Source organism: Carex rostrata, chromosome 30, assembly GCF_964058835.1.
Source record: "Carex rostrata chromosome 30, lpCarRost1.2, whole genome shotgun sequence".
NCBI lineage: Eukaryota > Viridiplantae > Streptophyta > Magnoliopsida > Poales > Cyperaceae > Carex > Carex rostrata.
The window spans coordinates 1716089-1788177 of record NC_135947.1 but is presented as its reverse complement, the minus strand read 5'-3'; the positions used below and the strand labels follow the sequence as shown (position 1 = coordinate 1788177).

The window sequence follows — 72089 nt, the reverse complement described above, 5'->3', positions numbered from 1 at the left end:
GTTTGAACTTCTAAAATAGAGATATGAATCCATAGTATCGCCTCAATCTTAATTGTCAGGAATTACCAACTAAAATTTGAGTTTTTCCTATCTACTTGGAAAAAGATTAAAATTAATCACTAGCACATTTCTTGATTGATAGTCCAAAAATAGAACAATTGCTACACAATGCTGGACTTTCTCAAGACATTTAAACAACTTAAAATAATTACTAAAGAAATAAGGAAAAGGAACCTCACCAGTAAGCATCTCCATTTTGAACCAGGCCATCTCATAGGCTCCGCATCACCAATTCCCGTTATCATTCCAGTACACCTACAAAATAAAAAAATTTACCAAGCTACCACCAAAAGAAAATTTTGACTAGGATTCAATCACAATAATAGGTCGCAATTCCATCCGTCAGATTTTACTAATAATTAAGTAACAGGCAATATAAAATACAAGCATGGTGCCCACAGAGAGAGAGTATGGTATTGTTCATAACTAAAAGGTTTTAGACAAAATTGAATGCCCTAACCTTCTCTCGGCCGAATCTTCACTTTCATATCGCATCTTAAACCTCATGCCAATAGATAATGGGTTACCAAGGCTTTTAGAGAACTTCCCAAATGGTATTATATAATCCGATGAGCTTGACCTGCAGTCAAAAAAGGTTATGATGATACAAAAGAAAATTAAACGGTGTGCAACAGAGAAACTCTACACCCCTCATTTTATTAAACAATGTATTTGCTCTCTCAACTTTGCACTTTGTAACAATTAAGTGACAAGTTAACACGAACAAGGAAAAAGTACTAAGAATAAAAAATTCCACTAATGATGGCAGCATTTGCTAGGCAACCAGTGAGCAGAGCTATCAATTTACACAAGACCAAATCAATTCATCCTGATTTTTATATTTTATGGGGTTTGTTTGGTTTAGTAAGATTCACGGAAGAATAGGAACTCAACAATGCTATACACATAAATGTCCCAAGCAAAATAAAGATAGCAACAAAAGAAAAAGAAAAAAGGAAATCAGTGCACCTCGGATTATAATAAATCTGGAATTCGCGCTTTGCCGAGATGGCACCAGAAATAGCCTCGAGCAAGCCGTGATTTGAGCCATGGCTGTACAATGCTCCTGCAGGAGTTCCATTTTTAAGCTGCACAGCCCTCCTTATTCCCAGCCTTAGCTCCCCGTCATTGCCCCTGCATGACATTGCAAAAGACAATATGTTACTTAATCATGTTAACAAAAAAGGAGGCAATTTCAGAAATGCCCCTAAAACAATTATCAAACCATCAAGAACACAAATTAAGAGATATTGTGCCTAATACCAAGACATGCATGTCATCTATACTTGTCACACCATTTTTTACATGAAACATTGTAATAAGCTTACCAAACACCTTCTCTATAGAGAAACGGTTGGTAAAGTTACCATATCAGTTGAGGGTTCAAATGTCTGTTTACAGCGGTTAATCGTTGTTGTCAAGTCATTTACTTGGAGAATAGTGCGCGAGCTGAATCTAAGTAAAACATACATCAGCAGCACTGTACAGGTACAACCAGTTCAATCTGGTACCATAAGGCATGGTAGAGGTACCAAATGCTTTTGTACACCAAAATCTCATAATGTACCTAAGAAAGAGGACTGCGTCACCCGACACAAGCTTCTTCTTATTAACAAATGCACTCCATCCAGTGGTTAAGAGATGCCGGCGCGGTTGACCTACCATTTGGAAGTTCTAATTAAGCTAGAATCAAATGCAATGATATTTTCACACAACAGCAGAAAACAAGTGTAAATCAGAACTCAAAAAAAAAAAAAGGTTTAATTTGAATTAAGGACCTCTATAAATATGGCGGAAGCGCCACTCCACGCCATGCAAATCCTTCGCAACTAGCTCCTGAGAAGGCCTCTGCTGAACATAGTCCTGTTTAATTATTAAACAAGCAATTATTACAATGACAATTACACATAAAGAAACTATTTGTGCCAAACACAACTTTTGAACTCCACTTACTTATTCAGGTTTTATATCCTAAACGACAACATCAATGTGCTAAACCATTAACAAATATCAAGCATGTCAAAGAATTTAAACTGAGCTAAGTTTAGAGCCTCACTTAATCTGATAAGAAAAAGCAAGAAACAAACCAGAAAAATCCCTAAAAAGCAAATAATTTTCCAGAACCAGTAAAAAAGGACTCCCAGAACCAATCAGCGTTGCCCATACCCTGTCACATCTAAGCAGTAGAGCAGAAAATCAGAAATGAAAAAACAAAAAGTGCTTACTCTGAATGGGTGCTGGTGGCTCAATCAAAAATTATTAAAAACTAGAAATTGAAATAAATAGCAAAAAATATTTATGCATCCAGTAGAGTAAAATAAATCACCAATGGAGGGAAGCAGTCTTCGGCAGCCCTGCGAGGAACAGAGAAGCCCCCGTGGGTACTCGTGTCGGAGGCGGTCAGTGTTTTACAAAACATGTGTGGCATTACAGAGCTCTTCTCTCCTTCCACCTCTACCTCTTCTTCCCCTTCCATTCCTCCTTCATGTAGCCTCCTTTCAACTTCCTAAATATAAATAATAATAATAATATATGCTAACTATTTATTTTTTCTGAAAGATGAAAATATAATAATAGGATTTATATCCGAGCAAAAGCTATTGTAGTAAGGCAAGCTTAGTGGAATCAGTGAAACAAAAGGTTTGTTTGTTTTGATATTTAGGAAAAGTCATACAACTACATTTGTAAAAAGTTGAAAAGTTGATAAAGACAGTATCCCAAAGAAATGCAAAATATGAAAACCAAAAAGGAAACAAATTGACCAAAAAAAATGCCATCTTTTTTAAGTAATGTACAAACTTATTATGCTGCTTTCTTAAACAGATATTATTTGATTCCATAGTCTAAAGTTTGCAGTAATACAATTTTGGTTCAGGATTGGAAAACGGGGAAATCAACCAAATGGGACCTGTTAATTCAAACCAAAGAATGACAACAAACTGCCTCTTTTAAAAAATGAGAAACAGATTACCATATTGATTGAACCCAAATCAAACTACTTCAAACAAGAAAAAATAGCACACTAAACCTAGTAGATTAGATCAACAAAACCCTTTACCTCACTTTCAGCCACAAGAGAAAGCCGGGCATAAACCTCGTCAGTATTCACATCAGCCTGAAATCATAACAAAACCAAATATTAAAACCACATTCATCAAATCACCGATAATAGAAAGGTATATAAGAAATAAACCCACATGAAGCTTTACGTCGACAACCCGGCAGAACACCTGAGGAGGGGGCAAGTCATGCCGATACGCAGCTGCAGAGCTCTCCCCCAAATGCTCCAGATGACCCTGTGGCAAATAAACCACCACACTCCCTTTCTTCGGCAGCGATATCAGTGGACCGGCACAAGCATGCCACAGCTCAAGGCACACAGTCGGTGGCTGTAGAAGAACTGCCGGTGCCGCGGCCTCCTCCTCCTCTTCCTCCTCCATTGAGTTCAGATCGATACCCATCGCACTCTCTTTCTAAACCCCAGCCAAAACAGAGAAGCAAATAAGAAAAGAGAGAAGCTTTTGAAAGAAACAAAGGCCAGATTTTGAGGGAGTACGGGAGTAGGTTTATTGTAGGCTTGTGCTAAAATCAATTAATTTTTGTTTCTTCTTTTGTTGTACTGAGAAGAGAGGGAATACAGCTCCTAAGCGATACCACAAAGGGGTCGGGTCAAAGCGACGGGCTAACCAAACCCGACCGTACAAGCTTCAGCCGGGAACAGAGAAGCCATTACTTCTTTCTTTCTCTCTTTTCTCGCCTAGTTATTTTTCCTTTATATCTCTCTGCTATCCAAGTAGCGATCGCTCTCAGTCACACATCCCTTTCGGAAAAACAACGATATAATATAATATAATATATTTATTTATTTTTCTCTTTAAATTCTCTTGGAGTGGGGTGGGTCGTAAGACTGTGGTAGCGTTGATGGATGCTGTTGTCGTTATACGAGCGCCACAGTGGCACTGGGACACACACTGGTGCTCTTTCCGGTTTCCCCTTGGCGCTGGGTTTTCTTTTCTGTTCCAGCGAATGGGTACAGACGGTAGCTTAATGAAGAAAAAGGAAAGGAGGGGAAGAGAGAGCGATCAGGACTCTGAACCCACTTCCTCCTCTGCTTTTATCTACCCTACAATTTCATCGTCAGCATTTTATCTTGTTCAGTACAATTCAGCATTTTCTCTCTATTTTATGGGTTCAGCACGTGTAGGTCACATCAGGAGTAATGACTACTATTTCAAACTTAATTTGAATTCATTCCTGACCCCATAAATTGCATCATGAATTCATGATATAGGTCGTAGTACTGATTAGTGATTACTGAATAATGATTTTTTTCTTTTTGCACAAATGTATTTTATTGATTCCATTTCATATCAAGTTCAAAGTTATTTGGATTTTTATCAGTACTCTTTGTGATAGAAAAGGTGTGCAATTGACAGCAAATAGACAACAAACAAGCAGAGGATCCGGACCAGACAGAGCAGAGTCAAGAGCAATTCTCTGTGGCCAGACTGGATACAGAATTCGGTGATGCCATTCTCTCTTCACAAGCAGTAAACGCTGCTGAACAGCTGAAGTGCTGTGCTCTGCTGCTCTCTCAATAAATAGATATTTTATTCTGCCGCATAGAATCATCCCCAAAGGAAGGATAGGGGTATTTTGGGAAATGCGGTCAAGTTGCAACTCACTTTCTCCTCGCTTTTATCGGTGGGACTGAGCTGCTGCTACACTGCTGGTCGGCAGAGTTGCAGCGCTAGCTTTGTTTCTTTACATTTCTTTTTATTTTCCTTTTTCTGTGTTTGTCTTGCATTTTATGCACTTTTACCCTTCAAAAGATGATACTTGAACTTACCCTCTCTCTTATGGACTATGGAGCTTCATTATTGATGCTTCAAAAGATGCTGATGCAATTGTAGGATTGAAATATATATAAATATTCAAATTGTTTCAAATTGTATGACTGTTATATTACGAGATATATAAATTTTCAGATATATATTATGCAAATCTGATTTGTTATTGATTTTTTTTAAATAACATATGCAAGATAAATATCAAATAGATTTTATTTTTTTATAATCTATCACTAAATTAAGTCGACTTAAAATAAGTTTAACATCGGTGACTATAAAATTTATGTGAAACCGAAAACTCTTTTTTTTTTTTTGCATTCTACATGTGTAAATAACGAATATTTTAGAGGGCCATATGGTAAGAGTTTTGTATTTTAGTTTTGTTTTTGTTGTTTTTGTTTTGCTTGGGTTGCTTTTGTTGGAGCAGGGAGTTTACATGGATGATTATCTCTTCTTGGAGCCCGCTCCGTTCTGTTTGATTATGTCCTGTGCATCCTGTGATAACTTTTTCATATTATCCTAATGGTAGAAAAATAAATAAGAGAAATTAAGTCTTGGATCCTCTCCATTTATAATACAAATGAATAGGTACATGTTATTGAGACCGATAGTTCACATTGTATTGCACAAATATATTGCTTGGAGAATCACATAAAATATATTTGTTTTTTTTTTAATTGACACAATTAACGGTAACTACTTCTAAAATGGTATTAGTCAAAAGTTAGTAATATATAAAATTAATGTTATGAAGAAAATCCACATGTAAAGATTATACTCTTTTTGTTTTTTGATAAAATGGGATGCTCCTATGTTTCATTAGAAACAAAATATGTTCATACAAAAGCATTGATAAAAGATCAGTGAAATAAGAGTACTAATCAAAAACTACCTCACTGATTATCAAAAATATTATACTTAAGATAATGTAATGTACCGTGTAATCAAACAAATGTCTGAAATACTTTTATTAAGCTTAAATATAATATTTTAATTAAAAACACTACAAAATCATAGATACACGATACACCAAGTGTTTTAAAATACGGTTTTGTTCATACATACGGAAAGCCACTATATACTGCATATGCGGCATGCGGCCGCATATATAGATTTGTATGCGGAAGTACATATACGGTTTTACTATGTTTTGGTAATGAAATATATATAAAATAAAACTAATTCATATCTAAATATTTGTTTAGTCTAGTGGTTTGTACTATTTACCATATCATAAATGATATAGATTTTAATCTCCTCCATTGCAAAATAGGTTTTAGGTTTTTTTCAAGTCCACATGGACTATATATGTGCCTGTATATTCAAAACTGTATGAACTTGATTGCATGAAATTCTATATGCGGAAGATTACTGTATAAGCATATGCGGCTATGCGATCGCATTTTAAAACATTGGGTACACCTATATATCTTTCAAATATGTCATTTTATACCATCTTTTAATTATGTGTTATTTAAAAATTAACCCTAATAAATACATAATATTACTTAATTATCTAAGCAAGTCTTATCAATATTCACGCAGATATTAGTAAAAAAATAATAATATATTTACCCAATCGAAAAGACAGTAAAAATCTTCATCCTTCTGCCTTGTAAATGAACTGGAGAGGATACAACTATCTTCCTTTATTTTAATTTTTAACAATGCAACGTCGATTGACAGGACGTATCGGGAAACCATTCTGCATTCCCGGGGGCTGTGTGCCTTTGTTAGACTCATGTGTGTTGTTTAATGAATCCCCGCTAAAATATCCATGCTAAGAACAAATATTTGTTATGGACAACAATGAAAGATTTCACTGGAATCGTAAGTAATAATTCTAGAAGAATGGACCCATCTATCTCCCACACGTTTTACAAATCATAACAACGTTTGAAAAGTTTAAACGGCTCACTAAAAGTACCAACTTGTTTTGTGTCCCTAGTTCGGTATTTAGATCCATATGACTTCTAATTTTCAAAAAAAAAAAAAAAAATCAAGAAGAAGAAGAAATTGGGGGTCCCTTTCCTTTGCCAGATGGCATCCGGCTGGATACACTCCACACCGTCCGATTTATGATGGTGGATTTGAATCATGAGAAATGGTCAGTGTCAAGGGTCTGATCAGCGGTACGAGTTGTGAGGTGATTCAATCCTCTTTGAAATATGTGGGCGCTGCATTCACTGTTTTTTTATTCAATATTTGTTTTGCAGCGCTTTAATATTATATACATACAATGAGAGCAGAAACTAGGGTGTTCTTCAGTTCACTAACACTCTGATCGGAAACAACGGAGCATAAGAAATGAGTTCATTTCATTAAAATGAGATGAATAGAAATGATTTTGATTTGAAATTTGAGTGAGTCTATGGTACTATGCATATCACGGGTTGTTACCGTGCTACGGCTCTATATTCTAGTTTTCAAATTCTAACGGTCGATCCGAACCGTTCATCTTGTTCTCCGTATTAATATATTTTTGGAGACCAAATTTTACATTTTTTGAAATTTTTTTACTATTTTTTTAGATATTTAGAAAATCACTTGATCTGAAAATTCTGGACCATCCAAAAACAGTGATTTTCAATAAATCTAAAAAAATAGTAAAAAAATTTCAAAAAATGTAAAATTTGGTCTTCAAACACATATTAATATGGAGAACAAGATGAACGGTTCGGATCGACCGTTAGGATTTGAAAACTCAAATATAGAGCCGTAGCACGGTGCCAAATCGTAATATGCATAGTACCATAGACTCACTCTTTGAAATTTTCTGATCGGAAACTATTTACAAGTGAGTAGAATTCATTTTCAAGAGGAAAAAAACCATCCATCATATTTGTTGAATTTACAGAAATTGCCATCGTTAGGGTTTCACAGAACTAAGAAAATGAATGTTAAATTGAAAAAAAAAAATTTACTGAAGAACGATACAAGTTTGGAGAAAACAATTCAATACCTCGTCGGACCTCCTGATGTGAAGAAAGGAGATCGATTTCACCGTGCAGTTGACGAAGGAAGAGAAGAACGAAGAGGGTAGACAGGTCTTCTCACGAGCAAACAATCAATTCTCGCCAAATACCTACGTTTTGGCGGAGATTTGCTGATGCGATTTGAGGGTCGAAAAGTCGCGTAAATTGAACTCTTCTCTAGCTTCTCCTTCGCTTCCGATCACGAACGCGGTATGCGATTCTAATTCTATTTCGCGTTTGTCGCTCCCTTCACCTTTCCGATCAGAGGGTAAGTCTGTTGGTGAATTCAAGTCTAAAATCTGTCAAATCGGCTTTAAAAAATTAATCTAAACCATTAAAATCTGCATATTTTATAAGTGATGTCTTTTCATGTGAAAACTTCAAACATTCAAATTAATTTAGTATAAAGTCAAGTGGTAAAAAAACATTCAAAAAATGAATGCATTAAAATTAATTTATTAATCTTATAATTTTAACCGATTGATTTTATACTAAATTTATTCAAATGTCGGTGAACTTAAGAACATCCTAGTTCTACTCCACATACAACCACATGTACAATTTATGCTTAGGTGTCAGTGGTGTCTTTTTATCTTTTATGGGACGTGAGAGCTAACATTTTTAAAACAGTAGTTCTTTGTTTACAATTTAAATTTAACAGCGAGTGATTTAAAATTTTTTAAAAATAAAGTTTGTGAGGCCAAAAATAAGATTTTGGTTTGCTCACTCAAGTAACTGTTTGCGTATTTTATGACAGCCATTTTTCATCCCTATCCGAAACACAAGTACCAAGATGAATGAATAAAGGATGAAGAAATGAAATGTGTGTGTAATTGTGTATGAGACTATTTAAGAGCGTGGTACCTCGCAAATACACTGTTGCTTGGTATGGGGGTGGGTGGACCAGTGGAGCCGTATCTGCTGCTTTTGTTAGTGAAGAGCATAACCCATTAACCCTGCTTTTGTTTTATCTCAACCGTGTGTCTGTACAATCGACGACTCAGGTTTCCTGTCTCTGTTAGTCTGTTTAGATGCGTTATTTGGTCTACGATCTGCCCTTCCTGCCCAGATCCCTTCACAATGCCACGGGCAGGCTCTTTCCAAGTTGAATCGGGCAGCGGCAGAATCAGATATTTTGTCTGGGAGGAGGTAAGAAAATAGGAATCCCTGCGGAGGTTTTACCTGCGGTGATTTTGATCTGGTTCGTTCTTTTCGGATCGGACAGGCTGGATTAAGGGTTCACCAAATTTCGACGACTCAGGTTTCCTGTCTCTGTTAGTTTGTTTAGATGCGTTATTTGGTCTACGATCTGCCCTTCCTGCCCAGATCCCTTCACAATGCCACGGGCAGGCTCTCTCCAAGTTGAATCGGGCAGCGGCAGATTCAGATATTTTGTTAGGGAGGAGGTAAGAAAATAGTGAGTCGGGTTTTAATAGGTAATCGGGTTAATACTCATTAGCTGATTGGATAATAAATAAAAAATAATAATATTTTGACTTTTAATTTTGAATACTTTTATTTTTAATTTTTAATAGTTTGACTTCTAATTCTAATTACCAATCAGAATTTAATTAATTTTAATTATAATTTTAACACTAAATTTAACTTTAATTACAAATTAGAATTCCAGTTTAGGGGGGAAGTTGTTTTCATCCTTACTGGTCCGTCTCTAAAAACGAGATGGTCTGAAGGGCGTCAAACAAAATTTGATTTGATATCCGATCGGAGCCGTCCGATTCGCATCAATATTCGTACACATAAATAATTCATATAGTTCAAGTGCGCATGAATTTTAATGCACGGATCTTAATGTAGATCAGTCGGCTCCAACTGAATATCAGATTGCCCTCCACTTTCTGAATTTGTCACTATATCATATAGATTTACGGATCAGTACAAATAGGAAATAAATTGTTTCAAAATTCGTGTTTTAAAATTATGAAATAGACCGCTAATTAGTAATTACAGTTTATTTGAAAAATCAGGAATACAGTTCATAGACTGAAATAGGAAAATGTGATGGTCTGTGTCAGATACAACAGAAGTATAAATGATGTATAGGTGTGACTTGTGACGAGGAGTGACGTGGCTGGATTTTTTTGTTTCTGTTTTAGAAGAAAAATACAGAGCGGGCAGGAAGGGGGGCAGCGTCAAAGTAAAGGACTGAAAATGCAAGAAAATCTGACCCGTTCGCTGTATTTGGACGATTGAGATGACATCAAATCAGAATCCTGCTCTTCTTCAATAAAAGCAGTAGATACGAACCCACACATGGGGCCCATTTCTCTGTTTCCCTGTACTCCAGCTGGGACTTTCAGATAGCTTGTGGATTTTCAGTGACCAATTTTTATATCTACATTAGTGCAGTATGCAATTAAGCTTTGAATTATGATGTTGGTAACTCGCTACACAGAGATAATTTAGATCTTAGCCCATAAAACACGGACTGCAATCTGCAGTCTGCAGATATGAAGGGGAACTGGCAACTGTTTTCTTGCACAGCTGCTTGGAAACTCTTCCTTGTCTTGTATTGTTGGAGTTATTTGACAATTAAAACAGTTAATTAAAAAAATTAAAAAATCTTCAACGTGTACCTCTTACGTTTCAATTTTAGATTTTCGATTTTTTTTATCTTTTTCTCAAAATAAAAATAAAAATAAATGATGGTTTTTTAAGACTTGTGCTACTAGAAATAAAAGCTCTGGAAATTATATTTAGATTATTAGAAAAAAATAACTTAAAGTTGATTATATATTAGATACAAACACTCGTGAATTCAAATGCTAACTTCTGTATAATTATAAATATTTTTTAGGTGTAGACAAAGAGTATTAAACAAGGCCTGAAAGAATAATTTATTGCCACATGCAATGTTTCAGTAGGCGACTTTAATCATTTCTAACAAATATTTCATTATATTTTTTGTTTAATTTCAAGAATTCAGTCAATGAGGCAGGAATTCAATGGTCAGCCTTTTCTATAAAAAAGAAAGTTAATTGCTTGTCAATGGAAAGAATTAGAAGCTAAGCAAGTGTAACTAAAATGCTTTTCTTTAGCAAGTAATCCACTATAAGGCCGACATGATTAAATAAATGTAAAAGCAAATAAACCAATTTATTTAAACAGATGATGATACTATCATGAAGGATAGCCCTTTAATGGAGTTAGAGAGCTTACTCTTAAAAGAAAAAATAAAAGCTATAATAAAAGGGTAGATCTTTTGAGTGTCCACTACAGGAGAACTTTGGTTTTTTTTGTTTGCCACTAAAATTTTAAATGTCTCAAATACTATAGAGTGAGTCTATGGTACTATGCATATCACGGGTTGTTACTGTGCTACGGCTCTATATTCGAGTTTTCAAATCCTAATGGTCAATCCGAACCGTTCATCTTGTTCTCCATATTAATGTGTTTGGAGACCAAATTTTACATTTTTTGAAATTTTTTTACTATTTTTTTAGATATTTAGAAAATCACTTGATCTGATAATTCTGGACCATCCAAAAACAGTGATTTTCAATAAATCTAAAAAAATAGTAAAAAAATTTCAAAAAATGTAAAATTTGGTCTCCAGACACATTAATATGGAGAACAAGATGAACGGTTCGGATCGACCGTTAGGATTTGAAAACTCGAATATAGAGCCGTAGCACGGTAACAACCCGTGATATGCATAGTACCATAGTCTCACTCAATACTACATATCATTAATATTGTCAATAAAAATGATCAAATAATCCTCCCTCTAAAAGATATCCGGATTTACATGTACATTGATTTCTCAATTTTTATCTAATAAATTAACATAATGATGGATTATATTAGCAACAAAAATAGCCATAGCAAGCGATAAATTAGTTATAAAAATAAAGGTATAAATTTGCAAAATGTTTTCTACAAGTGAGATAGTGTGTTAATTCTGATTCAATATTACTCAATAAATTATCTATTAAGCGATTTAAAAAACCTAACTATTCAGCCTTTTTTTACATATAAGCAACCAAATAATTATCAAGTTGAAGTAAATTTGTAACACAACTCATCTCTTCATTTTTTACAAAATAATAGTAATAATAATAATAAAGAACCTTAAACTTGGTCTTTTCATGGAAAATACATTGAAGGGATGTCTACTAGGGCAAAATATAAAATCTAATTGCTATTCAATGAGACTGTGTTAGGAGCTCACATCCGTTGAAATAGTTGTGAATGGCACCTAGTGGTATTGAGTTGCTAGCAGACATTTCCAAAATCCTTTTTAAAAGTCACTACTGCATCATGAGTCCTATGCGGATCAGCGATCCAATGAGATCCATTGACATTGACAACTATGTCTATGACAACAAAATTACAGTCTATTGTGAGGATATGTATTATAGCAGGACTGTCTGACTTAAAAGATCAGTTAATTTTCAATTCAAACTAAAGAAGCCGCTTTTGATCTAATGGTAAAGGCATATAGTTTTTATGTGAGAGGTGGTGAGCTTAAAATTCATATTGAAAAAAAAAATTTGTTATAGTGATAAGAATATTAAATAGTTGGATAACTTAACCTTCAACCTTTACTTAAAAAAACAATTCAAACTCACAAAATAACAACAACAACAACAACAACCAAACATTTAATCTCAAACAAGTTGAGGTAAGCTAGAAATGAAATCCAATCATAAAATAAAGATAAGTAGTAATAACGTAGTAATAAAAATAAAATAAAAATAATAAAATAAAAGCGAAAGTGAAAGTAATAGTGATAGTAATAATAATAATACTAATATTAATTATATTCTATCTAACCTATCAATCGTAATGGTCAAAGTCCTAAGCTTACATCATCGACTCTGGATTCCTAATCCTATGATCTAAGACCTATAATATTATCTCTAAATAATCCCTAACTACTACTAGGTCATGGTTCTGGTACGTGAATCGCTAGCATCCACGCCCTCCTGTCCGAGGCCCACTCCTTAGATACATTCCACTCCTTCAAGTTCCTTTTTACTGCTTCGTCCCATGTCAATCGTGGCCGACCTACGTCTCTCCTTTCATTTTTGATACGCCTTATAATTCTAGTACGCACCGGTGCTTCAGGCGGCCTCCGTTGGAGATGTCCAAACCATCTCAAACGGTGTTGGATGATCTTCTCTTCGATCGGTGCTACTCCAAGTCTATCACGTATATCATTATTTCTAATGCGGTCGTCTTATATGGCTACAACTCCACCGCAACATACGCATCTCTGCTACACTTATCTTCTGAACGTGTCGTCTTTTAGTAGCCAAATATTCTGCACCATATAACATCGCAAGTCTGATAGCCGTCCTGTAGAACTTGCCTTTGAGCTTGTGTGGGACTTTTCTGTCACATAGGATGCCAGATGCCTGTCGCCATTTGACCCACCCTGCTCGTATTCTATGGCTAACATCTTCACCAATCTCACCATCACTCTGCAACATCGACCCCAAATATCGAAAGGTGTCCTTCCTAGACACTATTTCTCCAGCCAAAGTGACATCTCTATCATCTGACCTAACAACGCTAAACTCGCACCTCATAATAAATCTTCATCAAACTCACACAATAAATTTAGAAAAAAGACATAGAGATAACTGATGATAAATTAATTCTAATTGAAGATTTGTGAAAACTATAGATAAAAGTAAAACTTTTTTACAAAGCATGATTATATTACTGAGCAACAAAGAGGGAGTAGAACTAGGGCGTTCTTAAGCTCATCAAGCATTTTGACGAGCTTAACTCTTAAGCCTATCCGATTAATTTTAAATGATAAATTTAAACTGTCAAAAGCGATCCAATTCATAAGTGATGTGTTTACACGTCAAATTTATAATTTTTCAAATTAATAATAAATTATAAAGTAAAGCGGTAAAAAAAAATAAAAAATTAACGTGTGAAAATTAAGTAATAAATCTTCTTCCTTTTTACCACTTGAATATATAGTAAATTTATATAAAAAAAATTATAAATTTGACATGTAATTGTGTCATTCATGAAGTAGATTGGTTTGAACAATTTGGATTCATCATTTGAAGTCATTATGATAGGTTTTAGCGAACTTAAGAACACTCTAGTCCTACTCAACAAAGGGAACTAAATTCAAAATTTCGTAGGATAATGAATCAACTTCCATTTGTTAGTGATACATTATGGCAATAATTTATGCTGCATTATTAATTTAAATTCAAATTTTAAACAATAAATTTGGAGCAATTATTCATTAAATATTATTTAAATATGAAGCTCATTTTATAGAAGATCAATATATAAAAGAGTAGGATTAAAATTTTCGTTATTCAATTATATCTTACATTCTTATTTTTATTTTTCAAAATTCAAACAGTCTATTAGAATGTGCTCAGCAACTGGATTTTAAATAGTTTATTAGAATGTGCTCAGCAATCAAATTATATGTATTTTTAAAAAAAATATTATTTTTTAGATAGATACAAAATCTTTGTTTTTAGATTTCTATAATATTATATACCTATCCAAAGAAGAGTAGGGTTAAAATGCCCCATTGTTTTTTGCCCCAACCATGCCCCATCTCTATATCTTCGTTTACAAAGTTCAAATAGTCGATCCGAACCGTTCATCTTGTTATACATATTAAAATGTGCTTAGAGACCAAATTTTATATTTTTTGGAATTTTTTTACTATTTGTTTAGATAAGTACAAAATCACTACATCTGAACCATCCAAAAACGGTGATTTTGTATCTATCTAAAAGAATAGTAAAAAAATTCCAAAAAATATAAAATTTGGTCTCTAAGCACATTTTAATATGTAGAACAAGATGAACAGTTCGGATCGACTATTTGAACTTTGTAAACGAAGATATAGAGATGGGGCATGGTTGGGGAAAAAACAATGGGGGCATTTTAACCCTACTCTCCAAAGAAATAGTAAAAAAAACATTGAAAAATTATAAAATTTGGTTTTCAAGCACTGTTTTATATGGAGATCCTATTTAATTAGCTCAAGGCACGAGGGAGCAAGTCTGGGTCAAAATCTGATGTTACCGTCCCCATAAGTCACAACATAAGCGGATCAGTTCAGACTTCAGAGCGGACGATGGCAAAATGCAAAAGCAAGAAAGCATTCCCGCACATGGTGGGGTTTTGTTTCTTTCAACAGTCAAGTGGTCGCACAATTAAGGCTACACAGTGCCTCCTTCAACATTCATATGATCAGATCCCATTTTTTTTATTCTCCTTTTATAATTATTTTATTTATTTGTTTTTAAATCTTATCTTTGTGCATGCTTCATATCCGTGCAGGGTTCAAAATGGTTTGGATAATATCCAAACTATATTCGAAAAATTACATATATCTGTATGGAAGTGGATGCAGATATGGTTTACATTTCAATCATATACCGTATAGTTTATAATATATTTTGAAAAAGTTATGTTATTTACTATTGTAATTAGATAAATATTATGAGCTTTAGTATTTCTTAATAATTATTTTATATATGTTTTTGAAATATCTGATTCGATCTGTATTTGTACCTGATCTACATCTGCATCTAAAAAATTTAAAAGAAATATAAATATAATTTTACCACTCTCTCCTCCGTTTTCATCTCTATATCTGTGTTTGTGTCATTTATGCTAACATAAATTTGAGTTTGAAATTCAAACTGCGTGATCAAAACTCAAACTAATTTCAGTCAATTTGAAAATTTACAGAGTTCCTCTAATAGTTTTGTCTATTCGAAATAGTAAGACTGATTTTTTTTTACACCTTGAAAATTCAGATGCCATTTTATTATTCTTTTTTTTTTAATCTTATTTTTGCGCCTACTTGATATACAAGTCCTTATTATCTACGGTAACATAGGATTTAAGTTTGAAATCTGGATTATTTGATCAAAATTCAAAACTAATTCGTGTCAATTTGAAAATTTACGGAGTTTTCTTAATATTCGTGTGAATTTGAAATGATATATAGTTTGGAAATTTTTATGCAATAACTCGAAATTTGAGTAGGACCTTATTAATTATGAGATGAATAGTTCATATCTAAATCTAATCATTATTGTTGAGACTTGAGAGCTTTTATTTTGGGTCAGTGTGAATCCGATTTATTTATTTTATTTTAGAAAAAAAATAAAGATTAAGTCGTTCAACTATTTAATATTCACAAAAAATTCTTATTCAAATTTTAAATATATAACTTTTCACATGCTAGATCAAAGACTAATTGTCAAATTCCATATATTTGATTTAAATCTAATGAATACGATCATAATTATATGTTTTAGTCTTTAACAAAAAAATAGTAGACGAAAAAAAATTAATCATTGATGTGTGATGCACATTGCCTTCTTTTTATGTGTTTATGTGTGTAACTGGAAGCGAAGTCAATTATTGATAGCAATATCACATACTTATCAGATGTATCAATGTGTTTATCACATAACCATGTGATTAATTAGCAACAGTGTTGTCAATCATTCTCCTATTTTCATACAGTCAAATATGATTTGGGAGTAGGTCGATTTGATAGACATCGGATCTATTTTAGATACGATGAGCTCTAAAACTGTCTGACCCGCTTTAAGATCTGTGCGTTCAATTTTAATATTTGTAAGCGTCTGTTTCAATTTTCGTGAGCATGAGACTTAAAGCGGATATAACTTTTGAAAAATATAAAATAGATAAAAAAAAAAAAACTACACATATACACTTATGATTAAAAATCTGAATGTTTTTTTTTTTTCTTTTGTTTGTTTTGGATCAAATTAAGTGCATAGGCGGTTTGACTAGGCAACATATAGACGTATCCTTGTCTCCACGGAGATGGGATGGTGCCAAGATCAATTGCACTAGGCAGCATTTAATTAAGTTTAGCTGACCGTCTGATATTTAAATAATATAGATCAATTATATACACCCATTTACCAAGGTTTATAGCCCCAAGTACAGATTTTAATGTCTCAAAAGTAAAACATGTTGAGATGAAAAGAACAATTATGGCATATTAATGATGAATTTTAGTAATAATGACAAACATTATGTAGCTCATTAAAATTAAAATTTTAATAATTGTAGATATATTATATGATTTAGATACAAGGTCCATCAAATGTAGAGAAATTTAATAGCAATTGTAGAACAACTGATTCTTAGATTGTACCAAAATTTAACAGATTCCATTTAGATGATATGAAACACATTTTAATGTGTGTTTTAATACACTATAATAATTTTAATGTGAGTAAAGGCAAATACTACATCTACTTATTGACTACCATCAAGTGCCACTAATTTGTATGATTAAAAGAATTAAAAAGAACAAACCCAATCAGATCAAAGAACCAAAAAGAAAAAAGAAAGGAAGAAGAATTTAAGACTCAGGTGAGATTAGCCCAATTGCATATAATGATATAAAGAAGTGGGTCCTTACTCCTTAGCCCTCTTTCTCCTGTCTCCCTCATTGGGTTTGTTCTTTGTGTTCCCTATATCACCATTACAAGCCACATTTTGTGGCCACCCACACGGCGCAAGTGTTGCACAAACGGTAGATTCGCCTAGTAACCCTAGAGGGCAAATTAACTACTTTTGTTCAAAACATTGCTCAAGTTAGCATGAGAAAGGCTCTTCCAAATTCCAATTAGTTGGTATAACTCTCTGATAAGGTGGTGAATAGTGTGATAACAATGATAGTAATGTTGACAATCTAACAAGTCCAGCTAGAGTTTCTTTTAGAGTAAAGATATTGACAGAGATCAGGCCTCACACAACGCATCAGTCATGTATTATTTTATTTTGTCTCTATTAATTGTGCATTGCGTAGAGTCAAAATTGCTCTGTCGATATATATTTTTGCTTTACTTCTAGCTCCAAAAAAAAAAAAAAAAATTGGTATATTATTTTTCAACATTTTGATATGTTATGAAATACATTTGAAAGGTTACAAGTTTGAAAAATATCACTGGACAATCAAGTGAGCCCATGGAACTTTGCAATACAAATATAGGTTTGTGCTATTAATTCATAATTTTATTATGAAAGTTCAAACAGTTCAGATGAACTGTTTAATATAATATTAATAAAAAATATACTTAAAGACCAAAATTCATATTTTTTTAAGGTAGACAGAAAATCATCTGATATAAAGATTTTAGACCATCCGAAAGTAAATTTTCTACTTATCTAAAAATAATAAATAAATTCTAAAAAATATAAAATTTAATCAGTAAGTATATTTTCACATAAAAATTATGCTGAGCGTTGAAATCGACTATATGAACCATAAAAATATAAATACAAATCTATAATGCAGACCGATCAGCGCATTACAAAGTACATAGCCTCACTTGGACAATCAATAACTTTTCTGTAGTCCTCCAGTGTTGGGGAGACTGGAGAGGAGCAAGGCATTTGAAAAGGGCTCAGATGAGAAGGAGCAACAAAAACAAAATTTAAAAATAAAAAAGGAGAGAATGTAGGCCGTAGGATACACATAGAGTTGCCCCTAGTGAACTCCCAGCATTTAGTACTGACTTTAATGCTAAAGCTATGTCTGGTGAACAACCTTTAGATAGCTTATTAGCTTTGTGGCTTCATTCGCTTTAATGTAACTTGTTATTAATTTATTTACATTGTTTTCAAATGTTGTCTGCAACATAAAGTTTGCAGAAATCCCGCTGGCTTCTTTAGATTAATAAAATATAATCAATCTTTAAAGTGTTAACTTTATAAGACAGTGATTATTAGGATATTTCATATTGGAAAATGTAAGGGGAGCAAAATCATTGCAACATGGAAGTTACATATCTATAAATTCTTTATGCATAATTTTAAAAAATACCATATTCGAAAAAAAAAAAATCAAATAACTACGTTTTCTGAAAAATTCAAATTTTGACACGGCCGCATCCCCTAGGTGCGGCCACCTTTTTGCGGGCCGCATGTAGCAAGGATAATGGTAAGGTGGAGCAAAAATTTTGGACGAGACACAATTTGTACTTATTTTCAATATTAAGTATATGTTTATAGTTTTTTTTAAGAAAAATATAGAAATAGTAGCATATTTGAAGAAAAATTTCAGAGGTAGGTAAAGCTATATATTTTTTGAAGCTTTAAGTATTTTTTAATAATTGTTTTCTGAAAAAGACATAAAAAGAGAAGTATATTTATTATTTTTTTTAGTTAGAGATGGACAAGTGTCTAACCCTGATTCTATTTGGGTTTGTAAGATGAAACAGGTAGAATGTTTTCTTCTCTTGGTCCATTTTGATTTTTAAAAAGTTTGATAATGATATCATTGTTTAGTTTAGCTTCTACATTTATGTTTGGAATAGATGAGTTCAGATGACTTGTGAGCACATACACTCAGAAGTCACAGCATAGGCATAATATTTTAAAACTTTTTTTTTTTTGAGGAAAGAGATAATATTTTTAAACTTTTGCAATAAAGATGTTGTTGTATTCAAGCAAGTAAAACTTAACAAAAGAAAAAAAAATGCATGTGCTATTTACAATAATCATTATTAATTTATCTGATCAATTTGATGAGACAACATCTTCTAATTATATCTTATTTAATTTGATTGATGTGGAGAGTGATAAAATCCTCTCTATGTGACCCATAGTAGTCACATTAATTATGCAATTATTAAGTTTATTTAAGATATCTCCTTAAAACTTAAAACTTAAATAATAATATTGTGATGTTCTCAAAATGGGACCTGATTTCAATAAAGGTAGCGTCCTGGTGGTGATCAAGATCTAATTTGTAGTTTATATCTGTAATGATTAAAACTTGAAAAGAAGGTTGGTTGCTTTATCTTTGCACAAAATTGGGTCAGGGAGCAAGGCGGGGCCAGATGGCATGCCATATCTTTTCCGAATGAGAACTAACCTCTCTTTTATCCATCCACACTAACACTAATAAAGATTCTTTTATAAAATGTTACATTTTGTGTGGTGGGGTTTGCCAGGTGTGCATCAAGCACAGGACAAATGCTTTGACACTTGTCGACCTTTAAAAGAGTTGCAGAGCTGTCTCCGTTTTAGTTCTTCTTAATATTATATTATTATTTTATATTATCGATATTGTCTAGTGATAAGGGAAGTGATCTAGTGAAGTAGGGAAGCACTGTACTCAGGAATCCATATCCTCTGAGGTAACAGAATATTTATGTTTGAATCATGGCCGTCCGATCAGAATCTGAACCAATTTGGTCCAAAGTAGAACGCACGGAGCTACTTTAATAATCGTGCAAATTCTTATTTAACAGTTGAATGTGAGTCGAATGACAATAAAATTATATTTGTATATGTTTTTATTTTTTGGATACTGATACATATATTGGATATTGATCAAATATAAAAAAAAAATACAAATATGAATATATAATTCGGATTTTTAATTTAAATATTGTACCAAAAGTAATATATTAGTTCTTATATAAAATTATGTCATTACAAAATATATATTTCATCAACAAAATTAATTACCAATATAACTATCTTTTTAATAAAAAACATCAACAAATATATTCATCTCTCTAAACATATATGATTCTATAACAAATATATATTTGGATAATAAAAAATATAGATATAGATAATTATTTGTATTCGTATTTGCACAAATAAATATTTAAAAAGTAAAAAAGGTGTATACATGTAATATAATTTTATGTATATGTATCCATATCCGTATCTGCATAATTATGTTTGTATTCATAAACTATTCGTATTAAAAAATATGCGAATCCAAACATTTTGAATAGGGATCCCAATAGGAATGAATAATATCCGATTCATTGCATCTAAGTGCGTGATGTTATGTAACTATCGCCGGAAATTGGTATTATTCGGTAGCAAACATTACTGTAATTGAAAAATAAATAAATATTATTTTGCTGTAGAATACTTTTCACAGAACTAGATGTGCCACCATAACCTTTGTTGCATGACAATAACGTGTCATAATGTACCATCCAAATTTAATTTGGCTTGAATCAGATAATCATTTGCAAATTCCAAAAGCTCAGGGACCCATTGAAAAATTATGCTTCCCGAAGACATGAACCATAAGAAAATATCTAAAATCAAAGGGGGAATTTCATGTATATCCCTCAAAAGTTTCAATATTACCTATTTATCCCTCTAAAATCAATAATTACATATTTATCCTTGAAAATTGAACAAACTCACATATTTGTCCAATCCAACTCTATATCATATCAAATATCTCTAAAAATAATTAAATAATATTTCTTAGAACTTAAATTTTATTTTACAATAATAATTAAGAATATGTTGACTATTATGTCCTTCATTTATGTCTCTTTAGTCTGTTTGAGTTCTCTTCTCTTTAGGCGCTAAACCCCCTGCCTCTTTCCAAACGTGCCAAATCACATATTTCTGATAATTCCCTCGTCGCCTCTCACTGCTTTAATTTTTCCATCTTCGTTTGGAAAAAGAGGCGATAGATTTCACGTCTTAGAGAGAAGAGAACTCAGGCGAACTAAAAAGACAGAAACAAAGGGGCATAATCTTCAATATATTATTAATTAATATTATAAAATTAATTTTAAAGTTTTAAAAAATATTATTTAATTATTTTTGGATGTATTTGATATGTTATAGGGTTAGATTGGACAAATATGTGAGTTTTTACAATTTTCAAGGATAAATATGTAATTATTGATTTTGGAGGGATAAATATGTAATATTGAAACTTTGAGGGATATACATGAAATTGCCCCAAAATCAAAACCAGGTAGCAAAGGACATAACCTTTTTCTTTGTCAAATATTTGCCTTTTTCTGGGCTACAAAGGATTGACTGAATAGCCCATGAAGACCAAAATATAATACGGGCTTTAACAATATCCTCTGTTTTAAATTTCTTCAAGACCGAAACTCAGAGAGGACAGCTTATAATTTACTGAGTCCAGTTTTACAGGAAAAAATGATTATTCATTACTTATTTTATAGGGGGTGTTTTCTCCTCACAAGTAAGAAATTATGATTTAAGATTCAGTGTGTGGATTTATTATTACGAATTCCTACGTAATTTTCAATTCTTTTCCATTGATACAATAGTTAAATCAAATCTAGAGAGACGGTCTCAGATATCAGTATGAAAATTTGATAAAAACTATCAAAAAAAATGTTATTAGATAATTTTGTAAAAGAAAAATTGACCAAAATATTGGAGATCAATATATAGAAATGTTATCCTTAGTTTTGACATACTAATTACTTCAACAAAGCTTCAAACATATTTTCCTTAAATTTGTAGGTTTATTTTTTTCCTTTCTGATCTAGGGATTTCTGCCTAAAATAGGAATTGATCTAGGGACTAAAACAGAGCATATTAGTTCAAATGTGGTGAAGATAATATGTTCATTTTCCACATTGCACACACGCCATTTGTTTACTTCAAGTCAAATGTGTTTTGGTTGTTTCTCTATGGTTTAAATCAAATAGGGAAAAGGCGGGAAGCAATTCAAGTCGGTCTTGAATTTGCATGCATAATGAGTTAATGATCATAGGTGAGATTTTGCAAAAAGCCCTAGCTGGAGAAATCTGTTTGAATACTAATAAATACTTGCCACTGCTTATTGAGCAAAGAAATTAAATTAAATTGATATAAAATGTATTGAACCGTACTGAACCGTTGTTAAATATCTCTATTTCTAGTTTGAGATTTAATTTAATTAATTTCATATCTCTAACTCAATCAATATGCACATTAATTACCAATGATTATCTTTAATATTAATGTAATTTGTCATCTCCGTTCGTTGTTATAACTGGACATATCCCGCGGAACTCAAATAATACTATGTTAGCTCCAAAATGGAATGAAAAAAAAACCATGTAAAGCTCTGAAAATGATTGAAATGTACTCTGTTGGCCCCTTCATGTTGCATCTTCTTTTAGTTTTATTTTTTGAAGAATGTACTTTCATTAAGTGAACTGATGTATACAGTAATTATATCGAACGGAGACGACCAAATCTTCGTGTTCATTGTATTCCGATGCCAGCAAAAATATTTCCTCCTATTTTTCACTGTACCATTCGTACACGTAATGTTTACGATACTCTACGAAACGTCTATACTTTACAAGTAATTTAATGATTATTTACCATTTTGGAATATAGTAAAAAGTTGTAAACATATAAATATGTCTAATGGTTCTTCATCCTGTTACTCAATTTGCCCACCCCTTCTATAAATCAATTTCACAATTTGTACTCGTTCCATCGGCATTTAGAGGAATTTCGGAAATCTTGCGGTCTTCTCATTCTCTCTCTAGCACGCAACAACCGTACGTCCTCTTTTCCTACTGTAAGTTTCAGCATTAGCTTCTTGTCAAGACTATTGACTAGCATTATTTTTCTTTATAGTGATAATATTTGTGATTATGCCTGTCTTATAGATGGCAATTATTTTGGTTTTAACACTTGATCATATGGGAAAAAGGAGAACGAGTGTAGAAGTGCTTCAGAATTTTTTTTGCTTTTCGTTTTTTACATATTTCTTCAATCTACTACAGTATTATAATTTTACAACTCTCTGCATTTTTGTTGTTGTCAAGGATCAACCCAGAAGGGTGAAATTTCATAAAATGGTGGCAATAGTAACTAGGTTCCACTGAAAACTATTTTAATGAAAGAGAGGCAGCGGGTTTTTATGGGTCTTGAAATTTAACTAGTTTGAAATCCGGATAGGGAATCCATCTTTCTCTCTCTGTCAAAAAAAAAACTATTGACAAAAATGTCATCTTAATACAGAATAAGTTTTTTGTTTTTCTTTTAAAAAAAAAAAAAAATTTAGCTAGTCCCTACTGACATGCACCCACATGATCAATAAAAAATCAAATCTAGTTGCCTACGGGCTTTTTACACAAAAAAAAATTAAAATAAATATACTTTCTTTTATAAAATCCAATTGCTATTCCATATAAAATGCTGACTTATTTCGTTTTGGTTTGGTGTTGGAACTAGATATTGACTAGGCAAATAAATTTATGTTTTGTATTTTTCAAAAACTTCTAGATTTTTAGTTCATTATATTATTGGATTGGAGTTTAGATAACAGAGAGATGTTCACCAGTTGTCTGAGAAATGAAATGACAAAATCTGATTGTGAACCTGGAGTGGTCAAGTTCTCTGCAACTTTTGGCAGTTTCATTTCAAATAATTTTATACAATTTATTCTAGTCTCTAGTTTTTTTTTTAGGGTCAGCCCGCGTAGCCGGTTAACAAATATATTGATAATAAAAAGGTTATTTACAAAAGTTGTAAATATATACAAATGTACACATCCCTGCTCTCTCTAATCTACAATATTAGCTACATGTTTTTTACTTCTGGGTTCCTACTGTACCCCTCATGTAGCCAGAAGTGAATTTCTGTGGCGGCATTATTAATTAGCATCGGCAACCCTCTCGATGCCTTGATTAAGATCCTCCTGTTTCTCTCCCTCCATAATGCCCATGTGAGGTCCCATCTCTGCCTTTCCAATTTGTCTAAGGAATCCCTGTGTCCGAACCATACCTCTTCTATCGAGATACCTGCTGGTGTTGGTAGGTTAAGCTGTGCAAGCAATCCTATCCAGAATCGTGTGGAATAGCTGCATCCCCAGAACATGTGGTCTCTAGTCTCTAAGGATCCCCCTCGCATAGAACACATTTCTGGTTAACATTACATCCTCTCATCTGTAGTACTTCCCTTGTCATTAGTTTGTCCCCCAGTAATAGCTAGAAAAAAACACACACTTTAGTCGGCACTTTCAGTTTCCATAATGTCTTTTGGTACCTGCATCGGTACCCTCTGTCATGCATGGTTATATGCCGATGAACAACTGAATTTCCCATTTGCATTCAAGCACCAAACCCAAGTTCCTGTCTGAATATCCCATCTGCATGATGCTGAGTAGAAATGTTTCAGTTGAACTGTTGAACCAGGTCCTTGATGAAGAATGACATACCCTGCTCGAATTCGAAGTGTTCTAGTCTCTAGTTACATATCCTTTTTATGAAAATCAATTTACAGACAATAAAAACTATAAATTGTCAAGCAAAGCAAATAATATGAATTTCAGTTGTTTTAATATTATGCTTTCATTCAAAACTTAAAATTGTTTATGATAAACAATGATCAAACAGAAAAGCCAACTTTATGGTAATGCAACGACAAAGGCTGTTGCGTGCCGCACCACCACCACCACTGACGCTGCCGCCATTGCAACCAGTACCTCCGACCCCACCGCCATCTCCAACAGGACCCGCAACCCCACCTCCAACCCCACCGCCATCTCCTGCATCACCGAGGGGGCCGCCGCCATCTCCAAGCGCAGCACCAACCCCACCGCCATCTCCACAAGCGGTACTTACCCTGGTACCGCCACCAAAGGCGCAGAAACACAAACAAATTTTTCAATGGGTACCTACGTGTGGAATCCCATCAATCCTTGCCATGCCATCGCATCAACAAGAAAAGGTCCATCAGTTCTGGGAGAAACAAAAATGGGATATTGAACGGATGATAGATTTCAATAGCCATGAGCTGCCCTTGTCTCGAGTGAGGAAAATGATGAAGTATGATGATCCTCTCTCCAAGGTTGCGGGAGACGTACCAGCCCTTTTCACCAAAGCATGTGAAATGTTCATCTCCGAGCTCACTCTGCGTGGATGGTTCAATACAGAGAAGCGCCATCGGCGCACCTTGATTCCTTCTGATATAACAGAAGCTACTTACTATACCAACAGTTACGATTTCTTGGTCGATGTTATACCCTGGGATCGTGACCTTGCACTAAAGATAGCTTTCAATGGTGCGGGTCTGACTACTGGTAACAGCAGTTATAATGAACAAGGCAGTACCAACAATGCTAATATTGGTACTGGTACTGGGAATTTCAGAGTTGATATGAGTAGTACCGGTTTTGTGGGAATGAGGTACCACTATATGCCGGTAGATCCTACGAGCATATTCCCGCTGTTGGAGCGGGGAGAGGCATCCACATCTCAGTCGTCTGGCATGCATGCACCAGTTAATGCACCTTATGGGGCCTTACCAAATCAGCTTAACCAGGCAGAAGACGGTGATGAGCCGATAAATTAAGGCTTGGATAGCCGTCTGATTGCAAAAAAATTATTGTCTGGTGGTATTTTGTCTCAGGTTTTTTACAAGTTGAAATAGTAATTGAGAAGATTAGTTGTTGGCAGTTCTGTTAGGGGTTTATTTTCTTAGAACAAATGCTTTTGAGGTTTGCAGTGTGTTAGGCTTTGCCTTCGACTAGGTTAGCTATGGTTTTGTGTACTGCAATCGCTTCAATTCGAATCATGACAAGTTTCACTGGTAGGCTAGCTGCTACCAGGCTTTCTCAATCAATTTTTATTGGGCTGGAAAAACCAGGCCCAAAATGTGAATTTTATTAAAATTTCATCGATTGATTTTTAGATTATTCCCCTCTATCCCTGCTTAATTTTCTCTTCTGGGCCCAGTATCGATTATTTAGATCATACATATAATTAGTCCTTTAATTTAAGTACGTTGATCAATTTCATAAAGAGAGGCCTAAAATGAAATAAGTGTCTAATTTATCACAGCTGGTTTCTTGAATCTTGAGTGTTAAATTTCATCTCTGATCACTTGATAATTTTATATTTTGACAAATTTAATACTTCTAAAAAATAAAACTTAATTTGAAATCTAACATTGTAATTATATGATCTATATTATATACATATCGTGTGTATGAAAAATGTTGGAATTTGACATATATTATATTGTATATCAACTGGCTTGAAATTTTAACAGTTCACATATCATTAAACAATACTAATGTTGCATGAAGCTTGATTGTTAGACTATTTACATATCCAATAACATATCTATTATTATTATTTTTTTTATAACAATCTACTGTTCAGATTATCAAAAAATCATCGTCAAATAACTACTCTTTAAAAATTACCAGGGTTAGATTTGCGCAGTTAGATGCATCTCCTTTCTACTAGTCAATGTTTGGAAAAATATTTGAAATATAGGAAACCATTTTAATATTCGTACAAACTCATATTGAAACCCCAGACTATTTTTTATTTTTTATTTTCAAGAAATTGTGAAATAATAGGAGCTGGTGACCTAGTCAAACAACACTGAAGGTAAATAATTGCTGTTACGAGACTGTCTAGGCGTCTAGCAGACACTTATCATTGCTGCTTGTAGATAAAAAGGGCCAATAATCATACATGCTGCCAAATGCAGTGATTATAAAAAAGTGAGGACATGGAAAAACAAATTACTGGTGCAATGAAAGACACTGGCAACAGTCTGTATAATTTTTTTATTTAGAAATTTTAGAAATAAAAAAATCAATGATTCTGTCTATCGAGTTATTTTGCTGGACCGAGTTAGAGTGAGCTATGGCCATAAAAAATAAAAAAAAAAAGGTCCCAACCATTGATTCTATCCCAGTTGAAGAAAAGTATAGGTCTAATAGGGCCGGTTCTGACGATTTTGGAGTCCGGAGCGGGAAAAATTTGGGCTCGGGTCATTTTTGTATTTTCAAAGTTCAAATAATTGATCCGAACTGTTCAATATAATATCCATATTAAAATGTGTTTGGAGACCTAATTTTACATTTTTTTTGAATTTTTTTACTAATTTTTAAGGTAAGTAGAAAATCATTGTTTTTTAACTACTTATAAGCATATGATGTTGAAGTACTTAATGGAAGCGATTAGGGGTGTTCATCGGTTCGGATCGGTTTCAATTGAACTGAACTAGGCAAATCAAAGTTATAATTTGGTTTCAAAAATAGAACCAAACCAAACCGATTTAGCATTGCAACCGAACCGAACTAAAGTTTTATTTCAGTTTGTTTGGTTTCTACAGTTCAAACCTAAATATATTAATTTTCTATTTAAAGCAATTGATATATAATAAACCAAAGTATATTAAGAAATAAACTGAGACAGTCCAGACCAAATTCATAATATATACAAATTCGGCCGATTCAGTTATTTTGGTTTTGAAAAACTGAAAATTGTTTTATATATATGTCAATAGATTATACCTTTATAGAAAAATTTCAACCCTTTATATATACAAAATTTGAGCTCTAATATTATATTTATTTTTAACATATACAATTATATATAATATATAGGGTCCGGCTAAATTGCTGCCGGCAGCATTTCAGCAGAGGTGCTGCCGGGGCTATATTTAGCCGTGTGATGTTCAAACAATAAATCCAAACCATTAGATGTTTAATCTATATTAAAATCTACTTGGAAACCAAATTTTACATTTTTTGGATTTTTTTTTACTATTTATTAAGCTGATTTGAAAACTGCTGTTTTCAGTAAATTTCTGCAGTATTGAAAAACAGCGGTTTTCAAACCAACTTAATAAATAGTAAAAAAATTCCAAAAAATATAAAATTTGGTCTCCAAGTAGATTTTAATATAGATTAAACATCTAACGGTTTGGATTTATTGTTTGAACATCACACAGCTAAATATGGCCCCAGCAGCACCTCTGCTGAAATGCTACTGGCAGCAATTTAGCCGGACCCTATATATATATATATATATATATATGAGGAGGGTTCAAATGCCTCCATGTTTTTATGCCTCCATCATGCCTCCATCTCCCTCCATCATTTTCAAAGTTCAAACAGTCGATCCGAACCGCTCAACCTAAACTCCATACTAAAATATGTTTGGAGACCAAATTTTATATTTTTAGGAATTTTTTTACTATTTTTTTAGATAGGTAGAAAAATACTGTTTTTAGATGGTTCAGATTTAGTGATTTTCTACCTATCTAAAAAAATAGTAAAAAAATTCCTAAAAATATAAAATTTGGTCTCCAAACATATTTTAGTATGGAGGTTAGGTTGAGCGGTTCGGATCGACTGTTTGAACTTTGAAAATAATGGAGGGAGATGGAGGCATGATGGAGGCACAAAAACATGGAGGCATTTGAACCCTCCTCTATATATATATATATATATATATATATATATATATGAGGAGGGTTCAAATGCACCCAAATTTTTGTGCACCCAAATGCATCCTATCTTTCAAATCTTTTTTCTCCGTTTTCAAAGTCCGAATAGTCAATCCGAACCGTTAGATGCGATCTATATATTAAGATGTGCATGGAGACCAAATTTTATATTTTTTGGAATTTTTTTACTATTTATTAAGCCACTTTGAAAATCGCTGATTTTACATTTTCTGGACCATTGGATCAGCGATTTTTCAAAGTGGCTTAATAAATAGTAAATAAATTCCAAAAAATATAAAATTTGGTCTCCAAGCACATCTTAATATATAGATCGCATCTAACGGTTCGGATTGACTATTCGGACTTTGAAAACGGAGAAAAAGGATAGGGTGCATTTGGGTGCACAAAAATTTGGGTGCATTTGAACCCTCCTCTATATATATATATATATATATATGAGTAAGGCTATGCTATTTCGCGGATTAAACGAGCAGTTTTAATTCGCGCTCATATCTCTAATTTCGAAGTACAAATAGCCGATTCAAACCGTTAGATGTTTAATATATATTAAAATGTGCTTGGAGACTAACTTTCACATTTTTTGGAATTTTTTTACTATTTATTAAGATAGTTTGAAAATCGTTGTTTTTATTAAAATTCTGCACCATTAAAAAACATCGATTTTGAAACCATCTTAATAAATAGTAAAAAAATTCCAAAAAATATAAAATTTGGTCTCCAAGCACATTTTAATATAGATTAAACATCTAACGGTTTGGATCGGCTATTTGGACTTCGAAACTAGAGATATGAGCGCGAATTAAAACACCTCGTTTAATTCGCGAAGTAGCGTAGCCTTACTCTCTCTCTCTCTATATATATATAGAGGAGGGATCAAGTTACAACAATTTTTGCGGCCATTTTTATTAATATCCTTAAAAAAAAATTAATTTTAAAAATACCCTCACATTGAATTTCTTTTTAAAAATGCCCCAACCGCCAGGCCCACGGGCGGCCCAAAACAAAAGCGGACCGCCCGTCCCACTGTGTCACACCCCGCGGCCACGGGTAGTAACAGTCCCCCGCCGTAAGCATACAACGCCGTGTATGCTTACAAGGCTAATCACAATTTAAACCAAACAACACGCAATTCAAAACAAGTTTCTAATATAAAATCAGAGTACACAGTCTGGATAGTAATAATACAACGAAAGTATCGCATCCGGATACCAACCATGAGGCCTACCCTATATCTATACAACCAAAATATCTAGGGTCCTGAGATGGTCAGCTACTATGGCCCACTACTCGCGTGCCTCTCCGGAATCAATCGTACCTGTACCTGTAAAATAACCGGGAGGGTGGGGGTGAGAATAAAATTCTCAGTGCGAATTTGCCACAGTTTAGATTATTGGACTTGCAATCAAACTCTATATTCAAAGATGAAACCCAAACAATAAACAATGCAACAGTTATATAAGAAAACATAAATAACAGAATGCCACTACTCGACAACAGTTAATCAACCTGAAACACAGTTTACGGAATTTCAATATGGATTTCAACACACAACATGTACTTTGGCTTAACTCGATTCCTAACGCAGTTCATTAGGGCTTGTAGCAATTACATATGTTCTCTCGAGCTGAACCGTTATCAAACCCACATCTGTAGGGTTACAAGCGCCTACAGATGGCCAACCAAGCTGGACCCTTTATCGGACACCCATCTGCAATTGCTGTTTGGCTTAACCATTTCCTAAGGTCCGGTTACAAGTCACCAATACAGGTCAACTTGACACATATGCAAACACACGGACTCAAAGTTACCTATACAGGTCAACTTTGCTAAATCTCAAGCAAATATATCTCAAGCCACACATATAGGTCAGTCTCGCAAATTCTACAGATCGACGCATAAGTCAGCAGCGTCACCTGAATCCAGCCACCTAAACAGGTCGGTCTGGCAAATTCTACAGATCGACGCATAAGTCAGCAGCGTCACCTGAATCCAGCCACCTTAACAGGTCGGTCTGGCAAATTCTACAGATCGACGCATAAGTCAGCAGCGTCACCTGAATCCAGCCACCTTAACAGGTCGGCCTGGCAAATTCGTAAACACAGGTCAACGGATAGGTCACCGTTACCTTATCCAGCCACCTAAACAGGTCGGCCTGGCAGATTCATTCACAACAAGCACAATTCATAGAACTAACCAATTAATAACCATACCAACATGCCAATCAACCTTAACTAAAACAATTCAATCATTCTCATTTATGCAATAATCAATATACAGCATGAATTCCAAAATATGCAACAATTAATCATTCAACATGACAAACGAATAAACAGTTTAATTCCTGAAAACAAAGTATCAAACAAGTCCAAGAATCCCGCACCTTATTATGACGAGCGTACCGCTTAAGCTAAGGATCGGACGTCTCGTATGGTCTCGCAAGTTCTTGCTCGACCGAGCCTACACCTATATTATACGTATACTAGGTTTAACATTGGTTCAGGATCGAGGAGTTTAATCGAGTGGTGCTAGGGCTTATACCTTCCCTATTCAATTTCTATGTTTTTGGTATCAATTCGTTCGGTTCATTATTTCTTACCAAAATCCTCTATGTCCTCGGGACCATACAACTCTCCATTTGGTGACCATCAATCACCGGTTCACTACCTTGGTTCTCGGTTCATTTCAATTTACCGTTTGGTTAACCCTAATTTGGTCAAAACCTCAAATCGGCTGTTAAATGTTCTAAAAATTCACGATCAGGAGGCAACCCTACCGATTACAAGTCTAATTGGTCGGGTTAAGCAAATCAAATCACGATTAGGCCAACTTTCAATTTTGGCACGAAACCCTAGAAATCAGATTTCATAAATCGGAAGAAATCGGGAAAAAGAATGACAAACAAACTAGTAAGAAGTGTAGAGGAACTAGTCCTCGAGCAATTCGAGCACAAATCTCGGGTTTAAAACGAGAATCCGAGAAATCGAGAAAATTCGAGGTTTCGAAAGTAAAAAAAGAGAGAAAGAAATACCAAATAGAAGGGTTCTGAGAGATCCTCGGCTGCTTTCTCGGTTCCAAACTCGATTTCTCGCAACAATCGGGAGTCTGGAAGAAACGGAAACTCACGGGATCTTTTCCTTCTCTCTTAACCGAAAATAACTTAGAAATGGGGAAAATGGTGAAGTGAGAGAGAGAGAAGGTTTAATTTGGGTTTTAGGGTTAAAATTACCCTGAATGCGGATTAGCCAATCCGCACTGCGGGTTACCTAATCCGCACTCGAGACTTAGTCGGTTGTCAGCCGAATCCAGGAAAAGTCCGAGCCTACTGCGGATGAACCTGATCCGCACTGCGGTTCAACCTCATCCGCACTCACTACTTAGCCGATTTCAGGAAAATTCAGTGCAATCCAGAAATTCATGAGTGCGGCTAAACTAATCCGCACTGCGGATCCCTCACCCGCACTCACTACTTAGTCATCTTTTTGTCAAAATTCCAGAAAAATCCTGAGCCACTGCGGATGAGGTTGATCCGCACTGCGGTCAATCTAATCCGCACTGAGCCCATAAAGTTCCGAAATCTCAAAATTTCGACGCGGTTTCAATTCACAATTAACTTACTTATTTAGGGAAACCTAAATTAAGGTTTAAACTTCCATTTTACTAACACAATTTATCGGTTCTTCCTTTTAAATCATTTCAATTTAATTGTAAAAATTTCGTAACGTAACATTTCTCCCCCCCTTAGAATAAAGTTCAGTCCTCTGAACTCAATTGCGTACCTGATTCGTTGAATAGTTCCGGGTACTTCTCACGAATGGTTTCCTCATGTTCCCATGTTGCTTCTTTAGTCGAATGGCGTCCCCATTTAACCAGGACAAGTTTAATCGTCTTGCTCCGAAGTTGCTGTTCTTTTCGGTCCAATATCTGCATTGGCTCTTCTTGATAGGATAGGTCACCTTGGACATGCAGGTCCGAGTGATCAATGCAATGAGACGGATCTCGTACGTATCGGCGCAATTGTGACACATGAAACACCGGATGAACCCGGTCCAATGCTGGTGGCAGTGCAAGCTCATATGCCACCGGTCCCATTCGCCTCAAAATCTGAAACGGTCCAATATATCTAGGACTTAACTTGCCTGATACGCCAAATCGGTGTACACCCCTGACGGGTGAAACTCGAAGCCACACGTGATCCCCTTCTTGAAACTCCAACGGTCTTCTATGCACATCCGCATATTTCTTTTGTCGCTCTTGGGCCGACTTAAGCCGACTCAAAACGACTTTCGTCGTTTCAGCAATCTCTTCTAACATCTGAGGCCCGGTAGGTGAATACGTACCCGCGGGTCCCCACCACAGCGGTGTGCGACACTGCTGTCCCGTAAGTGCCTCTTGTGGTGACATTCCGATACTCGAATGGTAGCTATTGTTGTACGCAAACTCTACCAAGTACAAGTGGTTGATCCAAGATTCTCGGAAACTTAAAGCACAGGATCGAAGCATGTCCTCCAATGTTTGGATTGTTCGTTCGGATTGACCGTCGGTTTGCGGATGATGGGCTGTACTGAATCTCAGTTTCGTGCCCATGGCTTCTTGAAAGCTCCCCCAAAAGTGAGATGTAAATCGAGTGTCTCGGTCGGAGACAATGTGCCTCGAACATCCGTGGTACTTAAACTGGTATTGCAAGAACAAATCGGCTAGCTCTCTTCCGGATGTCTCGATCCGGAGTGGAATGAAGTGTGCAATCTTCGTCAGCCGATCCACTATCACCCATATGGCATCATATCGTCCAACGGTTCTCAGAAATCCAGTCACGAAGTCCATAGTGATTGACTCGAATTTCCGCATGGGTATCTCCAAAGGTCTGAGCAGTCCCGCCCTCTTCCGTCTATCCGCTTTGACTTGCTGACAGATCTGACATTTCTCAACATAGCCTTGCACGTTCCTTTTCATCTTTGGCCACCAGAAATATCGCTTTAAATCTTGATACATCTTGACTTCACCAGGGTGGATGGTATACCCCGAGTCATGTGCTTCTGACAGAATCAGATTCTTCAGTTCTGAGTCATTCGGAACGCATATGCGGTCATGGAACCGCAGAATACCATCCTCGTGGAGTTGAAATGGTGAGTCTGCATTTGACTCGAAATGTTGTCGGAATTTCTGGCATTTTGGGTCCTCTTGTTGTGCTGCTCGAATCTGCTCATGTAACTCTGGTCGAACCTCGACCGCAGCCAAGATAATCGAGGCAACTGTAGCTGTACCTGCCCTATTGCTCGCTCCAATCAATCGAGATGAGGTTTCCAATGCAAACTCACGGGATGCGCCCACGTGCAGATTCATTCTTCTCATTTCTTCGAGAAGGTGTGTCTCGCTGGTGATAATCGATGCCAGATTGATCTGACTCTTCCTGCTTAGCGCATCTGCTACCACGTTTGCCTTTCCAGCATGATACTGGATATCCAGATCGTAGTCCTTCATCAGCTCCAACCATCTCCTCTGCCTCAAATTCAACTCCCTTTGAGTGAAGATATACTTCAAGCTTTGGTGATCCGTGAAGATACGGCACTTCACTCCATATAAGTAATGCCGCCAAATCTTTAAAGCGAAGATCACTGCAGCTAGCTCCAGATCATGGGTCGGATAATTCTGTTCGTGCGATCGCAACTGCCGAGAAGCGTATGCTATAACATGGTCCTTCTGCATCAGTACACATCCCAAACCAGATCCGGATGCATCGGTGTAGACGGTATACTCCTCGTCGGTGATGGGCATGGCAAGAACCGGTGCAGTTACTAACCGATTCTTCAACTCCTCAAAGCTTTGATCTTGAGTGGCACCCCACTCGAACTTCACACCTTTATGCAAAAGCTTCGTGAGGGGAGCAGCTAACTGTGAGAATCCAAGCACGAACCTTCTATAATATCCGGCTAGCCCCAGAAAACTGCGAATCTCCGTAACTGTTTCTGGCCTCTTCTAATCGGTCACCGCCCGAATCTTTTCTGAATCCACGGCCAACCCTTCACCTGATATCACGTGCCCAAGGAAGGCCACTTTCTCAAGCCAAAACTCACACTTCGAAAACTTTGCGAATAGTTGATGATCTCTCAATCTCTGCAACACTATCCGCAGATGTACCTCATGCTCCTCACGTGACCTTGAATATATCAGGATGTCATCGATGAACACCACCACAGTTGAATCCAATAGGTCGTGAAACACTCGCTGCATCATGTCCATAAATGCAGCCGGAGCGTTCGTTAGCCCGAACGGCATCACCATATATTCGTAATGCCCATAGCGCGTTCGGAAGGCTGTCTTTTCCACGTCAGTCGGACGTATTCTAAGCTGGTGGTACCCCGTCCTCAAGTCTATCTTGGAGTAGATCGAAGATCCTTGTAGCTGATCAAACAAGTCATCGATTCGGGGCAACGGGTATCTATTCTTGACGGTTACCTTGTTCAATTCACGGTAATCTATGCATAACCGCAAGGTACCATCTTTCTTCTTCACAAACAACACCGGAGCACCCCATGGAGATGTGCTCGGTCTAATAAACCCGCTTTCCAGCATCTCTTCTAATTGGGCCTTGAGTTCTTTCAATTCTGCAGGAGCCATACGATACGGACTCTTTGAAATTGGTGTCGTACCCGGTACCACTTCTATGCCAAACTCCACTTCTCGTTCCGGTGGTAATCCGACTATTTCTTCCGGAAACACATCCACGAACTCCGACACCACTGGAATCGTATTCATCTCAGGAACTTTCGTATCAGTGTATACTATTGCTGCCAGATATGCAGTGCACCCTGAATCGATCAGGTGCCTAACTTCCACAGCCGAGATGCACGGTATCAACCCTCCAACCTTCCTACAGTTCAGCATGCACGACATACCACCTTTCGCGGTCACAAAACAAATCCTACGGTGCGGACAGTCGATCGTTGCGGCATGTCTTGTTAGCCAATCCATCCCCAATAGAACGTCGTAACCCGTGATCTCCATAACCAACAGGTCTATCTCGAGATCCCTTCCATCAACTCTGACTTTTCGGTTTCGGCATATGGTTATTTTTCGGTCAGTCGAACCGAAAGGGGTTTGGACACTCAGGACTTGGTTATTGGTTTCGGTTGGCCAGTTATACCTTTCTACCCAAGCCTTCGATACAATGGAATGGCTACACCCAGTATCTATCAAACAATAGGCACTCTCATCCGAGATAGAAAGTATACCTGTCATCACATCAGCTCGAGAATCAGACGGTTGCGAGCCTTCTCCTTCCTCCAGAGTCCTCGTTGCGTCATATGCAACCTCTGCTATACCGAGTGCATGGGCAGCCACTCGACCTCCAATCCTGCCTCCGCTGGTTTGGGAAGCACCTCGACCACGGAATGGTGGTCTACCAGTTCCACGTCCCATGGGCCCTCTGCCACCGCTGTTCCTCTGGAACCCTAGTGCTGCATTCGGGCACTCTCTTGCCCAATGCTCCATACTGCCGCAGGTGTAACAGGCTTGGTTGCGGCGTCTGCACTCGATCTCCGAGTGTTCCTGGTCGCATGAACGGCACCACACTGAAACAAAACCCGGCCGGAGTACCGGTGCTGCCATCTGCCTCGGAGGGGGTCTAGGTGCCACAAACTGTCTCAAGGGTGGTCTAGCTGTCGATGGTCTTCCCCTCGACCTCAATTGCCTGTTCTGGTCCTCCCTCTGCTTCACACTCCTCTCCGTCATTTGCAGCCTTCTCCTCTTGCCGTGCAACTCCACTTGCTCAGCATGATCCATCATGGCCTGCAGCTCAGTAGCCATCGGGGTATCCACAATCATAGAGATCCCCCCGTCAAGTCCATCCAGGTACTGCCTATGGTATCTCACCACATCAGTTTGCACATCAATTGCATACCTGGATAGGGCGAGGAACTCGTTGTTATAATCTGCCACCGTTCGCCCATCCTGCTTCAAATCCAGGAATTTCCTCCGCAGCGCCTCTCGCTGTATGTTACTCAGAAATCGTCGAGTGAATTGTTGTTCAAACCATTCCCACGGAATCTTTGCCTCCTCCCCGACATAACTACGTCGGGCTCCATCCCACCAGAACCTCGCACCCTCCTCTAACTGCTGCTCGGCCAGCTCCACCATATCCTGTTCTGGCGCTCTACACAGAACTAGCCTGGCACTCATGCTTGCGAGCCATTCTTCCGCAGCGGCATACTCGCCAGTGCCATTAAACCGAGGTGGATTAAGGCGCATGAAGGAGTCGTACAACCTCCTAAAATCTTCCGGACCTCCTCGGGGAGCCTCCGGTGCCACCTCATGTCTCTCTGCTTGGCGGCCTCTCTCGTAAGCCGCAATCAATCTATCGTCTAGATCTCGGTCCCGGTTCTGCGCACCTACAGGTCCAAGATCAACTCTCTGGACCTCCGGCCCTGCAGATCCGGCCTCGCTCGCATGAACGATCGGTTCGTTCAGTGGGTTCCTAGTTCTAGGTCGTTCCCTACCTCGGCGTCCTTCCATAGCTCTTAAATAAGAAGAAAATAGTCATTAGATTTGCAAATACCTATCTCATAGAACGAACAAGTCGTTAGCCGTGACGACCCCAAGTATAACGTACCCCACTCACGTATCCTATCAGTCTGGTTAGGGTTTAAACCTTGAGCTCTGATACCACCGAAGAGAGCTGTCACACCCCGCGGCCACGGGTAGTAACAGTCCCCCGCCGTAAGCATACAACGCCGTGTATGCTTACAAGGCTAATCACAATTTAAACCAAACAACACGCAATTCAAAACAAGTTTCTAATATAAAATCAGAGTACACAGTCTGGATAGTAATAATACAACGAAAGTATCGCATCCGGATACCAACCATGAGGCCTACCCTATATCTATACAACCAAAATATCTAGGGTCCTGAGATGGTCAGCTACTATGGCCCACTACTCGCGTGCCTCTCCGGAATCAATCGTACCTGTACCTGTAAAATAACCGGGAGGGTGGGGGTGAGAATAAAATTCTCAGTGCGAATTTGCCACAGTTTAGATTATTGGACTTGCAATCAAACTCTATATTCAAAGATGAAACCCAAACAATAAACAATGCAACAGTTATATAAGAAAACATAAATAACAGAATGCCACTACTCGACAACAGTTAATCAACCTGAAACACAGTTTACGGAATTTCAATATGGATTTCAACACACAACATGTACTTTGGCTTAACTCGATTCCTAACGCAGTTCATTAGGGCTTGTAGCAATTACAGATGTTCTCTCGAGCTGAACCGTTATCAAACCCACATCTGTAGGGTTACAAGCGCCTACAGATGGCCAACCAAGCTGGACCCTTTATCGGACACCCATCTGCAATTGCTGTTTGGCTTAACCATTTCCTAAGGTCCGGTTACAAGTCACCAATACAGGTCAACTTGACACATATGCAAACACACGGACTCAAAGTTACCTATACAGGTCAACTTTGCTAAATCTCAAGCAAATATATCTCAAGCCACACATATAGGTCAGTCTCGCAAATTCTATAGATCGACGCATAAGTCAGCAGCGTCACCTGAATCCAGCCACCTAAACAGGTCGGTCTGGCAAATTCTACAGATCGACGCATAAGTCAGCAGCGTCACCTGAATCCAGCCACCTTAACAGGTCGGTCTGGCAAATTCTACAGATCGACGCATAAGTCAGCAGCGTCACCTGAATCCAGCCACCTTAACAGGTCGGCTTGGCAAATTCGTAAACACAGGTCAACGGATAGGTCACCGTTACCTTATCCAGCCACCTAAACAGGTCGGCCTGGCAGATTCATTCACAACAAGCACAATTCATAGAACTAACCAATTAATAACCATACCAACATGCCAATCAACCTTAACTAAAACAATTCAATCATTCTCATTTATGCAATAATCAATATACAGCATGAATTCCAAAATATGCAACAATTAATCATTCAACATGACAAACGAATAAACAGTTTAATTCCTGAAAACAAAGTATCAAACAAGTCCAAGAATCCCGCACCTTATTATGACGAGCGTACCGCTTAAGCTAAGGATCGGACGTCTCGTATGGTCTCGCAAGTTCTTGCTCGACCGAGCCTACACCTATATTATACGTATACTAGGTTTAACATTGGTTCAGGATCGAGGAGTTTAATCGAGTGGTGCTAGGGCTTATACCTTCCCTATTCAATTTCTATGTTTTTGGTATCAATTCGTTCGGTTCATTATTTCTTACCAAAATCCTCTATGTCCTCGGGACCATACAACTCTCCATTTGGTGACCATCAATCACCGGTTCACTACCTTGGTTCTCGGTTCATTTCAATTTACCGTTTGGTTAACCCTAATTTGGTCAAAACCTCAAATCGGCTGTTAAATGTTCTAAAAATTCACGATCAGGAGGCAACCCTACCGATTACAAGTCTAATTGGTCGGGTTAAGCAAATCAAATCACGATTAGGCCAACTTTCAATTTTGGCACGAAACCCTAGAAATCAGATTTCATAAATCGGAAGAAATCGGGAAAAAGAATGACAAACAAACTAGTAAGAAGTGTAGAGGAACTAGTCCTCGAGCAATTCGAGCACAAATCTCGGGTTTAAAACGAGAATCCGAGAAATCGAGAAAATTCGAGGTTTCGAAAGTAAAAAAAGAGAGAAAGAAATACCAAATAGAAGGGTTCTGAGAGATCCTCGGCTGCTTTCTCGGTTCCAAACTCGATTTCTCGCAACAATCGGGAGTCTGGAAGAAACGGAAACTCACGGGATCTTTTCCTTCTCTCTTAACCGAAAATAACTTAGAAATGGGGAAAATGGTGAAGTGAGAGAGAGAGAAGGTTTAATTTGGGTTTTAGGGTTAAAATTACCCTGAATGCGGATTAGCCAATCCGCACTGCGGGTTACCTAATCCGCACTCGAGACTTAGTCGGTTGTCAGCCGAATCCAGGAAAAGTCCGAGCCTACTGCGGATGAACCTGATCCGCACTGCGGTTCAACCTCATCCGCACTCACTACTTAGCCGATTTCAGGAAAATTCAGTGCAATCCAGAAATTCATGAGTGCGGCTAAACTAATCCGCACTGCGGATCCCTCACCCGCACTCACTACTTAGTCATATTTTTGTCAAAATTCCAGAAAAATCCTGAGCCACTGCGGATGAGGTTGATCCGCACTGCGGTCAATCTAATCCGCACTGAGCCCATAAAGTTCCGAAATCTCGAAATTTCGACGCGGTTTCAATTCACAATTAACTTACTTATTTAGGGAAACCTAAATTAAGGTTTAAACTTCCATTTTACTAACACAATTTATCGGTTCTTCCTTTTAAATCATTTCAATTTAATTGTAAAAATTTCGTAACGTAATACACTGGCGGGTCACTTTAACTAGCGGGGCGCCCGTGGCACGGGCGGTTCACTGTTCACATTTTTTTTTTTTTTTTTTTAGTATTTTGTATTTTGATTTGAATAATTTTGTGAAAAAAAAGTTTTCTTATTTATAGTGTATGCCAAAAAAATAAAATATTTGATATAAGTGATGTCGTAAATTTTTATAACTTTAATTTTTTAATTTTTATTTTTTTGGTGAACTTTGATTTTATTTGTCAGTTGGATATCACAAGTCTAAATATAACACTAATTAAGGACTTGACCTTTATTCTGGTTTTTATAATATATGTATAATATACACATATACATATACACATATACACATATACACATATAAACATATACACATATACACATATACACATATACACATATACACATATAAACATATACACATATACACATATACACATATACACATATATACAATTTTTTTTTATAAACTCATTTATTTATAATATATATATATAGAGAGAGAATGGCTAAGCTCAAATCGTTTGTTCCTGGGCTCAGGAACAAACGACTGGGTTCTCCAATTTCCGAAGTTCAAACGGCCGATTCAAACCGTTAGATGTTTAATCTATATTAAAATGTGCTTGGAGACAAAATTTCATATTTTTTGGAATTTTTTTACTATTTATTAAGAGGGTTTGAAAGTTGTTGTTTTTATTAAAATTCTGCACCATAAAAAAACAGCGACTTTCAAACCCTCTTAATAAATAGTAAAAAAATTCCAAAAAATATGAAATTTTGTCTCCAAGCACATTTTAATATAGATTAAACATCTAACGGTTTGGATCGGTCGTTTGATCTTCGAAAATCAGAGAACTGAATCGTTTGTTCCTGAGCCCAGGAACAAACGATTTGAGCTTAGCCACTCTCTCTCTCTCTCTCTCTCTATATATATATATATATATATATATATATATATATATGAGATGGGCTACGGTGAGTTGTCAAGTAAAGCGACTATTTTACTTCACGCTCATATTTTGTGATTTTAAAGTTCAAAATGTCAATCCGAACCGTTCATCTTGTTCTCCATATTGAAATGTGCTTGGAGACCAAATTTTACATTTTTTGGAATTTTTTTTACTATTTATTAAGCAATTTTGAAAGTCACTGATCTGATGGTCCAGAAAATTTTACTGTTTTTCACTGTTCACAGCAAAAACAACAATTTTAAAAAATGCTTAATAAATAGTAAACAAATTCCAAAAATTGTAAAATTTGGTCTCCAAGCACATTTCAATATGGATTAAACATCTAACGGTTCGGATCGGTCGTTTGGACTTTCAAAATAAAAATACGGCGTGCAGTAGAAACGCGTTTTACTTCGCAACTCACTGTAGCCCATCTCTCTCTCTCTCTCTCTCTCTCTCTCTCTATATATATATATATATATAGAGTTAGGCTGGGGTGCTATGGATAACATAGTGGCCTCTATGCTACGGCTCAATATTCGAGTTTTCAAAATCCAAACGGTCGATCCGAACCGTTCATCTTATTCTCCATATTAATATCTGCTTGGAGACCAAATTTTATAATTTTCTGAATTTTTTTACTATTTATTAAGCCACTTTGAAAATCGCTAATCCAATGGTTTTACTGTTTTGTGTAGGCACCGTTGGATCAACAATTTTGTAAAATACTTAATAAATAGTAAAAAAATTCAGAAAAATGTAAAATTTGGTCTCCAAGCAGATATTAATATGGAGAATAAGATGAACGGTTCGGATCGACCATTTGGATTTTGAAAACTCGAATATTGAGCCGTAGCATAGAGGCCCCTATGCTATCCATAGCACCCCAGCCTAACTCATATATATATATATATATATATATATAATAAATATATACATATACATATACATATATTATATATATAATATACATATATATACATGTAGAGTAAGGCTACGCTACTTCATGAATTAAACGGAGCACTAGTGGAGCGCCCGTGGGATGGACGGTTCTCTAATTTTGAAGTTCAAATAGCCGATCCAAACCGTTAGATGTTTAATCTATTTTAAAATGTGCTTGGAAACCAAATTTTACATTTTTTTGAATTTTTTTACTATTTATTAAGATGGTTTGAGAATCGCTGTTTTTTAATGCCTACCATCGAACGAAAACTTAAACTAAATTTTTGAGATCCTAAACGACATTTTTTTTAAATTCTGATGCTTCCGATACGACGATGCCCGGTGTTCCACTGGGGCAAAACGGATCCGTCTCGTTCTCCCCTTTCCGAAAAGTGCTCATACGCGTAAATCCGAGTTTCCTAGCCAAAGTTACAGCTGTTTAAAGTTTTTTCAAAAATTAAACTTTGAAAATTCTTAACTAATTGTAAAAAAATGCAAATAAGTTGAAATTTATATCAATTATGTGTATTTTTGAATGCTCTACATGTGTATATGTGTATATGTGTATGTGTATATTATACATATATTATAAAAACCAGAATAAAGGCCAAGTCCTTAATTATTGTTATATTTAGACTTGTGATATCCAACTGACAAATAAAATCAAAGTTCACCAAAAAAAAAAAAAAAAAAAAAATCAAAGTTATAAAGATTTACGACATCACTTCGTAAATATATAAAATATTTTATTTTTTGGCATACACTCTAAATAAGAAAAAAAAATTTCACAAAATTATTCAAATCAAAATACTAAGATCTAAAAAAAAAAAAAAAAAAATTGTGAACAGTGAACCGCCCGTGCCACGGGCGCCCCACTAGTTAAAGTGACCCGCCAGTGGCACGGGCGGTCCGCTTTTGTTTTGGGCCGCCCGTGGGCCTGGCGGTTGGGGCATTTTTAAAAAGAAATTCAATGTGGGGGTATTTTTAAAATTAATTTTTTTTAAGGATATTAATAAAAATGGCCGCAATTTTTGAGTTACAACAAGTTACCGCAACCATTTTCTACATTTTCAAAGTCCAAATCGTTGATCCAAACCGTTAGATGTGATCTCCACAATAAAATGTGCTTGGAGACTAAATTTTACATTTTTTGGATTTTTTTTTACTATTTATTAAGATGGGTACAAATACTAGTCAAATTCAGACCATTAAATTTTGTACCCATCTTAATAAATACTAAAACAATTCCAAAAAATGTAAAATTTGATCTGGAAGCACATTTTATTGTAGAGATTACATCTAACGGTTTGGATCGACGATTTGAACTTTGAAAATGTAGAAAATGGTTGTGGTAACTTGTTGTAACTCAAAAATTGTTGTAACTTGATCCCTCCTCCTCCTCTCTCTCTCTCTCTCTCTCTCTATATATATATATATATATATATGGGGATGAAATTTTATAATTTTTAGAACATTTTTACTATTTTTTTACGATAGGTACAAAATCATTGTTTTTGGACCATTCAAAAAACAGTAATTTTCTACCTATCTTAAAAAATAGTAAAAAATTTCATCTTCAACCATATTTTAGTATGGATATCATGTTGAACTATTCGGATCGACAATTTAGACTTTGAAAATGAAGATATAAAATATGAAGATATAAAACATGAAGTATGATGAGGTATGAAAGGCACGAGGCATTGAAACCCTCTCCTATATATATATATATATATAGAGTACGGCTAACGCGCTTCCTCTAGCATATGGGCCGAAATGCTTCCGGTGAAAATTTGAAATTTTAAAATCCAAAAAGTCGATCTGAACCGTTCATCTTCTTCTCCATATTAATATCTGCTTGGAGACCAAATTTTACATTTTTCTGAAATTTTTTACTATTTATTAAGCCATTTTGAAAATTGCTGATCCAATGGTGGCTTACCAAACAGTAAAAATCAGAAGCTACCGTTGGATCAGCGATTTTCAAAGTGGCTTAATAAATAGTAAAAAATTTCAGAAAAATGTAAAATTTGGTCTCCAAGCAGATATTAATATGGAGAAGAAGATGAACGGTTCAGATCGACTTTTTGGATTTTAAAATTTCAAATTTTCACCGGAAGCATTTCGGCCCATATGCTAGAGGAAGCGCGTTAGCCGTACTCTATATATATATATATATATATATATATATATATATATATATATATATATATATATATATAGAGAGAGAGAGAGAGAGAGAGAGAGAGAGAGTTGGACTATGGTGCATTGCAATGTATAGTCCTTCTTATACATTGGACTATAAATCGTTGATTTTGATTTTTAAATAATTGATCCAAACTATTCAATTTGATATCCATATATTTGTTCGCTTACAAAAGTAGGCTACAAAGTCTCAGGTATAGCAAGCTATACCAGTTTAAACCTTGAATCTACTCTCGTCTAGGGTTGCAAGTGCACAACCCTATCCGTATAGTATATTAAGGTATCGATCCTCAGGGACGGTTTAATTCGATTCTAAATCACCACTTATCCAAGCTAGGTACTAGAAGTGCGAAGAGTTGGGTTTGATTTATTTATATTTCCTAATTTCAAATGAAGATTCAATTAACAGTAATGAAAGCAGTTAAAGGTTTTAGTTTTGAATCAAAGATAAAAGGCGTTCCTAGGATTTCAGGTTTCATCCCAAACTTTGCCTTCTCTGGACCTATCATGCGACTCGCATCATCTCTGATGCGACCCGTATGATGCGACTCGCATCATCTCTGATGCGACCCGTATGATGCGACTCGCATCATCTCTGATGCGGGTCGCATGGCCCTCGAGCAGAGCTGACATGTGTTCGTATCTAAGTTGATTTCTTGTGCGAGGCTTCAACCTGTGGCTCTCGCCTACTGGTATCTAACCTAAATTGATTGTCTGGTTAACTAGAGGTATCTACAACCTTTCGATAATAGAAATTTCACCTCTCGGCTACTATTGATCTTAGATCTACCTCAAATGCTCAATCACAATTACAAGATACATGCCAAATTACTAGAAGAGATGCTATAGACATCTAACAGTAGACAATCAAGAATCAATCAAGAAATCACAATCAAGCAAACAATGAATACTCAAACAACAATCACACAAGTTCAAACTTAGATCAAAACATCATTCAACTCAAAGACAAGGTTTAGAGACTACATCCTAACCCTAAGAACTAGAGATCTACTCAAGCATAGCAAAAGAAAGCATAAAAGAGAGAGAGAATAGGCAGATCATGATGAAGCTCAAAGATCCAAGGTGGATTGGAGAGGATCTTGCAATCTTCTCTTCTTCTCCAAGCGATCTCCAATCTCTCTCTTCTCTCTTGATCTCTTCTCTCTCCTTGAGGCTTTGAATCTTTAAATTTCGGAACTCCCTCTCTGGTAGCAGGGGTGGCCTATTTATAGGCTTTTTAAAACGAGTGCTTCAATTCTGGGCCTTTGCTGTCTGCTCTGGAAACTCGCGATGCGACCTGCATCAGGTCTGATGCAACCTGCATCGACTCTGATGAGGGTCGCATCGGCTCTGATGAGGGTCGCATCGGATGTGATGAGGGTCGCATCAGATGTCTCAGATTTCAGTAACTTCCCTGATTTTGCCCGTTTTCGCCTGATTCCTGCAAAGTAAGAACCAAAACATAGCAGTACCACATTCTATGGATATTCAATGTAAAAGGCACCATTTGTTGGTTCAAAACATAGATTTTTGTATGGAAACAAGTCGAAATAATAGGTCTAATAAAGTGATATCAATATACAAAGTATTTTTTTTTGGAGGCCCCTTGAATTTTGAGGCTTGAGGTGGTCGTCCTGGCCAGGGGCGAACCCAGCTTGTCCCAGAGGGGGGCAACTGCCCCTCCCTGGATTTTGAAATTTAATAGAAAAAATGGGCCTGATTCTACTTTGCCCTCCTCTGAAAATGAACTTGCCTCTCTCTAAAACCATTGTTGCTGGTGGAAGATAATTGAGGAAATGAAGAAGAAAGTAGAGGTGCTATCGGGTCGGGTCGGGTCCGGGTACTATTATATTTGGACCCGGACCCTAAAAGTGTTCGGGTCCAAATTTCGATCCATATACTTATTTGTTTCAAATCGGGTCGGGTCCGGATCCGGATACCTATCTACCCGTAGATATTTCGGGTCCAGTCTTTCGGTTCCGGGTAGATAGATACCCGTAACTTGTTTGTGGATTATCGGGTCCGGTTCGGATACGGAGCGGTTCCGGATCCAGAGCGGGTATAGGTCACAACTTCAAAGTATTCGAGAAATTATTTATATTTAAATATAATTATAATTTCTTAAACATCTCATATAATAAATCATTACAATATAAATTAAAAACTACAGCAAAATAAAAATTATACTATTAATCATGTTTATAAATAATAAAATATATCATGCTATAAAGCAAAATAAAAATAATAACTCTAAATTATTAGTTGGTTGTTGGTTGTTTGGAGTACTCATGGTGTAACAAAAAATATTGAATTCAGTTTTTTGTTAATAGCTTTTGAATTCAGGAGGATGGAGGAGATATAATTTTTAGAAAGTAAAATATTAGAGATGATGATTTCCTTTTCTATAATTAAAAAAAAATCTATGAATTGAATGTAATAGAAGAAAAAAGGTATAAAATAAGCTGGTTATGGAAGAATAAATTTGACAATCATGTGTCATGTGTCACATGTTTATAATATAGAACAAAAATTAAAGGGCGTAATTAAATGGCTAGTTAAGGATGTAATTAAAGGGTAGTGTAAAACAGTAGCATAAATTTGGTTAAGTTTTATCAAATTATAACTCAGCTGAAATATATTATCTAACACAAAAACTTGATGCAGAGTTATTAATATATATTTTATCGGGTATTTATACGGGTATCGGGTCGGGTCCGGTTATGGGTCGAATAATTAAATGATACCCATATCCTACCCATTACAGTATCGGTTCCGGTTCGGATCCGGGTCGGATATTAAATTATTAATTTTGTACCCATACCCATAATTTAATCGGTTATATTTTTTAAACCATACCCTATCCAAATTAATCGGATCCGGGTCGGTTCCGGGTCGGATCCGGTTCGGTTCCGGATCGGATCCGGGTAATCGGATAAAAGTAGCACCTCTAGAAGAAAGTTACTTAGAAGGAAACTCACTATTTTTTGGAACCATTTCATATGTAACTTTTCATATTTAATTTCTCTGAAAAAAGGAAAGTGGATTAACTTCCCTCAGAAATATTTTATTAACTTTCCATTTCATACATAACTTTCCTGAAAATAAAAGCAATTTTCCTTTTCTTCAATATCTATCTAAAAGTTAAATATAAAAGATTATATATCAGACCAAATGAATGGATTTGCTTAGAAGTTAAAAATATATAATTCATCAAAGACCATTTTGTAGTACATAGTTATTGTATTATTAGAGCTGTTAAAGAAATTTCAATTTAAGATTTACATGACACAATGACTAGAGCAACTCTTCTTTAATTAAATGGTTTTGATTAAGATGTTTTTTTTTATATAGTATCGAATAGCTAATGGGTTTGAACCCGAATTTTGTCTCTCTCTGACAGAAATCTTGCGTTTGCCCCTGACCCTGACTGCACAGTACCAGGGCCGGGCCTGGATCCAATGGCTAATCTTCAAGTGCACCCGACCTACACTTTTATTCTACTGGGACTGAAACAATAGTCGGGACCCAATTGTATGCTTTTAAATTCGTGTCACTGCTCTGAGATTCGTGCGCTTCAAATATGCCACTGCTCCGATAACCATTGAACCTAAACTGCACTCTCCTAGTAGCCAGCTGTGAAAATCACACTCTCTTTTGCTCCCGGAATTTTTTTAAATACCATAATAAAAAATAAAAAAACCAAAACATTTCTGTTTTGGAGAAATTTCACCTTTACTCAGGTTACTCAGGTTGCAGATTGGCTCTGTGGCCCCATTTTGAAGATACTGCAGAGCCAATCTGCAATCCGTTAAGTGGGGCCGTAGATTGACTCTGCGGCCTGAATAAAGATGAAATTCTTTCAAAACAGAAGTGTTTTGATTTATTTATTTTTATTATGGTATATAAAAAAATTTCGGTTTCTGCTCTCGTCTCATCTTCTTTCTTTTCCCTCTCTTCTCATCTAGTTATTCTTGAAAATAAAATCAATCAAATAATTTTTTAAATTTCAAATAATATAAAAAATGATATCTGTAGATACGAAGATTTTGGTATCGCATAAATCTAGGGGTGTAAACAGTCGGATACAGATCGGATAGTGGTTTTACCGTATTTGTATCCGTATCCATTATAATTTTTCGGATACGGATACGAATACAGATTGGATATTACACTTTACGGATATGGATCGGATATCGGACGGACACGGATATTTTTCATAATTAGCTTGTTGGTTACAAAACATATATTATACTATTAACATATTAGTCACTAATTATGTCATAGAGTTATATTATTTATCAGAATATATATCTATATGCAATTTAATAAATTACTAGTCCAATTAATATGCAATTTAATAAATCAATTTAAGAACATATAGCACATTAATTTGTTGTGGTTTAAAAGTGTAAACAGTCGGATACGAATAGTTAAAAGTCTTACTGTATCTTTATCTGTTATAATTTTTCGGATACGGATACGGATACGGATCGGATAATTTAAGTAATTTTTCGGATTCGGATCCAGACGAAAACGGATAATATCCGATCCGTTTACACCCCTACATAAATCGCATAGACAAATTAATTTTAAATTGATGGTAGTAAACGTCAACTTTCTATCATTACGTATGCTACAAATTATGGAAAGCCAAAATCAACATCCGCCTATCGCGCTAAATATGCTTTTGCAAATTACACGGTGGTCCAGGCGTTAAGCAGTAGTGGTATGTAAATTGAAATTTTTGTGTGGATATTTACAAAGAAGAGGCTTTAATTTTACCTTTATTTTAGTGGTATATATTAAATATCAAATTATATATTCTGGAGCTCTGGCTCCTCTTGTTGTCTCTGTAAATTTTGGGAGATAATTAATACACTGATATTATTCATTGCTATTTGATCAGTCAACATTAGTTGAAGAAGATCAATAAATTGAATTCTAAACCCAATAATTAAATTGTAAAATAAATCTCGTAGTCGTCTAAACTTTAAGATAAATATTGTTGTCAATGAAGAGAACTGACTCAGTTAAGATCCGTGTGCACAAAAAATACACAAGAGCACACAAATATTAAAGCGGAATGCATGGATCTTATAACGGATCGAACGGCCCTGGAACCCATCGAACCTAAAATAAATGTGATGCCCATATATCAAACATACTTCGCACTCTTAATTATACTAATTAAGGCCAATAAGCTAATTAAAAACCAAATCCATATATATACCGAACTGAATAGAAAATAGTATTGCATTATAATCATATATCTTAAGTCTTAAGAAAAATAAATTGAATCTTAAAGTCAATAAGTTAAATTCTAAAACAAATAAACTAAATAAAAATCACAATTAAAATTTACCGGACTACGTATCACCACAATTTTGTAAGCGTCATGCATGCAAGATAAAAAAAAAGTAATTATTCATAATACTGACTAGTCAAAATGATATGAATGATATGTTGACTAGTCAAACTACAGATATATATGATAATATCAACAATAATATTTCATACATTTATCTTATTAAATTTAATCCATAATTGGGTGCTAATTGCTAAAAAGCCTATAGCTGTATATATATCTTAGTAGACATTAGCATGCCATAATTTATCTCACATCTGCGTAGCACGGACAGTACATTATAAAGAAAGATAATAATTAAGTTTAACTGAAGAGCAAGTTCTCTTCACAAAAAAAAAAAAAAAAAAAAAAAAAAAAAAATTTCTTTTATGTTTCAATCAAGCTCGAGCTTAATACGTGCAAATTAAACAAATTAAAACCCCTTTTTTTTAAGTCTTATAGACTGAGGTCCTGTGCAGTCATGCATGCATTGATTGATGAGTCTCATGAGCATTCCTAATAAAGTGCATTTGCAGCGTGACAAAATTTCATCAATACAATAAAAGTTGAGTCCCCACACTATCACACTTCCCTCAATCCCCGCATCATCGCCCGGCCATCTATCATCACTTCTATGCTTCTATTTATACGCAATTGCTATTCACCATTGAAATCACCATCTTATCTTTCCTTCTCTTCATCCATCGATCTCTCCACAATGGCAACGTCCCTCTCCCTTTTTCTCTTTTTATCTCTTCCCTTGTTCTTTACAAATGTGACTGCTGGCAGGTACTTCTTCAGCAAAATGACGCGAACTGATGAGCCTAGCAACCCCACTGAAGTCATCCCGGTCGGGTCGAGTATCCCGGAAGAGAGGAACATTTCAACACAATTTCCTTCAATCAGCCAGAGTTCTTCTGGTTACGGACTCTACGGTCGTCACACAGAAAAATTTTCCCCAACCACCACTGATACTACTGTTGACAATTCTGAAACCGTTGCAAATGAAAAACTGTTCAACAACCAGTTCGACAACACGAATGATGATCCTTACAAATATTCGAATAATGAGTTTACCCAGGGGCGAAATGTACCAAATTATGACGAAAAAAATAGGCAATACGACTATGGCATGAGCGACACGAGGCTCTTGGAGAATGGAAAGTACTACTATGATGTTAATGCTAGGAGATCATATGGTTACGGGTCCGAGACGTCGAAACCGATGAGAAACGATGATACTATCGAGTATAGGTCGTACCGGTCGTATGGAGGAGGTGATGGAGTAGTTGGTCGGTACGGAAATGAAGGCTATGACAATGGGAATGAGAATGAGAACAAAGGAGAGAACGAGTGGAACCAAGAAGAGTATATCCCGTGATAGCAATGTTTACGGTGATATATCGGCAACTATTTAAATTATAGTGTAAAATGTTAAAAATATTGGGGTGTTTAACAAATGCTCCTTTCAAATATTGTAGCTTGTAAGTTGGGTCTTGGGTGTGCGTAAATTGCTATCGTCTGTGGGACTACGTGTTAGTGAATCATTTTAAAAATGTCTCTTGAATAATTAAGGTTGTATTTACTTTTGTTTTTACAAAACAATATATTCTACGGTTGATATAATTAATTTTTAATTACGTTATTATATTGTGCGGTAACCTCTGCGGACTCACCCAATTTCTACTGTTAACTGAGGCTCTAGTTTAAATTAACAATCTCTTCTATTTCATTCAAGTTCCGGTTGTGTTTCTTCTCTAGCCATTTTTGTTAAGAATTTTCTTGATTGAAACTGCATTCTTAAATTGAATTCATAGAGAGAGAGTTTTGTTTCTCTTTTAAAAAAAAAAAAAAAATTAGACAGTTTTTCCATTTTATTAAGAAAAAAAAATCATAATTTACAAATTTAATTTTTTGTTCTCGAGTTTGTAATTTTTTTTATAAATAGAATAAACAATTCTTATTTATGATTTAAAAAACCACCATTTATCAAACTGAATTGAGTAAATTAATAACTTAATAAAAAATACAAATGTAAAATTGAAAGTTGTTTATCATTCTAAATAATTTTTCTATATAATAATTGATTCCTCTAACAATAACTTGTTTCTACTATTTATATATTGTCTATATTATTAGAAAATATTATTGTTTTATAATTTGATTTTGCGTATACTATTAGGCACAATCAATTCCAAAAAAGCATAGTAAATTAATAGGAACAAAATTAGTCACAATTTATCAGTTTGCTTTTTCATGAGTTCCAATATCATATTGTAACGCCACGTAAATTTAAATTAAAATACAACTTAGACATTAATCCAATTAATTATCTGCAGTCCATATTTTCTAATTTATCTTCAGCCTAATCTAATTAATTAATTTTTTAAAGCCTATATTTCCTTAATTAAATTTCAGCCCATAACTATCTCCCTGCCAAACCACGCAAGTGCATGCAACTCTTTGATTTGCACCCTTTCCTGTTCACTTCTTATCCTCTCTACGCAACCCCTGGAGAAATTGGTATTCTTTAAAACTGACCATCGTTTTAATTCCTCTGCCACATCTTTCTCACTAAAATTAACCGCTGCCACATATCTTTCAATTTTCTTTCCTGCATAATTGTCAAAAGGAAATGGGTTGCTGTCTCCTCTTTTGTGTTGAATTCTACATTTAAGGTAATCTAAAAAGTTTGATATATTGTTTATAATAGTAGATCGTATTGTTGAATTAATTTTCATCATGTATCTTGATTTAACTTTCAGTTATTCAAATAATTTCAAAAATGTGATCACCAATATTATAACCATTCTATTACGAAATATCTAATGTCTAATAAATGATGTCTTCTAGAATATTATTTTCCTGAAATATAGTCAAAGCATCATACTAATTTAATTAGATTTATTATATATATTATCTCTAGTATATACAATCTTATACATCGTCCTATATATATATTTACAAAAAACAATGTATCTTTTCTTATGAAAATGTGATTATGAATCTGAAATTATAGTCGTTTATATTATTCTTATTAAATTTCATGACTGAATTTCATTTATTAAGATATGATAAAAATATTAGTTATTTAGATACTTTAATTAAAGTTTGAATTAAATAAATTAGGTTCGAGTCTAGTGATTGAGGAACGTGACGAACGTGAAGAGTACGCTCGAGGAACCTACGAAATTCAAGGTGCGGTGTATTTCCTCGATAGTTGTTAAATTACTTTACCATTTTGTTTAAATATTTATTTTATAGTTCTGTGATGAATGGTGCATTTGGAAATCTAAGGAAAGATACCATGATTGTTATTGAAATGGATTTTTGAAATGAATTTTTGAAATGAACGTGATATATGTGAATAGAAAAGGCTAGAATACAATAAGTGAACAGGGGCTGATATGTTTTACATATCGGGATGTATACATTGGGTCCGGTGTTCGACTAGATCCCTCGTTAACATGATTGTAGGCGAAAGCGGTCCTGTCATGGGTCAAAACTTAGCGGAAAGCTGGATGCACCGTCTAATGAAACAGTCAAGACCTAGCGGAAAGCCGGATACACCGCCTAGTGAGACATCAAGACTTAGCGAAAAGATGGATGCACCACTTAGTCAGACAAAAGAAATGTGAATTAAAATGGAAAAATAGATGTTTTGATTAAATAACTAAATTGGAGCATCATTGGATAGATTTCATTAATTGAAATTGAATGATAAATTTACATTTGATATCTAAAGTTAATTTCACAAAGATTCGGGTTGGAACTAAAAATCCGCACAGAGAGTTTCGTTTAAGCTCTCATTCGTACCACTTTATTTATATGAAATAAGGGTTCCAGGTGATTAAGACAACGTGGCGAGATGAGGTGCGTTCAAGCTCTCATTCGTACCACTTTATTTATATGAAATAAGGGTTCCAGGTGATGAAGACAACGTGGCGAGATGAGTTGAGAAGTAAAACAGGAATGCAAAGTGAGGATAACTATTATATTGCCACTTAGTTTGCTTATTTTGTTTGTTTGAATACATATAATGAACATGGCTATGAGACATTTATATATTAGCTGTGTTCATTTATTTCCTTTGTATCAAAAATACTTGTGTGATTTATATATAAATTTGTGGCAGTATATATATTTTTATTTTATTTTATTGATGATGTGTGCAGTATGCTCACGCCTTACGTATAAATACGTGGTGGGTTGTCACGGGGTGTGACACATATTTATTCGATTGATAGTTAAAGATAACATAGCTTTTGAATTTACAATTAAGCAGTGTGATGGATACTTAATTGTCTTTTGCAGTAACTATAACAATACATTTTAAATATATCTTTAAAATTAATTGATTTTCTCTAATATTTTATGCAAAAAGTAATGATAATTAGATAAATATATCACCATCAATTACCGTATAATCATAGTTCAAGTAAAAAAATATATTTATGATAAATTAAAATATAGTGAAAGGCCAACGAGAAATATTGACTAACCCAAAATAAATTTCGTACTAAATTAGCCGTTTTAAACAAAATACCAAATTCACTATCATTTTTTATTATTATTTGTTTTTATTTAGAAACAAAAAATCGGTTTCGAGCTAAATAACAAGGTACATTGCCTTAAAAATGTAAACTTCACATTTTGTCCATGACACGATCATGCAAATCTCTTTTAAAATTGCACTGCGGTCATATTATTTTCACCTGAAGTTCCTATAGCGTAACTCAGCCGAGTAATTGATGTTTTGCAATTGCATAAGAGAGAACAAAATTCATTTAATGTTTACTTTCTGAAATTATACGGGCCTATTGCCCATACTTACCCTAGGAGCTAGCCGTTCGCTTCCTTCTAGCCCGAACAAATTAATAACAAATGAGATTTCTGATCCTGGGCCTAGTCCATACTTCTAAAAATAACAGGCTCGAATATTTCTCTGCACACCCTGTTTCGATTTTTTTTTTTAAATAGAATTACTTTCAATTATTTCAATGGAACAAGTCTTCTTTGAATAGAATTTCGAAAACTAGCCCTCAACCGATCCCTAAGATCGATAGAGCAAAAAAAACCCAACCTACACTAGTTCTAGGGACCGGTGGAGCCGACATTTACCCCGCCATTCTCTCGCCACAGAAGATCCGTTCCATACCTCCACCGATCCCTAGAACCAGTGGAGCATTGATATCCAAATTTGAAGCCGTCGGGTTCCATCTCTGTCTCTCCCTTTCCTCCATTGTTTTTCCTCTTCCTTCAAAAACCGAACTCTAATTTTTTTTTTCTTTTATCCTCTCAATATATTCAATCATTTCTCCATCCAATTGTTATAAAATTTCTGGATCGTCTAAGAGATTTAGAAACTCTTCAGATCTACGATTTTGACAAAGTAAATATCCCTCTTTGTATAATTTTTTATTTTAGCTGAATTAAAATGAATAACTAATTTAATTTAGTTTGTTTAGTATATTTAAATTGTTTTTGTGAAATGTAGTGTTAAATTAGTATTTGATGTAATTTAGTGTTGATTTGGAATATATTTAGTAATTTAGTGGTAATGTAGTATTAATTAGAGTTTATTTGATGTTAATTTAGTGTGATGTAGTGCTAATATAGTGTTAATTTATAGTTAATTTGATGTTAATTCAATGTAATTTAGTATATATGTAGTATAAATTTGTGTAATTAAGTGTTCATGTAGTATAATGTAACTTTTTAGTAATATGTATTATAATTTGTGCAAAATTAGATAAATGTGAAGTTTATTATTAAAATCAAAATTAGATGATATGTTGTTTACATAAATTTTTATTATTGTAGCCATATGCTTGAAAAAATGTTTGTTTATATAATTATGTGTGATGACTCTCATCAGTTGTAAAAATATTTATTTATCAAATTTTCTAACAAAGTTAATGGATAATCCGGAGTAGTTGAAATTAGTACCACAGAACCACAAGGCATGAAAAGTTCGTGATATGATAATTTTGATTATATTTATTAATTATTTATTGAAAATAAATATTATATGAAGTATTTGAAAGGTTTATAATGTTTTAATTCTTTTTGGCAGCCTACCTCTTCATTGCAGGTAAATTCACATCAGACTAGTATTGCTTATAACAGTCAGATGGACGATGCTCTGAAGAGGTTAGGGTTGTATCAACTTGCTCGCCTTAATGATTGCAAGATTGATCCGCATTTGATTAGTGCTCTGGTTGAGAGGTGGAGACCGGAGACCAATACATTTCATCTACTTCTCCCAGCTCCCAAACAAGTCGGCAATTGCAAGTTTCCTACCTCTCCACAACTTGTTATATGAGGGCACTACTGTCCCAAATCTAACTTTAACCAGATGCTTGACTCCTTTAATGCTTAACTCCAGATCATCTTTCAAAGCTAGTTTAATAATATCAGCAATTACTCTGGTAGTCATTTGATGACTATCCAACCTTTCAACACTTCCAAAACACGTGTGGATAAACGGGTTGGTGGAAATTGTCCATGCACCTGTTGGTACTACAATTACATACAATTTCCATTGGCATTTAGAAGATTTATATTTAACTCTAAACTTAGTTTTGCTGCTGTTTAGCACGACTAACTCTGTGTTTTTGGGTAAGTGAAAATCAGCAAGTTCTGATATTAGTTTGGCTTTAGATTCAAAATTTGACCTTCAGCAAATTTTTCATCTAACTTGCGGGGGTTCGCAAAAAATTCACAATCCTTGTATGGCATTGGCAATTCATCGTGGAATGATGAACATGGATGCCTAACTACTCAATTGAGGAATGGGATCAACTTGTGCCAATCCTTTAATATTTCTCGGGCGTTCATTTCAGCCTCATATTCATCCATATCTGCGTTCCATGCTTCAACCAAATCATCATCATCAAAAGAACTTGTATCAGATTCTATGTCTTGATCTGATTGCTCACAAGGGTTATCACCAGCCTGAACCGGAGGTGTGTATGTGGGTACAGGTACACTTCCCAAGGCAGGATCAAAGTCGGTCTGAATCGACGGTGTGTTACTACCTCCAGGCAAACTATCTGGACACGGATCATAACTAATTTGGTTTGTATCCTGGTGCGTCTCAGCTACAAATTATATAACCTTAAATCCAGCCACTTGAGTTGTAGTTTGTTTAATGACATCTCAAGTTTCCTCATTTTCTATCCGAAATAGTGAGAAATGGTACGATACAGGTTGTGCTGTGTTCATACGTACCCTGATTGTCAATTCGACTCGACTCGGAAGCAATTTAAGTCCAACGTATATTTGCCGTCTTATAATATCAAAACTGGTAGAATTAGATGTGGTAAAAGTAAATGCAGCCCCTATGTCAACCAACACCTGTTGAAGTGCTTTGGAGGTTACCACCATAATACACATTGATCAATAACAATGACATTTTGCTGAACAAAAATCAAACACTAAATTAATTCCAAATATTTTTCAATTTTACAACACTAAATATAAACATACGAGTAAAAAAAAACTCACAATAATAATCAGAAGACGATGCTGAGTACAATGGTGGTGGTGATCTGTTCATATGGCAACTCCTTTATTGAATTTGAAAAAAAAAACAAAATAATGAAAAATAGATAAAAGAAGAAAGAAGAATGGAGGTTGGGAAGAGAAGAAGAGAGAAGAAGAATGGTGCGGCTGTCTGGTTAATAAACCCTAAACCTACACCGATCCACAGGACCGGTGGAGGCATTTTTGAACCTCCACTGATCCACAGGATCGGTGCAAGGGTATTTGGTGTGGTCTTTCGTGCAGTAAGCTGTGGCTGGTGCAAAATTGGCTCCACCGGTCCCTAGGACCGGTGTAGATTGGATTTTTTTTTGCTCCACCGATTCATAGGATTGGTGGAGGCTAGTTTTCAAATTTCCATCCAAAGAAGGCCTGTTCTGTTGAAATAATTAAAATGAATTCTATTTAAAAAAAAAATCCTCTGTTTCAATAGTAATTCGTACTAGTATATAAACATATACAGATCTTTCTCCTTTCATCCCTCCCTTCTATTTATACTCGATCGCTCGACCATTGAAATCGATATCACCAGCCCTCTCTCTCTCTCCGCAGTGGCAACTACCCTCTCCCTTACTTTTTCTCTCGGCAGGCACTTCTTCAGTAAAATAACACGTACCAACAAATCCAGCAACCCCACTGAAGCCATCCCGGCTGGATCAGATATTCCCGAAGAGAGAAACATATATTTGAGCACAATTTCCTTCAATCGATCAGCATTCAGCCAGAGTTATTCAGGTTACGGCTTCTACAGTCGTGGCCCTGAAATTTTTTCATCAACCACCACAGCAAATGTTGGCAATTCTAGAACCGTTGCAAATGAAAAAATGTTCAACAACTGGTTCGATATCACAAATGATGATCCCTACAAGTTTTCAAATTATGAGTTTACCGACACTACTACAAAAATGGTCATTGTACACTGCACATTGTACACGGATTTGACAATTTTATGTAAAAACCGTGGAGAAATTATAATTTTTTGGGTGCCTGAAATATCTGTGAAATCTCTACACGGTTTTTTATTAAAGAATCAGTGTAGAAAGCCTTGAGAGAGCTACACGGACGTTTATTAGGGATTGTACACGGCTTATTGTCTAAATAACAGTGTAGAAAGCCTTAAGAGAGCTACACGGATATTTAATTAAAGAACCGTGAAGAAATGTCCAACTTGTACACGGATGTTTGTTTAAATAACAGTGTAGAAAGCTTGAGAGAGCTGCACGGACGTTTAATAAAAAGCCGTGTAGAAATGTTATTTTAGGGTTTTGGTAAGGGCGCGCCTTTTCGAGCACCAAGTTGGTTATATAAAAGGCCTTCTCCTTCCAGCGCCGTTTTGATCAATTCTCTCTCTCTCTGTAATCTGATTATTTACAGAGGGGGTAATATGAAGATCATGTTTTAATAAAGAAAGAGCTGATCGAATAAAGAGTTGGGATGAAGACCTTCAAAAAAAATGGAAGAGGAGAGATGAATGACCTTCAGAGCCAGACGAAGTGTCAGATGAAGAGTCAAATGAAGAGTCGGACGACTCTTCATTCGACTCTTCATCTGACTCTGAAGGTTGTTCATCCACCTCTTCTCTTTTTTTTGAAGGTCCTTCATCCAACTTTTTATTTTCAGCTAGCTCTTTCTTTATTAAAATATGTATCTTCATATTACCCTCTCTAAACCCTACTGGCACCAAAAGGAAAGAATCACCCACTTGTAAACTAAAAATATCCATTAACGACTGGAAGAGGGGATCCCCTCTTCCAGTCCTTAATGGAAATTTTAGTTTACATATGAATCTTTATTGAACTCTTTCTTTATTAGAACATATTGATCAATCTGTACTCTCCCTCTCGCAGTTAACAATTGGGCGGAAATTTAGGTTTATCAATTATTTCGGATCGCAAATCTATAAAGATGAGCTACTGTTTTTGGAGCTCATAAGATGACCAGTCCGATATAATTGATAACCTACATCTTGAATTCCCATGCGAATTGCTTCATTTCCCCAATTAATTGGTCTGATTTGTGCGCTAAAGTTTTTTTGGAGGATAATTTCAGAGCCGGATAGTCGGATGAAGGACCAGAGCCGGGTGGGGAGTCGGACGAGATCGTCTTCATCTGACTCTCCATCCGATTCTGAGGGTCCTTCATATATCCACCTCTTCCAGTCCTTGATAGAATTTTTTAGTTTATATGGATTTAACTTTTGTAATTAATGCTTAATAAGAATTTGTAATTTTTGTATAAATTAATGTACATGAATTTTTTGTTCAAATTGCTATATATGTTTTGGAATTATGGATTTTAAATGTCTTCCTCTTTTTTGGAAATTGTTTGTTTTGCTATCTGAAAAACATTAAAAAAAAAACCAAAAAAAAATACAATGCTACACGGACATTTAATAAAGAGCCGTGTAGAAAGGTAGAATTAAAAAAGGTTTTTTCTTTTAATTAAAAAGAGTTAAAAAATAATTATACACGGCTGTTTATATAAAAGTCCGTGTAGCTCTCTCGACTTTCTACACGGCTTTATAGATAAATGTCCGTGTAGAAAGGTTTAGGGTTACAAAAAGGCCTTCTTCCAGCGCCGTTTTGATCAATTACTCTCTCTCTCTCTCTGTTGGTCTGATTTCTGCGCACAAGGATCGAGACCGAAGCTGAGATCTTTGAAGTTAATTTGCATTTCTCCTCTCTATCTTGCTAGGGTTAGTCTTCCTCTTTTCTCTCGCTAATTTTCTGGTACTTATTATTGCTTAATTATTTAGGTCAATTATTTATTAATGCATGCATGCTTGATCTGTTAAGGTAATGTAAATAATTAGTGTATTGTGGTCCAATAACCGACCTATTGATGCTTTTAGGTCCATGCCCGTTCAAAATTAATCTAATAGGGATTAATTTTGGATAGTCCCCTGTTTGGGACTGCTCTTTGAATATTGTGTCTCATTTAGGATGTGAACACATTAATTAGCGGGATTTAATTAGTGTTTGAGAAAAATTCGTCAGCATTTCTCCTTATTGCTCCTACGAGTATGTGGTTTATGCATACTTGGGGAGTTAAGGGGAAATGCTGTCGAATTTTTCTTAAACACTAATTAAATCCCACTAATTAATGTGTTCACATATGAGGCATAATATTCAAGGAGTGGGTTACGATTGTAAACCGGCCCGTTTGTAAGCCAAGAATTTGTAACAATGTATGTTGCTCGACCACCATGACTAATTGGAATCATTCTTTTAATTTAATTTACAGATGGATCGAAGTTGGATGTACGAATTGCGACGTGATACTGCAGAATATTTGGCTCGCGTTGATGAGTTCATAAAATGTGCCGAGAGTTATAGAGCGAAGACAAAGGATAACGACATCTTGTGTCCTTGTAGAGATTGTAGCAATTTTAAAAGATTTGGGGACTTGGAAGAAATTAGAGCTCATTTGATTTGTCGGGGATTTCAGAAGAGATATACGTGTTGGTTTATGCATGGTGAGAAAATTGGGGAATGTAGTGCTACCAATAGAAATTTTGTTTTGGAAGACAATGTTGATATTAATGTAGAAGTTGATGATAATTTTGAGCTTCATTCCAACGATGATTTTGAGAATGTCGAAAATTTTGATAATCTACTTGAACTTAATTACAACGAGGATGATTGTGTGAATATTGATGAAAATGCAGAATACGATTTTATTGAAAATCTAGAAGACATGTTACGTGATGTGGAAGATGAAATTAGTGATAAAAATTATAAAAAATTTCAGTATATGTCTAATGAATCCAAAAGGCCGTTATATCCCGGGTGTACCAAATTTTCAAAACTGTCAGCTGTGTTGAAATTGTTGAACTTAAAAGCAGACAATGGTTGGAGCGACAAGAGTTTCACGTCCTTATTAGAGCTCTTACGAGAAATGCTCCCAGATAACAACGAGTTACCCTGTACAATATATCAGGCGAAGAAGTTGATCTGTCCAATGGGCTTGAAGGTCGAAAAAATACATGCCTGTCCGAATGACTGTGTATTGTACCGTGGAGAGTACGAGGCCATGCATGTTTGTCCTAAATGCGGTGTTTCACGGTACAGACGTAAGAACCAGGACACTGACGATGGTAACGATGAAGGAAACAAGGGTCGGGCTCCGGCTAAGTCGGTGTGGTATTTTCCGATAATACCGAGATTCAAATGGTTATTTGCAAATCCCAAAGATGCGAAATTATTGCGTTGGCATGAAGACGAGCGCAAAAGGGACGGTAAACTAAGACACCCAGCTGATTCTCCTCAGTGGAGAAACATTGATAGAGATTTCACAGAATTTGGTGGCGAATCAAGAAACCTTAGGCTAGGGTTGAGCACAGACGGAATGAGTCCGTTTGGAAGCATGAGCAGTCGGCACAGTACTTGGCCAGTTCTTATATGCATTTACAATCTTCCTCCTTGGTTGTGCATGAAACGCAGGTATATAATGATGTCATTACTAATCCAAGGACCCAGACAACCCGGAAATGACATAGATGTATATCTCGCACCATTAATTGAGGACCTCCAAAAATTGTGGAGGGATGGCGTCCGGGTGTGGGATGCGTACGGTAAAGAGCAATTTGAGCTGCGGGCCATGGTATTTTGCACCATAAACGATTTTCCCGCGTACGGAAATTTATCGGGCTATAGTACTAAAGGAGCAAAAGCGTGCCCTATCTGTGAAGATGACACGCAGGTGCTGAGGTTGAAAAATTGTAAAAAGAATGTTTTCATGGGGCACCGTAGGTTTCTTCCTATTAATCACCCATACCGTAAGAAGAAGAAATAATTCAACGGGAACACTGAGCTTGGAGTGGCACGTCGTCCGTTAGACGGGAAGGGTGTCTTCCTGCTGGTTAAAAATCTTAAAGTTGTTTTCGGAAAATGTGCCAAAGCACCACCGAAAAATATTTGGAAAAAGAAGTCCATATTTTGGGAGCTACCGTACTGGGAATATTTAGAAGTGAGACACTGCCTAGATGTCATGCATATTGAGAAAAATGTCTGCGACAGTCTGATCGGCACATTGTTGAATATTCCGGGAAGACTAAAGACGGTATCAATGCTCGAAAAGACATGGTGGAAATGAAAATAAGACCCAAGCTTGCACCGCAGGATAAAGGGAAGCAAAAGGCATACCTACCTCCCGCAATGTGCACAATGTCGAAGACCGAGAAAACAAGCTTCTGTAAATGCCTTCATAGTATTAAAGTCCCATCAGGATATTCTTCGAATATTAAGAAGCTTGTGTCGATGAAGGACATGAAATTGATTGGTCCGAAATCCCACGACTGTCATGTTTTAATGACACATATGATTCCTGTTGCAATCCGAGGAATTTTACCAAAGCCCGTTCGGCAAGCCATCACGAAGCTTTGTTTTTTCTTCAATGCAATTAATTCCAAAGTGATAGACCCGCTAAAATTGGACTCTCTGCAAAAGGAGGTCGTCGTTACTCTTTGCCATCTTGAGATGTATTTTCCGCCATCTTTTTTCGATGTTATGGTTCACCTTGTTGTTCACCTTGTGAGGGAAATTAAGATTTGTGGTCTCGTGTTCCTGCGGTATATGTATCCATTCGAGAGATTCATGGGTATTTTGAAAAGTTACGTAAGGAACCGACATCGGCCCGAAGGTAGCATCGTAGAAGGATATTCCACGGAAGAGGTGATTGAGTTTTGCACCAACTACATGACCGGTGTTGGTCCTATTGGCGTTCCAAAATCTCGATACGAGGGAAGGCTCCAAGGAGTAGGGACTATTGGGTTGAAAGCCATACTTGCTGATAGAGATGAACTGTTAAAGGCACATTTTATTGTACTACAGCACATGGCAGATGTCACTCCCTATATAGATGAGCACATGGCAATCCTTCGACAACAGAACTACACGAGAAGTCAGAAGTGGATTACTGACGAGCATAACCGTTGTTTCATAGGATGGCTGAAAGAAAGAGTGAAGTCACACTCCGAAATGTCGCCCGTAAGTGAAACGGTTAGATTGCTGGGCCAAGGACCCCAAATGGTTGTTAGAACATTCCAAGGATACGAGATTAATGGATATACATTTTACACTAAATTACAAAGTGATAAGAGCACCATGCAAAATAGTGGGGTGACGTTGGTGGCGACGTCTCAAGAATTCAGTAGATCAGGGGATGCCCGGCCTGTAATGGCATCAAAGTCATATTACGGTGTTATTGAAGAAATTTGGGAGCTCGTTTACAATGCTCACCTCAGCATTCCCTTGTTTCGGTGTCAATGGGTCGAAGACCGTGGTGTTAAAGTTGATAACGACGGGTTCACAGTGGTAGATTTTAACAGAGTCGGGTATGTTGATGATCCGTTCATACTCGCTAAGCAAGCAACCCAAGTCTTTTATGTCACTGACCCGAGTGATGCTAGGTGGAGCATCGTCTTACCCGGAAAAAGAAGGATTGTTGGGATAGAAAACGTAATTGACGAAGAAGAGTACGACCAGTTCAATGAGATACCTCCATTTTGTGCCGATGTGCAGGCTGAGATAGCAACAACTACTGAAGAACAAGACGAAGCAAATTACATGAGATCTGACCACAGTGAAGGACTATGGGAAAATGTTCAAACAGTGGAAAAAAAGAAAAAAAGGAAAAAAAAAACCAATGTATAATATTTATTTCGTTTAATCGTGAACAATTTCATATTTATATTCCAGAAAAAAACAATTTATAATATTTATTTCTTTTATAATATTTCAGAGATGAATAGCCGAATAGATAAGCATAGTTTATTTGCATTACTGATGAGATCTTTGGATGACTGTAAACCGATCGATAATATTTTACTGTGTTTTTGTATTTTACATTTTATTTGTTTATTTATTCCTTTTAAATATAAATTTTATGAATATAGATATCTGATAAGCAGAACCGATGGTAAGAGAACCCATCGAACAGCCCCCTTTTCCTTTAAGAAGAGTTTTAATGACAAATTGCTTTTCTACACGGACATGTAGTTAAATGTCCGTGTAGCTCTCTTTTAGCTCTGTATTTCTTTTTTTGAATATTTTAAAATGTTTAAAAACCTTTCTAAATGTTCGCAGCCATTTTGCATTTATTCTTACTGTTTAATATGGTTTTGTATGATCTGTTGTTCAATATTATGATTTCGTATCATTGTTTATATGTAGTGTTTTTTTTTTAGTTGACATATTAAGTGCATCATTTAAGAATAAAAAAATAAAGGCAACTTATTATTTATGTAAGTACCAACAAAAATCCGTTTAGAAAGGTTTTCCACACGGACCTTTAATCCGTTTGGAAAACCTTTCTAAACGGATTTTTAATTAAAACTCCGTGTAGAAAGGTTTTTCACACAGACTTTTAACTAAAAATCCGTGTAGAAAGGTATTCCACACGGACTTTTAGCCCTACTCTTTATTAATTAGTTTTTACTCTTTTACATGTATTAATTATGAGCAGGCTTTTGCATCGTTGGAACTTATGACTATTAAATAAAAGAAAATTGAAAGGGCACCATATTCATTCCCTAGCCCTTTAGTAATTAGAGCCATATTTATTGACCAAAACTATTAGAAGAATCGTACACGGACGTTTAATCAAACGTCCGTGTAGAAATAGTTATTTTAATTAAGACGCCCGTTATGCATGAATCTTGTAAAATGTTGCATTTATTTTGAAGCGCGGAATTCGAATAGTTGCCTTTCTATGTAATTATCTGAGAAGACGATCAAAACAACTTCATAATTCTATATAATCCGAGAAACTCCATTACAAAACACTCTGAATTGTACAATTCTTTTGAACTTACTTCTTTAATTTGTTCCCAGGAAAAATGGATCCCTACTCATCCGATGACTCACAAAATAACAGTGACTACTCAAACTCTAACGATTCAAATAGTTCTGAGAGTGAGTTCTTCCAGCAAACTGAAGGTTCAGACTCAGACGACTCACAAAACGACTTACCCACTGGAGGCATACAGTGCACAGTGTGCCAAGAGGTCGGAAAATATGAGTGGTTGTTCCATTGCAACCACTGTCAAGACTCATACCACCCGTTATGCGTCTGCTCAAATACTTACCAAGGCAGCAGAGATCCGAGATACAATTCATGGATCTGCCCTAGGTGCGAGAACGATGACCAAGAAGAAGAAGATGATGATGAAGACGACGATGAAGAAGAAGAGGAGGGAGAGGAAGAGGAGGAAGAGGAAGAGGCTGCTGGAGAAGATGATGAGGAGGAAGGAGAAGAGGAAGACGAGGAGAAGAGAAGGGCGAGGAAGAAGCAGAAAAAAAATGAAGAAGATCAAGAAAGCAATAAAGACAAAAAAGATGAATCTTCAAATAAAACCAAGAAATAGATTATTTTTATTTTTAATATTAAATAATTTATATTTCATTTGTCTATATTTTAATTGTTTATATTTTGTCTGTTTATATTTTATTAATCTTTACTTAAATATTAATATAAATATGAGATTATTAATAGAAAGGTATTTTAACACATCAATTGAATATCCATGTAGAAAGGTATTTTAACACTTTAATTTAACACGTTAATTTATATCTATAACATATTAACATTATTAATTATTTAGATAGCATCATTTATTTAACAAAAAAGAAAAATTTATAGAAAACAAAATGTTGATTAAATTAAACAAAATATATTACATCAAAAAGGATCCTGGCTAATACATCATATAACACAAAAAAAACTGATTAAACAAAATACAGAAGAAGAAAACAAAAAAAGCTAGCTAAATTAATGAAACATGCCTTCATAAAGGCCCTGGCGCGACCCCGGCCTCCTCCTAATCCAGGGGCTCTTTGGCCTGATCCAGCGATCGCCCCTCCTTATGTACGGCTTTGGTGGTGGATGCCCCCTTGGACTTCGGCGTGGCACATTTGAAGGCGGCCACGGCCATGTCCTCCTGTAGTTGGGAGGAGGCCTGAGATAGCCAGGAGGGACTTCGAAACCGGGGGGGAGTTCGAAATTAACATCAATCTCTTCGGGCGGGACGTAGCCGGAGGGCAATGGCCACGGCACATTTGAGGGGTGAGCACTGCCGGCCAGAGGGACTTCGGCCATTTCTACTTGCAAATAAAATTTATATAAATATCTTGATCGAACTAGTTTTATATAGAATTTTGAAGAGCCGTTTCGTCTTCTAAGAATTTTAAATTAATAAATATTTGCACACGGACGTTTAATGAAATATCCGTGGAGACATTCTCTATCATTTCTAAACGGTTTTTTACTTAAACATCCGTGTAGAAAGTTAAAAGCGTGCCCTATTTAAACTGAAAATGTGCTTTTTAAATAATTATCTAATCGAAGTCGGAACGACGTCGCTTCAAACTCTAAAATTTTATTATTTATAAATATATAAAAAAACATAAAAATATGTCTTTACATTTCGAACTTCCCAAGGCGCGAATTTGTTTCCGCGAACGCATAGAATTTATACACGGATTATTAATGAAATAACCGTCTAGAAATGTCTTCCTTCACGGATGTTTAATTAAATATCCGTGTATAAATGATTTGCGCGAAATAAAATGCGCGCTGGGTCGGTCTGGTCACTTTATTTTCAAAATCCCTTCGTCTTCTCTAAACCCTAAACCCACGCGTCTCCTCCTCTCTCTTTCCGTGGTTCCTCTCTCTTTGTGCTGCCACTGTTGGTGTTTCGCTATGTCCTCCTGTAGTTGGTGAACCTCTAAGCTCATCTCGCTCGCTCGGTAGATTGTAGAAAGAACGATGACACATTCAGGTGAGGATAATGTAGAGAATGTAGCTGTGATGGATAATGTAGAAGGAGAGAATGTAGCTGTCATGGAAGAAGAGGTCTCGCAGGCTCGGCCTGAAAAAAGGAAAAGAGGTCCGACAACGTGCAAGAAGATCACTGAGCGGAAGGAAATATTGCCAATTGAATTCCACAAGAACGGCTGTGCGAAGGGTGATAATCGGGCAAAGTACTCAAATTTTTGCGCCTCCACGGTGAAGAGACATGCATCTATCCTGGTTGAGCGCTGGGATCAGTTTGATCAAAAGAAGGACAAGGACCAATGGTGGAACATTGTGAAGGTAAAGTACCTAACAATTCTATTTTTTTTTTGGGGTAGATGAACTTACATGCAGTAGCTTCGTTGTCAATCAGGACCAGTGGAACATCGTGGACGACCCAAAAGGCAAGATAAAGGGAGTGTCTTTGAAGATAATGAATGAAGCTTGGAAGCAATTGAAGAGCAGGTTGAAAACAGTTTACATGGATAAAGGGAAAGATCCGTTGCCAGTGTATCCTTGGCTGACACAAGAGGTGTGGGAGGAGTTCCAAGCTTTGAAGAAAACAGAAGAATTCAAGGTATGTAAATTTAGGTAACTCATTAGAGCATCTCCAACAGTGATTGCTTATGGATTGCTTATGCTGATGTGTCAATTGTTTCTGTAATTGCTGGGTTGGAATTAATTTCATAATTGCTAATTTAGCAATTAATTTCAATTGCTGGATTGGAGATGCTCTTAGTTTTTGTTCTTTCTCAATCTGTACTCATCTTCCTTAAGTAATAGATTTACTTTGATGTTCGAAGAAAAAAAGTGAGAATGGCAGGAAGATCGCCAAAATGAACAAGTACCCGCACAAATTAGGGTCGGGTGGTTACGAGGGTAAGTCGAAAGAATGGGCAAAAGTTCTTTTGCAAAACCAACAGTCTAACTCACCCGTGGTTAAGATCAAAAATCCTAGGGGCCAAGATTGGCTCATGGGAAGATCTGAGGTAACCGTTGAGGGGCGGATAGTACTCCCAAAAGACGTGGAGCCCGTTGCTCATAAAATGGTAAGAGCCTTTTGTTATAACTGTGTCATTCAAACAAAATCATAACTCTGTGTACATTACTTAGTGTTTTGTTATAACCAATTTTTTAATAAACAGTTGGAGGTGGAGGAGGAGGTCAATTATGGTACCCGGACTGTCGCAAGACAAGAAGATTCCTTGTCCTTGGCGCTCCCGAATCCAGAACACACCGGTCGAGTTAGGGACAGAGGGGTCTACACGGGCTGGAAGGAGGAATTCAATGGAGCAAAACCCCGGAGAAGACCTCGTGCCAAGGTCAACAAAGACGAGATGGAATCAAGGTTGGCACAGGTGCACCAGGAGGTACGCGAGGAGCTTTCAATGGAGTACAACCAGAAGCTGGCTGAGCTGGAATCAAGGATGGTGAACCAAATGCACCAAATTAGGCAGCCATCCGAGGACCGACCTCCTTTTTCTCCGGGAGTTCGGCGAAGCAGTCAGGCATCCGGGACCGAAGTGATAGGCGGCTTGGACAATCTAAAGGTAACCACTACTTGTTCATAATCGAAAGGTATTGTTGATTCTCGCGGTTAATTCGCTAGACAATATTATTTCATTCTAAAGACAACTAATTGCTGATAATTATTGCAGGAGGCCACAGCATGCGACCTCGTCATGTATTTCGGTACTACTCCTCTGACCATTGCTAAGGGCATTGTATATCCTCCTGCAGCCGGTGATCAGTTGAGGCCCAACTATCTCCGCGTAGCGATTGAGAAGATCACGCAGGATTGGGCTGTGAGAATACCTCTTCCTGTCCCTGTCGATGAAATGGTGGTGCTTGATGATGCCCGCTATTCGACAGTCCAATGGCCGAAAAATCAAATTATTTTGGACAATGTACGTAAACTCCAAATACAATAGGATATCTTATTCAAATCATTCTTTTTTAATACTTGAAAAAGACATATACAAAATTTGATACAGGCATGAAGAGGTGAAACAATCAATGAGGATGAAGCGTTGTCACCGGTACGGGACATGGAATTAGCCTTGGTGTCTGTTGCGCCAGAAGTGCCTGATGCGCCAGTGGATGCGCCAGTGGATGCGCCAGTGGATGCGCCAGTGGATGCGCCAGTGGATGCGCCAGTAGATGCGCCACTAGACCGTACGGGGCTCACAGCAGAAGAGGTTAGCCGTTTGCCTGATCAGTTGCAGACTCTGCACGCCCACTTGATCAAGGCACCCAAGAACATGACGGCTGTTACCTTCAGTGTCCCCCCCGGTATGTTTCTACACGATGGCAGGGAGGTCGTGCTGCCTTTCACAGAATTCAACGACTTTCTACAGGGCGCCTCGTCAAGCGATAAATGGCTCGATGTGGGAGTCATCACCGTTTTCCTCGTGTTAGTGACCAATCAATTATTTATATCATGTGTATAGCACTCAAATATATACTCTAATGTAAAATGATGATTTTTCAGGTTCCTAGTCCAGAAATGCCGTGAGACCGCATCGAAAGGTAAGGTGAACTTGTGTGCACTTTTGGACCCCGACAGAATTAATGGAAACATGTTGGACTGGTATGAGGATGATTGTGTCGACTACTTGCGTAAAGCGATGCATCATGCTCGTGGGGATCAAAAGAAATTCCTTCTCCTGCCATACCACCAAAGGTAGGTTACTTGTAACCCTTAATTGTTTATATTTTCAGTTAAACAATTACACAATGAACCATAGCAAACACTTGTGTCACCATTACATGCTGAAATATATATGTCACTAATTTTATGCTAAAGTACTACAATTCTTCTCCCCCTACAGCTCCCACTGGTGTTTGTTGGTGATTGTGCCACTTGAAAATACAATTTATGTCATGGATTCAAGGCGGCCCGACAAATCCATCACCACTCAGCAGTCCAAAAGAGTCATGACTGTTATAATTAAGTAAGTTATCTAAATATCACTTGGTTTGATTTTTTTTTTTTATAATTGTGGAATTGCTAATTACAGTCACTCAATTTTGTAAGGGCTTTTCGGCAATATCTTAAAGAGGGTGGAGTGCAGAGCACGGGTAAGAGCAGAAATAAAATGAATGAGCTCTGGAAGGAGGTGAGCACACTATAATTTTATAATTTCATATTTTTGGGTTCAAAAATTTATTGTCATTCTGACATAGGCTGCTGAATGTAAATATCAGTGCCCGCAACAGATTGGCGGTTGGGAATGCGGTTATTACACGATGATTTTTATGTTTCACTTTGTTGAGAGCATACAATTCAAATGGCCAGCATATCCGGTATGTAATTCATATGTTTTGCCTTGACTTGTCCATACAATTAATATTGATTTCCTCTAAACTTGTTTTATTAGTTGCATTGTTATAATTGCAATAATTTATTTCTATAAAGCAAAACAGAGATGTAGTTGCCATATTTTTGTAACTTGCATGTTTCGAATTTTTTGTAGTATTCACCAGATTCAAAGAGTTACTCCAAGGAGCAGTTAGATCAGTTTAGATGTATGTGGGCAGATTTTTTTATAAAACAATTTTGTAAACCAGAATATGGATTTGTATGATCTTTGTATAATTCAGTGTACATGAATTTTGTATTAATTTTTGATATAATTTGGAAATTTCGAAAATTTAGGGGTTTTGGTATTCTTATTTTGGAAATTCTCTGTTCTGGAATTGATCTGATTTTAAATGGCTGGCAAAACTGGAGGCTAGCCAAAAAAAAGAAAAAAATTTTTAAAAAAAAATAGTTCAATTAAACACGGACATTTTAAAATTTATCCGTGTAGAAAGGTTTTTCCAAATTAAAAAAATAAAGAAGAATATTAATACATAAAATTATATATTAAAAAAATATTAAAAAATAAGAGAGCTATACGGATATTTCATTATACATCCGTGTAGAAAGATCATTCAATATTAAAAAAATATTAAAAAATAAGAGAGGTACACGGATATTTAATTATACATCCGTGTAGAAAGGTGTTTCCACATTAAAAAAATAAAGAAGAAAATTAATACATAAAATAATATATTAAAAAAATATTTAAAAATAAGAGAGCTACACGGATATTTAATTATACATCCGTGTAGAAAGGTCATTCAATATTAAAAAATATTAAAAAATAAGAGAAGTACACGGATATTTAATTATACATCCGTGTAGAAAGGTGTTCCACATTAAAAAAATAAAGAAGAAAATTAATACATAAAATTATATATTAAAAAAATATTAAAAAATAACAGAGCTACACGGATATTTAATTATACATCCGTGTAGAAAGGTCATTCAATATTAAAAAATATTAAAAAATAAGAGAGCTACACGGATATTTAATTATACATCCGTGTAGAAAGGTGTTTCCACATTAAAAAAATAAAGAAGAAAATTAATACATAAAATTATATATTAAAAAAATATTAAAAAATAAGAGAGCTACACGGATATTTATTTATACATCTGTGTAGAAAGGTGTTTCCACATTAAAAAAATAAAGAAGAAAATTAATACATAAAATTATATATTAAAAAAATATTAAAAAATAAGAGAGCTACACGGATATTTATTTATACATCCGTGTAGAAAGATATTTCAATATTAAACAAAATTAAAAAATAAGAGAGCTACACGGATATTTAGATAAATAACCGTGTAGAAATCTAATTGTACACGGTTTTTTATGTAATAATCCGTGAAGCTCGGTTATGGAGAGCACCAGTGTCAAGTATTTGTAAACGGCTGTGTATGTAATAATCCGTGTAGCTATTCAGTAATTGTACGCGGTAAATATCTGTGTGTATATATACAAGGATTTCTAAACCGTGACAGCCTACGCGGCGGGAAATCCGTGTAGCTCGCTTGTTTATGTCCGTGTATAATCACTTATTTTGTAGTAGTGCGAGGGGCGAAATGGACCAAATTATGATGAAAAAAGTAGATACGAGTAAGACATGAACGACACGATGTTCTTGGAGAATGGAAAGTACTGCTATGATG

At 35.8% G+C, this 72089-nt stretch overlaps 3 protein-coding genes, 1 long non-coding RNA gene and 2 pseudogenes across 6 annotated transcripts in view; 4 read left to right on the top strand and 2 right to left on the bottom strand.

The window, feature by feature from the left end:
* Nucleotides 1-4145, bottom strand: part of LOC144546562 (auxin response factor 15-like) — a 5789-nt gene extending 1644 nt beyond the window's left edge. Inside the window, exons 1-8 of one of the 2 annotated variants that reach the window (XM_078295095.1) lie at nt 3258-4145; nt 3119-3175; nt 2387-2566; nt 1839-1923; nt 1628-1718; nt 1030-1194; nt 521-640; nt 240-315 (exon numbers count right to left, since the gene is read on the bottom strand). In XM_078295095.1, the coding sequence (XP_078151221.1) occupies nt 240-315; nt 521-640; nt 1030-1194; nt 1628-1718; nt 1839-1923; nt 2387-2566; nt 3119-3175; nt 3258-3521 (1038 nt within the window). In that variant the 5' untranslated portion in view covers nt 3522-4145. The remainder of the gene's footprint in view (nt 1-239; nt 316-520; nt 641-1029; nt 1195-1627; nt 1719-1838; nt 1924-2386; nt 2567-3118; nt 3176-3257) is intronic. The other variant, XM_078295097.1, reaches the window with a different exon arrangement.
* Nucleotides 4146-12552: 8407 nt separating this feature from the next.
* LOC144547010 (uncharacterized) lies at nt 12553-13420 on the bottom strand (annotated as a pseudogene). Its single transcript, XR_013508952.1, has 2 exons — nt 12785-13420; nt 12553-12751 (listed from the first exon to the last, which is right to left on the bottom strand). The product of XR_013508952.1 is annotated as an uncharacterized LOC144547010 (transcript).
* An 11255-nt stretch (nt 13421-24675) lies between these two features.
* LOC144547013 (uncharacterized) lies at nt 24676-26283 on the top strand. Its single transcript, XM_078295612.1, has one exon. It carries the CDS (start codon nt 25061-25063, stop codon nt 26003-26005), a length of 945 nt encoding a protein of 314 aa, XP_078151738.1. The 5' UTR covers nt 24676-25060; the 3' UTR covers nt 26006-26283.
* A 24111-nt stretch (nt 26284-50394) lies between these two features.
* On the top strand, nt 50395-51467 carry LOC144546908 (uncharacterized). The gene has a single exon (XM_078295500.1). It carries the CDS (start codon nt 50451-50453, stop codon nt 51111-51113), a length of 663 nt encoding a protein of 220 aa, XP_078151626.1. The 5' UTR covers nt 50395-50450; the 3' UTR covers nt 51114-51467.
* Nucleotides 51468-52362: 895 nt separating this feature from the next.
* On the top strand, nt 52363-53840 carry LOC144546725 (uncharacterized). The gene is made up of 3 exons (XR_013508866.1): nt 52363-52410; nt 52862-52930; nt 53660-53840. It is a non-coding gene; the product is annotated as an uncharacterized LOC144546725 (long non-coding RNA).
* Nucleotides 53841-61600: 7760 nt separating this feature from the next.
* Nucleotides 61601-66221, top strand: LOC144546614 (uncharacterized; annotated as a pseudogene).
* Nucleotides 66222-72089: the final 5868 nt, after the last annotated feature.

Coding starts and splice junctions, on each gene's coding strand:
- LOC144547013 (XM_078295612.1), top strand. CDS start 25,061: ATGGTAATGCAACGACAAAGGCTGTTGCGTGCCGCACCACCACCACCA.
- LOC144546908 (XM_078295500.1), top strand. CDS start 50,451: ATGGCAACGTCCCTCTCCCTTTTTCTCTTTTTATCTCTTCCCTTGTTC.